Raw genomic sequence first — 72,089 nt, 5'->3', positions numbered from 1 at the left:
TGCCAAAGTCAGGATCATGGGAATATGTGTTGGTCTGTATTGATTTATTCTCAGGATGGTCAGAGGCTTTCCCGATTGCCAAAGCCACGGCTGCGGCAACCGCAAAGAAACTGCTTGCAGAGGTGGTCTGCAGGTATGGGGTACCAGAGGTAATTGAGAGTGACAGAGGTACACACTTCACAAGTGAAATAATGAATGAAGTCATGTCAGCTCTAGGAATTCAACAAGCATTCCACACCCCATATCACCCGCAAAGTAGTGGTAAAGTGGAAAGACTGAATGGGACATTGAAATTAAAAATTCAGAAAGCCATGGCTGAGACAGGAAAACCATGGCCGGACTGTTTACCGCTTGCTCTGTTTTCAGTAAGATACACGCCTAATAGAAAGACTGGACTCTCTCCATATGAGATATTGTTTGGCAGCGTACCCAGCCTAGGGTGTTTCTATCCGCAAGCATTAGAAATGAATAACCATGTGCTAAGTTCCTACGTGAGGGCTTTACACAAAAAGATTAAGCAAGTACATGATAATGTCTTCAGTTCTCTTCCAGATCCAGATCAAGACTCTAGCAGCCATATGCTGCAACCTGGAGACTGGGTGGTTATAAAAAGACACGTGAGGAAAAGCCTAGATCCACGGTTTGACGGACCCTTTCAAGTTCTGCTGACCACAAGCACAGCCGTTAAGCTAGAGGGAAAAGAGACCTGGATCCACGCGTCCCATTGCAAAAAGATACTAGGAGAACCAGCGGACAAAGAATGAAGACATTGTTTATACTTACCTGCATCCTTGCGACCACAGGTGCATGGACTAGGTTGAGCACCACAGATGGAGACGACAATAGATTCATTAAACACCATCTTGCTCTAATCGATGGACTAAAGGAGCAAAACCAGACCATTGCTAATTGTTGGATATGTACACATGCCCCTGTGACATCCACTAGCATACCCTTTCTCACTGTCCCAGTCTCATGGGAAGAGATAAACTTTTGGGTGAACTGTTCAGAAACTTGGGCCAATAATGCCACACAGAGACTGTTGGGATACCACTGTTGGGATTCCCGTAGTAGGATGGACAAAATTTCCCTGGTGGCAAGGGAACCTGACGGGTCAAATAATTCCCAGGTTGTATATAGCATTTAAAGGAGGGGAGTGGGTACCTCGTAACAAAGCAAAAATTACTGATCTAGGGAAAATACCTGAACAAGGATTGAAAATAAGTTTTAATGCCACTTCAGGAAGCAGTGATGCCTTTAAACCTTCCCTGTTGGAAAGATATCTACACACTTCTAATTGGGTGAATAATGTTTATTTTAAAAACGGGACAAGTGATACCTGTGCCAAAATACCTGGCAATCTACAGTGTAATGAAAGCTCAAGTTATCAGAGAGGTGCACCTACGTGTGGCAATCCTGATGCTGGCTATTATTCCCCTATAGGTCAAGTGCCTGGGTGGTGTATGATGTCAAATGTTTCTAAGTTTGTTGATTTAGTTCACCATCTAATACTGCAACATTCAGCATTATGGAATCTCCCCTTATCCATGTATTGGGTATGTGGAGACAAGGCTTTCAAGTAGCTCCCAGTAGGAGTAACAGGAACTTGTACTTTAGCCAGATTGACACCCGCAACTTATATTGTTACTCCAGACCAGCTAGATCCTTTGTCTATCCCAAAACATACACTGCATAAGCGATCAGCAGACAATAAAGAAAGACCAAGTGGGAGACCCCATATAGTTCAAATGGGAGGGGTAAACAAATTTTTCAGTGCATTATTTATATACCCTATGTTGACACAAATGTGGGATAAATTAGTAGAAGCTACGGACTATCTTGATGATCAGATTTGGGATATTTTAGAAGAAGTTAATGGATCTCTTGCAGTACAGAATCAATTGATTATTGTCACGAACCAACATACCCTTGTACTAGATTATTTAACAGCAGCACAAGGAGGGATGTGCCAGATGATAGGGCCCGCATGCTGTCATTATATAGACAATTCTAGTGTATTGACGCTGAAACATAAGTTAGAGGACGTTGTAAAACTAAGGAAGCTTTATGATGAGGCCAACCTCAAGAATCAGGATTCCTGGTGGGCAAACACCTTTTCCTTTCTAAATCCTGCTAATTGGTTTAAAGGTATCGGTGGGTGGTTGGCTGGTATAGTGCAAGCTATTTTACAGGTTTTGCTAATGTGTCTTGCGGTTTATTTGGTTTTTGAGCTTTTTCTAATGTGTATTCAGCGGTGTACTAAAAGAAAATATAGAGAAACATATTGATAAATGAAGGAACAAAAGGATGGAATGTTAGAGCAGAAGATGAGGCCCTCAAGTTTAAAGACCCCATCTATGCTATATAAGTCTGAAAGTTACATTAGGTCAAAATAACACCAGCTGTGAATGTTCCTTCTTGAATCAATAATGCGTCCTTGCTAGTCATCAGAATGTATCTGATTAAATGTGTCTAAATAAATGTGTCCGAATAAATGTTTCAACGCAAGCATAGACATCACAAGAATAGAAACTAGTCTTTGTGTGCTAAAATTGTATAATCAAACCATATATGGTAAATCCGTTTCCTGCCTTCAGAGTGGATATAAACCCATGCTTTGTAATAAAGTTTAGAACTTGTTTGACACACATCTTGTCCTGTGTCTCAGTCTCTCCGAGCTCGTAATCCAAAGGATAGAAGACTCAGAATGCAGTGACCACAGTGCCAATAAGACAAGCACCCCCTGTAGGACTGTGGGTTTCGGTAACTGCGGAGGGCTCGCGGCCTTGCAACTTTTTTTTTCATGGGTACCTTCTGCTACCTATCCGGGTTCCAGTACCGTCAGCTGGTTCTCAGCAGTGCCTTTGGCTTAGGTGCCTCCTTCTCGGTATCCAAGTTCCACCAACGTCTGCTGGTCCTTGGTAGTGCTCTCTGGCACAGGTACCTCCTGCTTAGCAACCGAGTTCCAGTACCGTCAGCTGGTCCTCTGTAGTTCCATTGGCTCTTGTACCTTCTGCTACCCATCCGGGTTCCAGTACCGTCAGCTGGTTCTCGGCAGTGTCTTTGGCATGGGTACTCCCTCCTGCCCAGCCTGGTTCCAGCATGACAGCTGTTTCCGGGTGGTGTCACCGTCACTTTGCCTCCAATGCGTTGTCCTGTCGTGCTGCGGTCGGGTTAGCCGACTCTATGGTGCCTGCAGTTTAGGTGACTCCTATGTGGGCTGCGGGATCTGGCAATGAAGGCTGATTCCATAGTGCCAATAAGACAAGCACCCCCTGTAGGACTGTGGGTTTCGGTAACTGCGGCCGGCTCGCGGCCTTGCAACTTTTTTTTTATGGGTACCTTCTGCTACCCATCCGGGTTCCAGTACCGTCAGCTGGTTCTCGGCAGTGCCTTTGGCTTAGGTGCCTCCTTCTCGGTATCCAAGTTCCACCAATGTCGGCTGGTCCATGGTAGTGCTTTCTGGCACAGGTACCTCCTGCTTAGTAACCAAGTTCCAGTACCGTCAGCTGGTCCTCGGTAGTTCCATTGGCTCTTGTACCTTCTGCTACCTATCCGGGTTCCAGTACCGTCAGCTGGTCCTCGGTAGTTCCAATTGCTCTTATACCTTCTGCTACCCATCCGGGTTCCAGTACCATCAGCTGGTTCTCGGCAGTGCCTTTGGCTTAGGTGCCTCCTTCTCAGTATCCAAGTTCCACCAACGTCTGCTGGTCCTTGGTAGTGCTTTCTGGCACAGGTACCTCCTGCTTAGTAACCGAGTTCCAGTACCGTCAGCTGGTCCTCGGTAGTTCCATTAGCTCTTGTACCTTCTGCTACCCATCCGGGTTCCAGTACCGTCAGCTGGTTCTCGGCAGTGTCTTTGGCACGGGTACTCCCTCCTGCCCAGCCTGGTTCCAGCACGACAGCTGTTTCCAAGTAGTGTCAACGTCACTTTGCCTCCAATGCGTTGTCCTGTCGTGTTGCGGTAGGGTTAGCCGACTCTATGGTGCCTGCAGTTTAGGTGACTCCTATGTGGGCTGCGGGATCTGGCAATGAAGGCTGATTCCATAGTGCCAATAAGACAAGCACCCCCTGTAGGACTGTGGGTTTCGGTAACTGCGGCCGGCTCGCGGCCTTGCAACTTTTTTTTTCATGGGTACCTTCTGCTACCCATCCGGGTTCCAGTACCGTCAGCTGGTTCTCGGCAGTGCCTTTGGCTTAGGTGCCTCCTTCTCGGTATCCAAGTTCCACCAACGTCTGCTGGTCCTTGGTAGTGCTTTCTGGCACAGGTACCTCCTGCTTAGTAACTGAGTTCCAGTACCGTCAGCTGGTCCTCGGTAGTTCCATTGGCTCTTGTACCTTCTGCTACCCATCTGGGTTCCAGTACCATCAGCTGGTTCTCGGCAGTTCCTCAGCCTTCTTGTACCTTCTGCTACATTTCCAAGTTCAAGCATTTTGAAATGGTTCTTGGTAATCACTCTGGATCTCCCTGACGAGGACCCTGTAGACGAGGACCCTGAAGACCACCCCGAAGAAGACGAGAACCCCGAAGACGAGGACCCTGAAGATGAGGACCCTGAAGACCACCCCGAAGAAGACGAGGACCCAGAAGACGATGACCCTGAAGACGACGACCCTGAAGACCACCCCGAAGAAGATGAGTACCCCGAAGACGAGGACCCTGAAGACGAGGACCCTGAAGACCACCCCGAAGAGGAGGACCCCGACGACGATGACCCTGAAGACAACGACCCTGAAGACCACCCCGAAGAAGACGAGGACCCCGAAGACGATGACCCTGAAGACAAGTATCCTGAAGACGAGGACCCTGAAGACCACCCCGAAGAAGACGAGGACCCCGAAGATGACGACCCTGAAGACGAGGACCCTGAAGACCACCCCGAAGAAGACGAGGACCCCGAAGACGACGACCCTGAAGACGACAACCCTGAAGACCACCCCGAAGAAGACCAAGAAGATGACCCTGAAGAAGATGACCAAGAGGACAAAGAACAAGAAGACAACCACCAAGATACAGAAGAACAAGAGACAGAAAACCAAGAAGCAGAAGTACAAGAAGCTGCAGAACAAAAAGCGGAAGAACATTAAGCATAAGACTAAAAATCAGAGCAAAAGATATTATCTAAATTATAAGCAGAAGATGACTAAGCAGTGTATGGGTGTGAGTCCGTTCCTCCTCGTGGTGCCCCTGGAAAAGACCTGCTGCTGCAGGGCAAACTGAACGCGGACAAATCCTGTTGTAAATCTTTTGTGATGGGCAGAACGAAAGGTGTAATGTTCAAACTTTTATAGATAACAACTACAGGAATGCCTGTCACAAATAACAATATGATGAAGAAGAAGAATATGAAGAAGATGAAGAAGTAGAATATGAAGAAGAATAATAGTTGAATAAGAAGAATGTAAAAAAAAAGAATAATATGAAGAAGGTGAAGAAGAAGATGAAGAAGGTGAAGAAGAAGTTGATGAAAAAGATGCTGATGCTGAGGATGATGAAGGAGAAAGTGTGGGAGAAGTAAAAAAGAAGGTGAAGAGCATGGAAGTAGTGAAACATAAATATCTGACAAAATATAAAAAAACTTAACAGTCAATATTTCCGTAACTCAGAACGTCTTAAAAAAAATATTAATTCCTGCTATTCCATTTGATTGGGCTAAACCTCTATGCCTTTATTGTCTCCCCCACCTCCCCCAATACATTCTACATTATTCTTAGTTGTTTTCCTTCATGTAGAATTAACCTACAAGGAAAGAAAGGGTTTATTTTTATTCCGATATTTGTGTCCCATTGACTTGCATTGGGTTCCGGTATCGGAATCGGCGATATCCGATACTTTTTGGGTATCGGTCCAATCCAATCCGATCCGATATTTCCCGATATCGGAAGGTATCGCTCAACACTAGTGTGGAGGTATGGTGGGTGCAGTGCCGCGCAGGAATAAACAAGCGGAGGCGGTGGATAAAGTCATCCTGGTCTTTACTCACTTTAGATGTACTTTTAGCCGCAAAGCTTCTCTCTGCTACACACGGCGCACTGCGGCCACCGGGTAGGGGGTTCAGCACATCCCAGGTAGATCAAGAGCACCTGTCAAGACCCCGCTGGTGTGTTCCTCTCCTTTTTCTCTCCTCCCGCTTGTGTTCCTCCCTGGGATCCACTAAGCCGCCGGGCTTTTCCAACAGTCACGTGAAGTACACAGTCAGATATCGGGGGCCGGTCACCCCTCTTGCAGCAGGAATCCCTCTGGCTAAGCCAGAGTGAAGAATACAGGTGGCGACTCCGCTCCGTCCGTATTCCCCTGGGATCCTTTTGCCTGTGGAGCCTATCTCCTCTGCACCCCTCCAAGGCCTTCTTAGAACAGGACCCTGACCGGGCAGAGACACTGGTTAACTCTGACCCACTCCTCGTCTCAAGGCCAGAGAAAAAGGACCGTGAATCTTCAGCCAGCTGCAGACTCTTGCTGGACCCTGACAGAAGACCACAATCAAAAGACTTTGAACTAAAGATGGCCGTTTATTATATATGGTTCTATAAGTGCTTCCTGTAAGTGTTTCCTCCACCCTCACCCACTACTTCGTTCCCCCTGTCTTTGGTTCCCCCCCATCTCCTCTATCCCGGGCCAGGGCAGCACCCTGGTGCATTTAGGCCCCCTACAGGACATTTGTGGTGAAGTGTTGAGTGCGAAGTGGGGTTCTGAGTGATGCTCCATCCTTACCTGGGAGAGGAGATACCACATCTCTATCTGAGGTGCAGTACCCCTGTGGCGACTGAACCCTCAGGGGCGCCACACAACAAATAAAAAAACAAAAGACGTAACATGACAAATATAATACAGAACATCTATCTATATAATTGTCTTATCCCGCCTGTCTGTCTGTCTTTCTGTCTGTCTGTCCTGGAAATCCCGGGTCGCTGATTGGTCCGGACGCAGCCAATCAGCGACGCGGCATTTCAGAAAAACATGGTGGCCGTTAGCGGCTCATGTGTGGCACGGAGGTCAGCGGCGATGCAGCCGGGAGATGCAGCCGGCTGCTCGCAGCATAAGTCCCCCGACCGCAGGCGCCGCTGACCTACATGCGGCTATCGTCGGAAGATCAGCGGCTACGGCCGCTTATCTCCCAAGGACAAGTGTGACGCCCCTCCCCTCCTCTCCCCTCCACTCCTTTCCCCTCCTCTCCCCTCCCCTCTCCTCCCGTCCCTCCCCCCGCTCGATCAGGACCCCGGCACCCGGCGTCATACTTACCCCTCCCCTCCCCTCCTCTCCCCTCCCCTCTCCTCTCCTCCCGTCCCTCCCCCCGCTCGATCAGGACCCCGGCACCCGGCGTCATACTTACCCCTTCCCGTGCCTGCGCAGCAGTTCCTGTGTCTTCCGCTGCAGCTCTGTGACGTCTCAGGTCAGAGGGCGCGGTGAAGTCTTTACACTGCGCTCTCTCCTGACCGGTCACAGCGCACAGCGTGAAGATGCCGGCTACGCTGGAGTCCAGAGAAGCAGTGAGGTGAGTATTGGATTTTTTTTTTTTTTGTACGGGGCCATAGGGGACCTGCATGGGGCACTATGGGGGGATGGGACATCCTGCATGGGGTATTATATAGGGGGGATGTGACAGCCTGCATGGGGTAATATATGGGGGGAGAGGTGACATCCTGCATGGGGTATTATATAGGGGGGGATGTGACAGCCTGCATGGGGCATTATATGGGGGGAGAGGTGACATCCTACATGGGGCATTATATGGGGGAGAGGTGACATCCTGCATGGGGTATTATATAGGGGGATGTGACATCCTGCATGGGGCACTATAGTGGGATGTCACTTCCTGCATGGGGCATTATATAGGGGGGATGTGACATCCTGCATGGGGTATTATATAGGGGGGATGTGACATCCTGCATGGGGTATTATATGGGGGGAGAGGTGACATCCTGCATGGGGTATTATATAGGGGGGATGTGACAGCCTGCATGGGGCATTATATGGGGGGAGAGGTGACATCCTACATGGGGCATTATATGGGGGAGAGGTGGCATCCTGCATGGGGTATTATATAGGGGGGGTGTGACATCCTGCATGGGGTATTATATAGGGGGGATGTGACATCCTGCATGGGGTATTATATGCATGGGGTATTATATACGGGGGGATGTGACTTCCTGCATGGGGCATTATAAAGGAGGGTCGGGAGACATATGTGTGACACCCCAGGGGTCTGGTTGCCACAGTGATAGAGATATTATGTCTGAGAGCAGGTGGAAGGTCCTTTGGTCAGGGATCCTGTGCATGCCACACCTCCTGCCCAGTCTTGGGAGGGGAAGAACTTCCCCTGTATAAACCCGGGGCTGAGGCAGGGTGAGTCAGACAAGGAGAGTGGAGAAGAGAAGCAGCATAGGAAACAGCAGAGTTACAAGGAGTCAGGGGCTGGCAGCTACAGAGCTCGCCCTGACTAAGAAGATTCTTTACCGGACCCGGAGTCCGAGGCTGTGGGGACTAACTCCTACCCAGCAGCAGAATCCGTCGGGCAGGGGATTTCAGGTCCTCTGGCCCAGAAGCCCGAAGGCACGGTCACACGCGTGGGACCAGCACCGCCATCGTGGAGCGGAAGCCATTAGAAGGCCCCGAGCCACCGGCCATACGGGTGAGCACCACACGGTACACTCAGGGACGTGGGCTACTTACATCAGCTTCTAGCAAGGTAGCCAGAAGAGTACAGTCAGTTTGGGAGGCCTACAACTACGCCTGGCCAGGGGAGATCCCATCTGCTCAAAGACTGACCAGGCCCCGTTTGCTAGCAAGTACTCCGGGAGGGTCTGTCGTTGTTACCAGTAAAGACCCTGAACTACACCGTACCGTCTCTGAGTGGTTCCTGCTACCCCCATCATCCACGTCGGCTGCCCTGAGGCCATACCCCTCCCGTTGGGGGTTATACTATCACGCTACACAATCCTACCACCGGCCTCAGCGGTCTGCCCTGCAGCAGCAGCTTCCTGGCTGCACTCAACGGGTGGCGTAGTCATCAACTATTTACTACTAATAGACTGCCGTCTAGTTTGACTCCCTGGGCACGGACCGGGTCACCGCCACGAGATTACAACCCTCCACGGATCCGGCTCCGGGTAAGCTCCCGCGTGCGCACCGCAGCGCGACACAGGCCCAGGGGCGCGTCAACTTTGGCGTAGTCGGCAGGATTTCGTGCCCGCAACCACCGGGTACTGCGTGCCTGAAAAGCAAAGACTGTTCAAACTTACCAGTGGTGAAGATTCCCGCCATCCGCGAAGTTTTCCCGCCATCCGGCGCCATCTTCGACCTTCTTCCCGCCATCCGTGGAGTTTTCCCGCCATTGGACGCCATCTTGAGGACGCCGCGCGGGAAGAAGAGGGGCGTGGACTCCGAAAGCGCGCGAGAACTGAAGCCCCGCCTCACGTCCGGACGTTGCGTAAGGTCCTGGAAGGAGCCCAGCAGACGCCGACGTCACAGGAGCGCGACGGAAGGTCCTCAACCCTGACGATCCACTGCGGAGCCGCGGCCTACGGAAGAGGATCATCGCAAGGTAGGCCACGGTCCACTAGGGGGGAGGAAGATGTCGGATACGGAGGAGAGCTTCACTGCCTCAACCCCCGCCAGCGCTACCGCTGCTGCAGTTATGCCCTTCACCATGCCCTATATCCCGGGAGCAGCTTGGCTACCCCAGTACTCAGGGGAGTCACATACCCTGCATGACTTTAGAGAAAAGCTGGATAGCCTCTTCCAGGTGTACCCCCTCACAGAAGAGCAAAAAGTGAGCATCCTGGTGGCCCAACTAACAGGGGCAGCCAAAAGGGAAGTAAAATCCTGGCCACCTGGGAGGAAGACTGTCGCAGGGATACTAACCCGGCTGAAGGACACCTTTGATACCCGCACCTCAGCCGAGATTAAGCTTAGATTCTACGGGTGCAAGCAGCGAGCGCATGAGAGTATAAGGGACTATGCACTAAACCTACAAGAGGCCCTGAGGGCCATAAAGCAGACCGACCCTGATGGGGTGGGAAACGAGGACAGGCTGTTGACTGAACAATTTATAGAGGGTTTATATTGCAATGCCCACCGAACCCAGTTGCGGGCAATGGCCTTACAGGATCCCCATCTGGACTTTGCACAGTTCAAGGACAGAGCCATCCGGGTGCTCCGAGAACCGGCACCAGGTGGCGGTGTGACCCACAGACGCCCCACTACCACTTACTACCAGGAGGCGGCGCCCTTGTCAGCAGGGCCTGTGGGAGCTGATGCGCAGGCTTTGGACAATGACCCGGCTCCAGACCTACACCATCAGGTCCAAGAGCTAGCTAAGAGCGTTGCTGCGCTAACCCGAACTGTGCAGTCTTTACAGGTTTCCACCCCAGGGAAGATCCAGCTGGCATCCGGACCGGAGGACATCCCGTGGCGTCGACCAAGGAGGACCCCACCGGCCAGAGGAAGACCCAGTGACCGATACAGTGAGGACGGACGACCCATCTGCCGCCGCTGCAATCAACCCGGACATATGGCAAGGTACTGTTCTTTAAACGGGCACAACCTGGGGTAGAGGGCCAACCCCCAGGAAAAAGATCACCAGGCCCATCGAACTGGCGCGACAGATATGTGGGAGGACGTCCAGTCTTGCCTGTGGTACTGGATGGCATTCCCATGAGTGCCCTACTGGACACCGGGTCACAGGTCACCACCATCCCGTACGTGCTCTTCAAGCAGTACTGGAATGACTCGGATATTACCCGCTACCCCGACGACGACTTGAGTATCATCGCCAGCAATGGTCAGCCCGTGCCACAGATCGGATTTAAAGAGGTGACCATCAAAATTGGTAGAGTCGAACTGGCCGCACAGGGACTGATCATTGTAGATATTGATAAACATGAGAGTCACCCAAAAATAACTCTAGGAACTAATGTAATTGAAAATTGTCTTGCAGAGGTGATTTTCCTTTTACAGCAGGTTGCCAAGAATGCCAGCTCCGGCGAGCAGCGGGTGCTCCAGAAAGAGATCCGGGTACTGATGCAACGGCAACAAGTGGAACTCTCCGGCGGTGAGATTGGTAGCGTAAGAATGTGTGACCCTTTTCCTATTGCCATGCCCCCAAAAAGTGAAATGATGATTTGGTGCCGGGCAGCTATTGGTCTGAGAGGTAGAGATTACCAGGCAATGGTAGAACCAGTTTACTCAGACAGTAGGCCCACCATTTTGACAGCACGGGGGGTCGTCAATGTACGCCATGGGAGGGTGCCCGTTCGCATAATAAATATCGGGGAGAGGGAAGTGTACCTGCCCCGGTATGCCACGCTAGCCAAATTATATATCACTAATCAAAATTCTATACAATCTGTGGAACCCTTGCCTCCATCTCACCCGGAGGAAGGTAACGGCTCTAAGAAAGACATGGAGGACTGGTGTCAGCAACTACATCTGGGTACTGACTCCACTCCCTCACATCAGAAACAAGGAGTCTATCGGGTGGTTCAAGAGTATGAGAGAGTGTTTAGTAAACACCCGTTAGACTTCGGGCGAGTCAAGGGGGTAGAACATCGCATCCCCACGGGAGATCATCCTCCCATAAAAGAGAGGTATCGACCCGTACCCCCTGCACATTACCAACACGCCAAGGGGATGCTTAGAGACATGAAGGAGGCTGGGGTAATCCGGGATAGTTGTAGCCCCTGGGCAGCCCCATTAGTTTTAGTCAAAAAGAAAGACAACACCATGAGGATGTGTGTAGATTACCGGAAAATCAACCGTATCACACACAAGGATGCGTACCCCTTACCAAGGATAGAGGAGTCATTGGCTGCTTTAAGATCTGCTAACTTCTTCTCTACCTTGGATCTCACTAGCGGGTACTGGCAGGTTCCTGTAGCAGAGGCGGACCGGGAGAAGACCGCATTCACCACCCCGATGGGACTTAGCGAGTTCACCTGCATGCCGTTCGGACTCTGCAACGCACCAGGAACCTTCCAACGCCTAATGGAGTGTTGTCTGGGCCACAGAAACTTTGAGACGGTCCTGTTGTACCTGGACAATGTCATCGTATATTCCAAGACGTATGAGGACCACCTGAAACACCTGGCGGAAGTGTTCGAGGCTCTGGCGAGTTACGGCCTAAAGGTGAAACCCTCCAAGTGTCACCTCCTGAAACCAAAGGTGCAGTACCTGGGACACGTAGTGAGCGCTGACGGAGTGGCTCCCGACCCTGATAAAATCACCGCAATTAAGGAATGGCCAAGCCCCTCCAGCGTAAAAGAAGTGCGGCAGTTCCTCGGGTTGGTAGGCTACTACCGAAGGTTTATTCCCGGTTTCACCAAAAAGGCAGCACCTATGCAGGACCTCCTGATAGGCCAGTCCCGGAAGGCCAAGAACCAGAAGCCGCCCTTCAAATGGGAAGAGCTGGAAGAAGAGTCCTTCCGCCAGCTGAAGATGGCCCTCACGGGGGACGAAATCCTGGCGTACCCGGATTATAGCCAGCCCTTTATCCTCTACACCGACGCCAGTAACATCGGGCTAGGAGCCGTACTGTCCCAGATCCAGCAGGGGAAGGAACGAGTAATCGCCTACGCCAGCCGAAAACTGCGACCCACCGAAAGGAACCCCGAGAATTACAGCTCATTTAAGTTAGAGTTCCTGGCCATAGTATGGGCAATCACTGAGCGCTTTAAGCATTACCTCGCTTCTTCCCGGTTCACCGTGTACACGGATAACAACCCGCTGACACACCTGGACACGGCAAGACTCGGTGCCCTGGAGCAGAGGTGGATGGCCCGTCTGTCCAACTACGAGTTCACAATTAAATACCGGGCAGGACGCTCCAATACCAACGCGGACGCCCTGTCCAGGATGCCCAACCTGCCGGACGGAGGAGAAGATCCGGAGGGACTGGAAGAAGTTGAACTCCCTGCGTTCCACCGTCATGGGACTATTCAGTATTCCCACCGGGTAAGGAGTAAGCAGGCTGCTACGTTGAACCCCTTACCCCACTACAACTGGGCGGAAACGCAAGACAGCGACCCTGCCGTCCGACTGGTGAAGGAGATGCTGACTCGGCCGGAGGCTCGCCTTGAACCAGACGCTCCGGAGGAAGCCAAACAACTATGGGCAGAGAATAGTCGACTGTTCCTTTACAAAGGGAAGTTGTGCCGCAGAATGGTTAACTCCCGGACGCATGAATTACTCTGGCAAGTAGTGGTGCCACGAAGAGACGCAGCCATGGTGATGGAGGCATACCACGACGGAGCTGGACACTTTGGGTGGAAAAAGCTGGAGTTCCTGCTGCGCGAGCGGTTCCACTGGGTAGGCATGAGGGGAACCATCGAGAAGTGGTGCAGAGATTGTGGCCCGTGCAACCTGAGAAGGAAGGACCGAGCCAGCCAGAAGACTCCCCTGCAGTCCATCGTCACCCGGCAACCGTTGGAACTGGTAGCCTTGGATCATGTAAAACTGACCCCAAGCAGAAGTGGCTACGTCTACGCGTTAACCATCGTGGATCATTACTCCCGGTTCTTGGTTGTCGTCCCCGTCAAGGACTTAACGGCTCAAACAGCAGCTAGAGCCTTCCAGCAGCACTTCTGCCGTCCACACGGGTACCCGGACCAAGTGCTGACGGACCAGGGACCTGCCTTTGAAGCGGAGGTCTTTCAGGAATTCTGCAATCTGTATGGCTGCCGGAAGATAAGGACGACACCCTACCATCCGCAGACTAATGGACTTTGTGAAAAAATGAACCAGGTGGTAATGGATCTTCTAAAAACGTTGCCCCTGGAAGAACGCAGTCTGTGGCCTGAAAAGTTGCCCGATCTGGTGGACCTATACAACCACATCCCGGTAGGTTCCACCAACTGTACCCCGGCTTACCTAATGAGGGCAAGACCTGGTAAGTTACCTGTTGACCTGGAAATGGGAGTCCTGACCCCCGAGGACACTTCACCAGAAACAGACTGGGACACAGAGAGGCAGCAGCAGTACCGGAGAGTACAGGAGAGCGTGGAGCGAAGTCTCTGTCAGGCTAGGGAAAGACAAGAGAAAACTTACAACCAGTATGCTCCCGCTGTTCCCCTGGTACCCGGAGAGCAGGTCTTGAAGAGGAAGAGACGGCTCCACAAGTTGGACGACCAGTGGGAGAAGGACCCGTACACCGTACTGCCCTCAAGCCACGAGAACCCGAAGGTCTGTACCATCAGTAAAGACGGAGGGGAAACCACAGCCATTGTATCCCGGGACCACCTGAAGAAGTGTCCCGAACAACTGAGGAACCCTGAAGAGGAACAAGAAGACCATCGACCCGTGGAAGAAAGGGAAGATATGGTTAGTACCGTGCTCGGGGACTTCCCTCAGTCTTGGACTCAAGTCAATGGTGCAGTTGTGGTACCCGTACTCACCTTCCTCCAACCATCATCCCAAGAACCTACGGAGCAACGGGTAGAGCTGGAAGAACAGCCGGTCCAGGAGGCAGAAGACTCCACACAAGCAGAACAGGAGAATCAACCCTCTGCTTATAGTGAGCCTGCCGTACCCCTAGTGAGACAAAGAGCCGGTAGACAGCTGCCCAGTTTACCCTTGACAGCTCCTACACCCTGTAGTTCAGGGCCAGACAGTCAGCTCCGTAGGTCCACTCGGGCCACTAGAGGCCAGTTACCCGCACGCTGGAGAATTTAAAGTGTATAAATTGTTTTATTTATGTTTTTCTGTGTCTTGTTGCTTGTGTATAATTTTGTGTTTCTAGTTATTTTTAGGAAACCTTGGTGGATTTACCGGGAATCCTTGTATATAGTTGGAGCGTAACCCAGGATGGACTAGAGACTGTTAAGGACTCGGGGTAGGACAGACCCCTACCTGGTTACGTCTCCCTGTGTTGGTGAAATGGACACCTTTGCTTTTCTTCAAAGACTGCATCCGGTTGCGGACACGCCGTAACCATCTTATGTGTTTTTCTTATAGTATTGTTATTGTTATACTTTGTTATGTTTTTCTAAATGTGTTTAGTCCCGGAGTACTAAATTTCACTAGGGGGGAATGTGACACCCCAGGGGTCTGGTTGCCACAGTGATAGAGATATTATGTCTGAGAGCAGGTGGGAGGTCCTTTGGTCAGGGATCCTGTGCATGCCACACCTCCTGCCCAGTCTTGAGAGGGGAAGAACTTCCCCTGTATAAACCCGGGGCTGAGGCAGGGTGAGTCAGACAAGGAGAGTGGAGAAGAGAAGCAGCATAGGAAACAGCAGAGTTACAAGGAGTCAGGGGCTGGCAGCTACAGAGCTCGCCCTGACTAAGAAGATTCTTTACCGGACCCGGAGTCCGAGGCTGTGGGGACTAACTCCTACCCAGCAGCAGAATCCGTCGGGCAGGGGATTTCAGGTCCTCTGGCCCAGAAGCCCGAAGGCACGGTCACACGCGTGGGACCAGCACCGCCATCGTGGAGCGGAAGCCATTAGAAGGCCCCGAGTCACCGGCCATACGGGTGAGCACCACACGGTACACTCAGGGACGTGGGCTACTTACATCAGCTTCTAGCAAGGTAGCCAGAAGAGTACAGTCAGTTTGGGAGGCCTACAACTACGCCTGGCCAGGGGAGATCCCATCTGCTCAAAGACTGACCAGGCCCCGTTTGCTAGCAAGTACTCCGGGAGGGTCTGTCGTTGTTACCAGTAAAGACCCTGAACTACACCGTACCGTCTCTGAGTGGTTCCTGCTACCCCCATCATCCACGTCGGCTGCCCTGAGGCCATACCCCTCCCGTTGGGGGTTATACTATCACGCTGCACAATCCTACCACCGGCCTCAGCGGTCTGCCCTGCAGCAGCAGCTTCCTGGCTGCACTCAACGGGTGGCGTAGTCATCAACTATTTACTACTAATAGACTGCCGTCTAGTTTGACTCCCTGGGCACGGACCGGGTCACCGCCACGAGATTACAACCCTCCACGGATCCGGCTCCGGGTAAGCTCCCGCGTGCGCACCGCAGCGCGACACAGGCCCAGGGGCGCGTCATATGCTAGAATACCCGATGCGTTAGATGGGCCACCATCTAGTAAAACTATAAAGATAGATATGACGTAATGCTTAAGTGAGGACCACAAGATCTGGCAGATACAGACACCAAGTCTATGAGCAATGGTGAAAAATATATATTGCAGTTTGTAACAGCCACAAAATAATATACATGAAGACCAGAGTTGGAGGTAGGCAGGTCCCTAACTACAAAATATATATAGTGTAGAAGATACTATGTCTCTATGGGGAAATAAATATGCAGGCTACAACGCAAAATAGAAATAAGCAATACTTAACATGGGACTATAAAAAATGAAACAGATGGTGCATAGAAGGTGGGGAGATTGAATGGTGGTCACAAAGAAGCCCCAAGTCCAAAGTCCACTGGAGAGTCCTGATATAGAACTAATTTATCCCAAACTGTAAAATAAGATACAAAGCGGAACCTTATCATATATGTCAGGCCACTAACGGATGGAGCAGAACATGAGGAATGGGTGGGAAAGCAGGAGGGGTAGTTTTATTGTCATAAAAAAACAGAAGAGAGAAAGAGGTGGAAAATGAAACCATGCTAGGAGCAGATAAAAAGTGTAGAGGAAGGGAAAAAAACATAGGAAAAGACTGAATAAGAGGAAAGAAAAATAAAATAAAAATGAAGATGAAAAAAAAATAAAGGAAAAAATAAAATTAATAAAAAATAAAATAAAAAAATAAAGATGAAAAAAGGGGAAAAATAAAGATAAAAGATGAAAAATAAAGAAAAATAATGAAAAATGAACCATAAGGAATAAAAAATAATAGCTTATTCAGAAAGAATAAATAATAATAATCAAAGAAATTAAAAAATATGTAGCAGCCCGATGTGCTCCAGGTTCCTAAATACATGGGATGATGAGATTCCTGATATAAAACGGATCAAGAAGACTGTCCTCCTGTCTTGAATAATAAATACTTTGATCTCTGCAATATTCACATAATTCCGATACTTCAATGTCCTATATATTAATATATTTTACTGTATTGCAGTTATCTATTGTTAAATGTGTGATACAATACCTGCAACATTGTTTTAAAATGGATATTTACTGATGTTTATAACAGGATTCGGATTTATATCTTATTGCTGTATGTTTGTAACATTTATAATAAAGAATTCTTCAAGAAAGGAGTTAAAAAAAAAACAATAATAATTCTGCACACATAGATATTCTCATAAGAATAGACAAAACCTCACTTTTATTTTTCTAAATATTCAGGGTTCAGGTTTATTAACGTTTTAAATTGACCGACTGCACTGGAGTTGTTCAATATTAAAATGAATAATCAAAAATACAAATTCAGCACACAGTGCATATATATGTATGTATGTATATATATATATATATATATATATATATATATAAAATATATACCTATATATATTTATTTATTTATAAGCAAAAGTTTGGTTCATCATCCTCCAAATTTGATATCTATCTATCTATCTAATCCAAAAATATGGAGGCAGCACACAGTTGAAGAAATTTTTTTTTTTATTATTTAATAGCCCATGTGGCGACGTTTCGGTCCAGTATTGTGCACCTTTCTGAAGCTACATGGGCTATTACATAATATAAATTTTTCTAATTCATCTGTGTGCTGCCTACATATTTTTTGATTATATTAGAGGACTGGTATGTAACAAGGGGGCTTTTCACCTAAACTTTTTGCTTGTGCTGTTTTTTATCTTATTTCATATCTATCTTATCTATCTATCTTATCTATCTATCTATCTATCCATCTATCTCATTGTGAGGTGAGATCAGAATAAAAATGATGTCACAAGTGATGTGATGACATCACCGCATTCTATATCCCTGTGTTCCGGCCTAAGGGAAATCACTGCCTTACAGACTCCCAAGGGTGAGGCAGCCCCTTTTGTTTTTCGTCACGAACGAAGCAAAAATTGATTATAAAATGGATAAAGAGAGAAGAAGAGCCCATAGAGATCGGGTTCTCAGTGAGAGGAGAGGATTAAATGAAGAGCAGGTACCATTGTTCGCTATTGGGCGAAAAGACTTTATACTACCGGACGTGGACACTGACGCCTCAGAAATGGCGTCCAAACGTCAAACTCTGGACAAAATGAGAAAGACCAAAAGACATGAGATCCTTACAGAGAGAAGGAAAATGGAGACCCTCATGGAGTCTCACTCTGCAGCCTCCGCTGAGCTTCAGAGGGCCATACTTATCTCCTTGAAAAAACTCGGAGATCTGGTCCCTGAAATACGGAGGAGGAACAAAGAAGCCATCCTCAATAAGAGGAGAAACATCAGCGCAGAGTTAGAGCTGGAAGAGGTTCTCCAAGAGACACCGAGACAAGTCACATCCTCCAGATCTGAAAGTCTGGAGGCACCGAAACTACAAAGAGTGGCAGCCCAGAAGAGGATCAGGAACAGCAGAGACTGGGTTGTCCAATGTAGAAGACGTCTCATCTACGCTAAATCCATTATAAATGGGAATGGTGCATTGCGGAGGTCGAGGTCATCAGCTGAAAACATCTCCATCCCAAAGAACAAACAGCTGAGTGTTTCTCCACCAAACACATCACTGGATACAGATGGACCAGGTAAGATGGATCTGCTCAGTGTAATAAGACTGGGGGTGAGGAGGATTATACTCCTAATATTATGTACTGGCATCAATTATCACAAGTGCAGAAAAACTGTCCTTGTTGCCCATAGCAACCAATCACAATGCGGCTTTCATTGTTCCATAGAATGTTAAGGGATGGAATCTATGTTGTGATTCGTTGCTATGGACAACAGAGACAGTTTTGCTATTGGACAGTTTTGATAAATGAGAGCCCAAATATTAGACATTTCCTGCTCATTTACATAATGCCATTTAAAATTATAATATTTTCTCTGGAGCTACATTTGTTAACCCCTTATTGACCAGGCAACCTTTTTTTTTCTCTCCCTCCTTTGAAAACCCATAACTATTTATTTATTAATTTTTCTGGCAATGTAGCTGTATGTGGACTTGTTTTTTTAGTGGCCGAGCTGTAGTTTTGAACATTATTTATTTTACCATTCAATGTTCTGGAACACGGGGAAAAAGATTGAATCTGTGGTAAAATTGTGGAAAAAAAGTGATTCCAACATTGTTTTTTTCTAGATGTTCATTGAGTGGTAAAAATGACCTGACAAAATGATTCTCCATGTCAGTTACAGCTATGATACTGCTGAACTTGCATAGGGGTTTCTAAAAAATACTTAAGAATTTTATTTTAAAAAAATGGTTTGTGTGGCCATGTTCTGAGACATTGGAACTGTGTGATTGTGATCGCTGGATGGAGATGTGTGAGGGCTTGATGATTTTTTGCGTGGTGAACTGTAGCTTTTATTGATACCTTTCCTGGGTAGACAGGACATTGTGATATCTTTTTATTGCAATTTTTTAGGTGGATACAGCGTCCCCCAAAAATGCAATTCTGATGTTTAATTTTTTTATCATGTTAGTGTTCACTGTTTGCAATATTTAATTTTATATTTTTGTAAATCGGACTTATGCGGATGTCGTGATACAAGATGTGCTTATAAATATGATTATAATTATGTCAATTTGGTGATTCAAATATTTTTTACATTTTCCCTTTTTTAAACTATTTTTTTTATTTACTTCACTTTTTAGTTTCCTTGGGGGACTTAAACCTGTGATTTTCTGATCGCTTGTACTATATACTGTGGTAGAACTGTATATAGATAAATTGACATTCTCGTATGAAATTAAGCCAGGCTGGTCTTAACACTAGGCCAAAAGTGACAGACTGGGGCTTTCAGCAGTAGGCCCAGGTAGTCATTTTAAACAATTGACCCCCTGCAATAGTGTCCTGGGGGGTTAATAGGTGCTGGTGCACTCAAATCGGCAATAGCTTCATTTAAATATCACTGTCAGCATTGAAATGGTTAAACTACAGTAATTGGAGTGTGCTCCAGTCGCTGCAGTTAAAGGCAAGTGTCAGCTATGTAATACAGCCAGCATCTGCCTGATATGGTGCATGCTCAGCTAATGAGCCCGCTTCATACATTTTATGCACAACATGACAAACATTTCCATTATGTGTTCGCAAAGGGTTTAATAAATCTTGTATTTTCTCAGCAGATGGAGGCCTTATGATACCCCCTGACATAGCAGACATGCCAGCAGAAGACCCCGGTGATGCTAGAATCTGTATTTCACCCCTGAGAGAAGTGGTCAACACTAATAATACTATTGACTTTGACAGCCTTGACTTCCAGAAAGTTCTTGGAAAGGGAGGCTTCGGAAATGTAAGTGTGAATTTATCCTCCACCATGTTCATCAATGTATCCTGCACCAGATGCACAGGAGGGTTGTACATATTCATTACAGGATGCTCATATGTAATGATATATGAGATAAACTAGTGAACTACTACACACTAATAGATGGGAGTTTGGTCTGATCTGTTGTGATTTTTTTCCAGGTCATCTTGGCATTAGATCTGGTCAATGAAGGACTTCAGGCCATTAAAATCATGGACAGAAGTTATTGTAGAGAGGACATATTCTCTACAGAGCTAGAAGTCCTGAGAATGGCTGCCGGATGCCCCTACCTAATGACTATGCGGGCGTTTATGGAATCACCATTGGAGTATGTGATAGCCATGGACTATATGGCCGGAGGAGACCTGTTTGACCACATGGCAGATTCAATGCTGTTTAACACAAGGACAACAAGGTAAACGTCTTATACTGAATATTAATAATCCGTTGCCCTCGCACTGTAGTCCTAGAGCAATGGACAACGACAACAGGAGAAAATAATGACATGAAAAGGACACGTGTGTGATCTCCTCATGTTCTCTGTATGATTGTGCATGTAACCACTGATCCATCCTTTCTACTCCACAGACTCTTTGCGGCAGAGATGGTGTGCGGACTCCAGTTCCTGCATGAACGCGGCGTCATACATCGGTAATCATTTCACCTTCATAAATCTGTCACCTGTGACTCTCTGTTGTCTCCTTACATATCTATTGTAGAAAGTTCTTTCCATGAATTGTCCTCACAATCAGTGTCTGCTCCTTCTCCCTGCAGTGACCTGAAGCCAGATAATATCCTCCTCCAAGACACCGGACACATCAAAATCTCAGACTTTGGCTTAGCAGCCATGAATGTATTTGAGGATGGCATAGTGAAGAACAAGGTGGGCACTAAGGGTTACATAGCGCCCGAGGTAAGGAACATCTCTGTGTGATTGATGCCAATAGTAGGATTGAGGGATAATCTGATCCCAATGTATCCTGCTGATATCTAATCACAGACCGGTCCTCATAGTCTCTGTGTGTAAATCCCCTTCCCGGTATATTCAGATTCTCTCCAATCTCATGTTCCCATAGGTAATGGACAGTAAAGGCTACAACCATCTGGCAGACTCCTTTTCCTTCGGCGTCATCTTATATATAATGAGTGTAGGTGACCAGCCATTCTATTGCAAAGGCACAATGGACGAATACCACCAGTCTCTGCGTGATGACATCCCTTATTTTCCACCTGGGATCTGCTGTCATACCATGGACATCATAAAAGGGGTGAGTAAGATCAGATGGATAAGTATGATGGGGGGATTACTAAAAGAGATAGAAGATAAGATGGGGATAGTCCATAGACATTGTGTAATAACTTGTCAGTAATAATACATAATATAATGACTAATGGTCTCTTTTATTTTCTAGCTTCTCTGCAAAACTCCATCTGCCCGACTTCCCATTACATCGTCCATCAGATCGCATCCGTTCCTCCATTCTATAGACTGGAGCGATGTGGAGTCCGGCAGAGCCGACCCACCATTCCCATATTGCTATGTAAGTACAACACATACAGACATCCATAGTGTTATCACTACCCAGTAACGCACTTACCCACTATACACCTTATCGCTATATCCCCCTAGTACTGTATATACTGAATGTGAGGGGCTGATTCTCAGACGTGTATATTTCTCTTCTTACAGCAGGAGTATTAGGCTGATAAAAATCAGCCCCATTCCAGTAACATCCAGGAATGAAGATTTACATTAATCGGATGAGACAATTACACTGGACTTTCTTATTTACCGGACTGTGACAAACCTACCAAGCTTCCACCACATAACATCCAAGTAGATTTGAGCACCAAACATCCAGGGATTTATTCCGATCGCCATATTTGGGGTCAGGAAGGATTTTTTTTCCCTTGATATGAGGATGATCCAACAACGAGTCCTCAGGGTTATTTTTCGCCTTCCTCTGGATCAACATAGCAAGTAATTAAAGGCTGAAATTGAAGGATTTCTTTCAGCCATACTTGTTATGTCACCATCTGGACGACTCATCTACAATGTGGTGGTAAGGAGACGACTACAAGATATGGACATAAAGAAGGAAGCGGCTGCTCCTTCTCCTACTTGGCCATGTACAGACAGGAGGAAGCGGCTGCTCCTTCTCCTACTTGGTCTTGTACAGACAGAAGGAAGCGGCTGCTCCTTCCTCTACCAGGCAATGGTCAGACAGAAGGAAGCGGCTGCTCCTTCTTATACCAGGCCATGGTCAGACAGAAGGAAGCGGCTGCTTCTTCACCTTCCTGACCATAGTCAGACAGAAGGAAGCGGCTGCTCCTTCCTCTACCAGGCCATGGTCAGACAGAAGGAAGCGGCTGCTCCTTCACCTTCCTGACCATGGTCAGACAGAAGGCCATATGGCTAATCGCGATGCTGAAGGAATCCAGGAAAACTCCAACTATACAGATCACAAGTCACACATTCCTGCTCTTCTCCTCTCTCATGTGTGATCCAGACCTGGATGTCCAAAAGCGGCAGAAGTGTAAGCCGAGGCCTGAGGAGCGGAATCATCATCATCTGCTCCTTTCTATGGAAAGTCACTGTATCTACACACTTTCTTTTATCATCATTGCAAATTTGTAACAACTTATTGCACAAATATATATATATGTATATATAAAACATCTAAGTGTCTTTTGTGCGTTTGGTTAAATTATTCTCATATACAGACCTGCTTTTTGTTATTTTTATTAATATCATGATAAGGACAAGGTATTTTGGTGCCTTAGGCAAATGAAGTCTATGGTGACCCCCACCAAAGGAATAGGCAAGAAACTGAGGTAACAGGACCCCTAATACTGCACCTCCTCCCTCCGATCAGTCCGATAATAATCTCTGACGACCACTTCCACTCAAATTATTACTTTTCTCACCAAAAAAATACCAGCACAAGTAAAAAAAATGTGGCGTACTTTAGGGATGAGGCTTAAAAGGGAGAGCAATTTCAAAGTTCTATATAGAATCGTTCATTGTTTGTGGACCATTTACACATTACAAGGGACAAATAGCGTTATTCATCCCTGACATTCTATATTTTACATGTCCTACCCAAGGATACTGATGGAAACTAATATAGCTGTTAGTATAATGGAGGCCGTGGGTTTCAATTAAGGTCATGTGACAGATGCAACTTGTAACAAAACTGATGGCGTTTCTAGTGCCGTATTCCTGTGTGGCGCCATCCTGTAACAGAGAACACACCGGAAGTAGCCTGCGTCTTGTTGGAGTTACCGGCAGGGGAGGGAGCTGATTACAGCTCTTTTGCTCCTGTCCTGGGCAGCGCTCAGATTGTCTTAAAGAGGCAAATACAATTCAGTGCAGAGAGGGAGCGACAGGCGGTGAGCGGTGTTAGTGACTCACTGAATGCCTGTGACTGGAGGAAGGGGCCGAAACAATGTCATTTTTTTTTTTAAACTGAGCCCCCTCTGGGAGACAAGGGGTAGCGCCCTAGGCTAGTGCCTACCCTGCCTACCTGTCGAACCAGCCCTTATTATGAATCATGTTTGATCATTTTTTTGTGATCTTTATTAATTCATTCTTCATTCACTTTTTTCCTAATAAATACTATAATCAATGTAGTCTTGACCTATATTTATATCTGTACTAGCTTTTACCCGCGGCTTCGCTCGCGTGGAATTGGGTCTGCCACATTAAGTTTCGTGACAGATCATTTTAATAGTAAAAAAAATAATCTTAATAGTAAAAAAAAATAATCTTATTTAGTTACTCGTACATCCAAAATTTCAGATGTCTAACTTCAAAACTGACGGATTCCATACAATCTTTGAACCCCTATAATATTAAGAGGGAAACTCTTGAGGGTGGAATTATCAAAATTCCTTTCTTAGTGCTCATTTAAGCTATAATAGAACCTATCTGCAAATTTCAAGATGCTAAGTTCAGTGGTTTCGGCTGTGCGTTGACCGCTAGGTGTGTCAGTCAATCAGGTTTACAGTTTTATATAACTTCGCCTGTATGGCGTGTTTATAAAAAGTAGCCCTATGTCCTTCCCCAGGCTTGAAATTATCCATATCAAATTTCATCACAAACGGATTACTAAACACTGATTAATAAACAGGACGGACTGAAGTTACTTGCGTTTAATATTGTTCGTGTTAGTAAAGAATTAGTATGTAATTGGAATAATGGACATCTGCAGGTAATTTATCTATGTGTTTTTACTGCAATATACTCCTGTAAACTATGTTATTTGATTTCTTTCGTTCAGCGAAAATATGTAGATTTTGCGATTTAGAAACACATGAGCAAGCTACGTATAGCTGACCGTGGGAAAAACAGGGTGTGCCTAAATGTATCCCCGCTACCTTCAAAGTTTGCCCTTGCGATTTATTGATGGTCATTGAAAGTGCAACTTTAAGTGGGAACTGCAAACGTTTGAAATTAAAGGGTAAGTTATTGGGTATTATTGGGATGCGGGGTATAAGAATATTTTCACCCTTAGCTTCTCCAGTTAAAATTGTGGCCTTTACAATGTGCCTGCCTAGTTCAGTGACTCGCAATCTAGTGCCATTACATAATCTCGGGGCGTCCAAGTTGCGCATTAACAAAACACGTATACCGACCTTTAATTCGAGCTTATGAGATGGGACCCCGGATAGCTCCAAAGAGTTAAGAAACTCCACGGGGTAGCTCGTAGAGTCTTCAGATGACATGACTGTGTCGATGGAGTTGTAGGTTGTTGCATCGCTGGTTACTTGGTCCAAGATAATTTTATTGATTTTCGCAACTGTTTCATTTCTTGGTGCTAATATAGTTCTTTCACATAGCCAATTTTCATCGTGGATGTTTTGTTGCAAATTTGGAAAAACTTGAGCAATAAGTGTGTCTTCTGAATCCACAACATGACAAAATTGGTTAGTGAATAGAACCATACCTTCTTCGTCAGTTTCGATTCGACCTTCACCGATCTCGAGCAGTTTCTCAGCGTACGCGCCCGACTCTAGATCACTGAATAACTGGACACGCATGTTGGTGGTGAGGTGCAGCTTTTCAACTTTGGTCCATAAATATGAGCATTTCAGACATGCGCTAATTTCGTCTGCTGCAGTGCCTCGTTCGATGACAGGCAAAGTTTGCCTAAAGTCCCCAGCCAATAAAACAACCACACCACCCATTATTGTTTGTTTACTGTGTAAGTCTTGTAGACAACGATCAAGAGCTTCGATGGCGCGTTTGTGTGACATTGTGCACACGTCCCACACGATTAGTTTGCACTGTTGCAACAGGAGGCCACGGGCGCTGCTCTTGCTGATATTACACGATGGGGTTTCTTCGTTCATCAGATTAAGAGGTAATTTAAAGACTGAATGTGCCGTCCGTCCACCGCTTAGCAATGTTGCAGCAATTCCAGAGGAAGCCACAGCTAATGCAACGTTATGACTGCTACGAATTTTTGCTAAAAGTAAATTAAGCAAGAAAGTTTTTCCTGTACCACCCGGGGCATCAAGGAAAAAAAGTCCGCCTTCACCATTCTCAACTCGTCCTACTATTTTGTGATAAATCTCTCTTTGATCAGGTAGCAAACGTGGCTCAGTTTCGCAAACGTGAGCGTCTAACTGGTTGGTATCATAGCTTAGCTCTTTTATCAACTTGTTCGACAGCTCTCCTCTACGCCGCGGTGAGGGTAGACCAATATCGGACAATTTCTTTCCAGAAATTATTAATAGTTTGTCCTCGATAAGCCCCAACGCCTCATTGAAACAGAGATCATCGTTAACGTGATCCATTCTTTCAAATCTGTGCATGATATCCTCTGATAATGCAGTTTTATACTTGTGCCAGAGTTGTAGAGGATTGGATAAACCGCAAGTGCATATCAATATGGCAAACAGCTCTCTTATTTGCGCCGGGGAGCGACATAGCACGGCCTCTTCTAAGGTGGTATCTCAGTGGTTATCATCTTCCAACAACCCCATCTTCTCACACACCTGCCGAAAAGTTGCAAGTTCTTGACCTTCAAATGTTTTTAAATCCGAGAAGTTGGTTGGACCCCTTATTACATTCAGCAGCATACGCAAGCAATAACATTCAAAATTGCTAACGTGCACCGTGTAAATGCGACCTAGAGCGTCTCCTGCCTTCACACCTGGCCAGCCATCGACAGGTGTTCCTTGTAAATGACGTTTCCATTGCTTCCGTGCCACATTCCAAGTATAGTAGCGAGGCACGTCAATGTAAAGTAATGTTTTTGCAAACGTATCACTCAGTGAGTGTAGTTTTAGGTGGTGCTTCTAATCTCTCTCTAAAATTATTTTCCATAAAGTAAACCCTCTCGCCATTGGGTAAATGAATCGCGAGAAGAGTGACGGTTGGGTGTCTCTCGTGCAGAGGCAGACCTAAGATCCGCCACGCTGCTTCGTTACTGCTAACATATCGGCCGGTTCTAAAGGTCTGCACCTCATCTCTTGGGTCAATGTTAACATTCCCTTGCTGGCGGATGTTAAAAATAGCCTGGTCGCTACCCTTATTAATATATTTACAAATGTATTTTATCGTCTGTACCGTATTACAGAACTCTACATTTAAATGAGAGTTAAAAATTTTTGATAAGAGTGGAGAATATGGGACCACCCAGCTATTGTCCACCAATATTTCCTGTGTTCCTCTAAGGGTTTTTATAATCATCGTGCGTCCACCATTCTCTGGTGCTCTGCGCCTGTACAAAGGATAACCTTTGTCATTGGTTTGAGTATCTTTTAAAAGCTTCCTCGGATATTTTTTGGTACATTTTCCTTCCTTCATGCATGGCGATGAAGAATTGAATGTACCACATGGCCCGTGAATCATATTCTTTGTCACTGTATCATAGAGCTTTTGATCGGTTTCTGGGTTTGGTATCTCAGCACAAATGATTTCGTCAATTTGGTTCGGATGCAATTTTTCCTTTAACCACAGCAGTAAGTGCACATGAGGCAAACCTCGCTTTTGCCACTCGATCGAGTACATGAAGCATTGCATATCACCAAATATGTTACCTTTTGTAAGTAGAGCTACCAACTTCTGTACTTTTATTCTAAATACTCGAGCTGTTAAGTCATGTCTGTCCGTTGAATTTTGACCAGCCATAAGCTCTTTGGTGATTTCTGGCCAAGCGGGGTTGCAAGTCATTGTAATGAATAAATCAGGCCTCCCATAATTACGTACGTATGTGAACGCGTCTTGTTTGTATTCGTGTAGATATCTCGGGCTATTTACAAATGATGACGGGAGAATCACTATCTGACCTAAGTTATTTGGATCCAAATCCGCATCATTTCTTATTGCATCTTGCAAGTGAATATAATTTTCTGCGCGCATTTTTTTTTGATTTAAAGAAATTAACCTTAAGCGCTCACTTTCCATCTTTACATACATGTCGACCAGAAACTGATGAAGTAGGAGCCTACACTTAAGCATCAAATTAAAATCGCTGCGACGGACCATCAAGTGAAAGGCATAAAAATCTTTGCAGGACACCTTTTTGCTTGGCATTGCTTGTTTGGTAATTGGATTTATCTGAGGAATATCAATGCTGTACCCCTCTTGTCCTTTCCAAAAAATCATTGGGTACTCGACAGCGTCATAAAATCTATGTGTATCGGGAACCCTAGTGAGCATGCCATCGCGCGGCTGCACAACGATGTCCCGAGACATAGTTTGTTCGCTACTAACTATTACAGCAGCTATTTCATTTGTAGTAGGGGCATTGAATCGTCTCTCATGTTGACCACGTGGTACACGGTCTGGGTGAATCACTACTTTGAAATGATCGTCATTGATCATTCTGTCTCTAGCCGTTTTAAATTCATGCACCAAAATGTTGTGGTCGTGAAGTACTCGTTGTAATTTTTTAACTATGTTTCTATCTACGCTTTGCACGCACTCAGTACGCCTGTTGATTTGTTCTTCTTCGTCACCTATGAAATAAACTTGTAAAAATTGTGGTTGTGAAATGGACGTAGGAATTAAAGAACCGATACGGTGGTATACTTGTCCTTGTATTGTAAAGGTCGGGCAAAACCCAGGCATTGAGACAATTTGATCTGCTGCAAAAGACGTCATATGAAAGCACATGTTGTATTTTCTTATATTATTTAGAAAAAGGAGAGATTCATCAGTTTCATTAGAGAAAAGCTCTTTTAAAGGTTGAACTGGCTTGTCTATATAAGGAAGAGCTACTTTCCCGCCCAAACAACACATACCTGCTGCTTCCTCTTTCCACTTAAGAGCTCTGCAATATTTGCAATCTATGGTCATTGCTTCTATTTTTATAAGCTTGTGAGTTTCATAATCAAGAGTCTCGTCATACTCAAATGCAGCTTTATGAAACAATATCCATGTATTTCTTGTAAATGTTTGACGTCGCTGTGCTGCCCTTTCAGCAACAGTGCGTCTGCGAGATTCGGCCATTTCATAAGTTTCAGTGGCTCTTTGGGACGCCATGTAAGTCGCTTGCTGCTGACGTCGAGCTTGGGACTGTTCTGGAGTTTCAGCAGCCCGTTGAGACGCCAGATACTCCGCATGCTGTTCACGTCGGGCTTGGGATTGTTCTGGAGTTTCAGCAGCCGGTTGAGACGCCAGATACTCCGCATGCTGTTCACGTCGGTGCTTGGGACTGTTCTGGAGTTTCAGCAGCCCGTTGAGACGCCAGATACTCCGCATGCTGTTCACGTCGAGCTTGGGACTGTTCTGGAGTTTCAGCAGCCCGTTGAGACGCCAGATACTCCGCATTCCGTTCACGTCGGGCTTGGGATTGTTCTGGAGTCTCTGCAGCTCTATGTGCCGCACAACGCACCGCCTGCTCAAGCCTTCGTTGCTCGGCTTGTTGAGACGTCTCATCACGTCTAATTATTTTCATAGCTCGGGCTTTATTAGAGCTTTGCGAAATGTTAGACTTACGCTTTTGCGGCATTTTTATAAGTACTAATTACAAAATAGGTACTTCGTAAAGTTCAAACAAAATACTAAAACAATCTAATTAGTTATATTACGATCGCTGTACAGACGATATCAGTTGTATATGACTGGTCTATGAGGAGCAGCTGTGGCGCGGTTACCCATAGCAACCATTCCCAGTGCACTGTGGGAGCTGAGAGCAGCCTGCTGGTGCTGTGGGTGACATGCTGCGCTGCACACACACAGGGCTGTGCTGCACACAGGAGGGGAGGACGCCATTTGTGTAGCGCTGCTGCCGGTGCTGTCAGGCTGCAGTGTGTGCATCCTCCATGGAGCCGTGCTCAGGTTACTGCCCCTCCCCGTGTGTGAGTCACTTCCCCTCCGCCCAGGTGAGGCGCTCGGAACTTTCCCGGCTGCAGCAGCTGGCGCAGGTGAGCGCATGTTTTATTATACGGTGTTATGTGGAGGGACAATGGTGGCGGGGACCCCCTGTGTGAGGACAACGACGGCCCGGTGCCCCCGGGCAACCTGCAGGAGGAAGCCTCACACTCCCCGCGGGCTGTGGGCGCGGGCAGGCCGTGCTGGGACGTGTAGTTCCCTAGTAACCTGTTCCTGACATATGGGCTGTTTTCTGGGCTATTTTTTTTTTTTTTTTTTTTAAGTCTGAGAAAATATCATAAATTATCCTTCTCCCTTCAGCTGTTTCCAGAGTGTAATGTATCAGGGTGAGCTCATGACTGACAGCTGCCAAAGTTTCTAGGAAATGTCAGTCCCTGGGGGTCGTGTGTGAACCCCCTGTGCCACACTTGTACCTGGCCACGGTATATGATCACCCCTGTATTCTGACTGTGGACAGGCGGCAACTGTGACCTCACTATACAATGATCCACTATGGGCAAATTATTGTATTATCAATCTCTTCTGACTGCTGTAAATCAGCCATTTAAATATCACCTGTGTATGTGAGTATATAAGATAGCTCTCAGAGGCCAGATTTTTTTCCGACTTAATTGACATGTATCGTTATATTACGACCAAAATTACATAAAATCATTACAAATTGTAGCCTATATGTTATTCCGATGTATAATCTATATTACTGTAAAGTTTCATGCAAATCCGTCCAGTAGTTTTTTCGTGAAAGAGTAACAAACATACATACTCACAAACTTTCGCATTTATAATATTAGTAGGATAAAGACATTATTATATAATGTCAAATTAATGTGGGAATTCACTTACTTCATTCAAAATAAATGACAATATGACCAATTAAATTTCAATATCTCATATACAGTTGCAACCAGAAGTTTCCATACACTATATAAAAAGACATACAGTATATGCATGTTTCTCTCAATATCTGACATGAAATCAGAATAAACCTTTCCTGTTTTAGGTCAATTAGGATTACCATCATTTGTAATATTTGCCAAATGCCAGAATAATGAGAGAGCGAGAATGCAGTAAGTAATAAAAATGCCTTAAAACAAAGTCAAAACTTTCCATCCATTTCATTAGTATTTGGTACCATTGTCCTTAAAGTGAATGACTTGGGTGAAACATTTGGGATTTCCTCCCACAAGCTTCTCACAATATAAGACTATGTGCCCACGTTGCGGAAATGAAGCAGAAAATTTCTGCTTCATTTCCGCATGTCCTCTCCCGGAAAAACGCATGCGGAATTCCACGCGCGTTTATCCTGCGTTTATAGCGCGTTTTCCACATGCGGAATTCCACGCGCGTTTATCCTGCGTTTATCGCGCGTTTTCCACATGCGGAATTCCACGCGGGTTTATCCTGCGTTTATCGCGCGTTTTCCACATGCGGAATTCCACGCGCGTTTATCCTGGGTTTATCGCGCTTTTTCCACATGCGGAATTGCCTTGCGTTTTTTATTGCATTGCAAAGGCAATTCCGCTTGCGGAAATGCAAAATTAATTGACATGCTGTGGATTATTGCGCGCATCAAAAACGCTGCGGAAAAATCCGCTGCATGGGCATAGAACTTGCGGATTCCCCTTGGGGACCATGGGGGGCAGATTACCTAGCGTTTCACAAGCGTTTACCCTGAGGAAATCCCGCAGCATATACGCTTGTAAAACGCTACGTGGGCACATACTCTTAGGCCGGAATTTGGGCCCATTTCTCCTGACAACTGGTGTAACTGATCCAGGTTTGTAGGTCGTCTTGCTCGCACCGGCCTTTTCAGCTTTGCCCATACATTTTCAATAGGACTAAGATCAGGGCTTTGTGATGGCCGCTCCAAAACATTGACTTTGTTATCCTTAACCCCTTATTGACCAATAGACGTCTTTTTACTGATCTGCAGTATAAGAGACTAGCGTTCCCCGACAGGTGACTATCCTGTAGCTGTCACCTGTACATTATAGCTGACAACTTGCTGCATCAGCCATGATCAGTGTTGGCACAGACCATGGACGTTTAACCCCTTTGATTCTGTTGTCAATAGTGATTATAGAATCTAAATAGTTAACACAGTGTGGGGGCTTCCTTTTAACTTTATCGGCACCTTGATATCTTGATTGTGTGGTCCTGATGTTTGCCTTGGCAGCTCATGGCCAAATAACTACATTTAAAGTATGCCGGCTATAATTGCCTGTTCAGAAGTTATCAAAATCTAGATTGTAAAAATAAACTTTTTCATTCTTGTCATTCCACTTTCCATTACTTCCTGAAAAGAAACAGAAGGGTTAATGAACTATATGAAAGCAATTTTAAATACGTTGAGGGGTGCAGTGTTTAACCCCTTTACAACCCAAGGTGGTTTGAACGTTAATGACCAGGCCAATTTTTACAATTCTGACCACTGTCACTTTATGAGGTAATTACTCTGGAACGCTTCAATGGATTCCCCTGATTCTGAGAATGTTTTTTCGTGACATATTGTACTTCATGATTGTGGTAAAATTTCTTCGATATCACTTGCGTTTATTTGTGAAAAAAATGGAAATTTGGCGAAAATTTTGCAATTTTCAAAATTTGAATTTTTATGCCCTTAAATCAGAGAGATATGTCACACAAAAGAGTTAATAAACAACATTTCCCACATGTCTATTTTACATCAGCACAATTTTGGAACCAAATTTTTTTTTTTCGTTAGGGAGCTATAAGGGTTAAAAGTTGACCCACGATTTCTCATTTTTCCAACAAAATTTACAAAACCATTTTTTTAGGGACCACATCACATTTGAAGTCACTTTGAGAGGTCTTTATGACTGAAAATACCCAAAAGTGACACCATTCTAAAAACTGCACCCCTCAAGGTGCTCAAAACCACATTCAAGAACTTTATTAACCCTTCAGGTGCTTCACAGGAATTTTTGGAATGTGTAAGAAAAAAATAAACATTTAACTTTTTTCACAAAAATGTTACTTTAGACCCAATTTTTTTTATTTTCGCAGGGGTAACAGGAAAAAATGGACCCCAAAATTTGTTGTGCAATTTCCCCTGGGCACGCAGATACCCCATATGTGGGGAAAAACCACTGTTTGGGCGCACGGCAGGGCTCGGAAGGGAAGGAGCGCCATTTGACTTTTTGATTGTAAAATTTGCTTGAATAATTAGCGGACGCCATGTTGCGTTTGGAGAGCCCCTGATGTGCCTAAACAGTGGAGCTCCCCCACAAGTGACCCCATTTTGGAAACTAGACCTCCCAAGGCACCTATCTAGATGCATAGTGAGAACTTGGAACCCCTAGGTGCTTCACAAATTGATTTGTAAAAATGAAAAAGTATTTTTTTTTCCACTTTTTCATTTTTACGAATCAATTTGTGAAGCACTTGAGGGTTCCAAGACTCGAACACCCGCGATACTCAATGCATACCCGAGCACCCGATGCAAACTCAAGTAGCGAGCACTTGCGCTCAACACTAGTTGCCATATCGTCATCTTTTTTTTTTTTCTTTACTTTTGAAAAAAAAACAACCCCAACCCTAACATTAGCACAGCCCCAACCCCAGCCCTAGCGTTTATTTTTTACGCCGTTCCTCGTGCGGTATAAGTGATGAGATTACTTTATTCTTCGGGTCGGTGCGATTACAGCGATACCAGAATCATATTGGGTTTTTATGATTGACAGCTGTCACACACTAAAAGACACATATTTTGTAAAATCTAGTTTCTGCATTGCCATATTTTGGCCGACAGAGTCATGTGATGGCTTGTTTTTTGCGGGATGAGTTGGCGTTTTTATTGGTGCCATTTTCAGGCACGTGACATTTTTTGATTGCTTTCTATTCCAGCTTTTGGGAGACAGAATAAACAAAAACCAACAATTCAGGAATTGTTTTTTTTTTTTTTTATTATTATGCTCCGGGTGTGGTAAAATTGATAAGGTAGCTTTATTCTTTGGGTCAGTACGTTTACAGCGGTACCACATTTATATCGTTTTTTATGTTTTGGCGCTTTTACACAATAAAAGCTATTTTATAGAAAAATTATTTTTTTGCATTGCTTTATTCTGAGAGCTGTAACTTTTTGATTTTTCGGATGATGGAGCTGTATGGCAGCTTGCTTTTTGCGGGACGAGATGATGTTTTCAGCGGTACCATTTTTATTTATATTCGTCTGTTTGATCGCGTGTAATTCCATTTTTTGTTTGGCGGTATGATGATAAAGCATTGTTTTTTGCTTTGTTTTTTATTTTTATTTTTTACCGTGTTCACTGAAGGGGTTAACTAGTGGAACAGTTTTATAGGCCAGGTCGTTACGGACACGGCGATACCAAATATGTGTACTTTTATTGTTTGTTTGTTTGTTTTTTCATAATAATATTTATTGATGGGTACATTATATTTTTATTTTTAGTGGATTATTTTTTTTATTTTTTTTCAATATTTTTACAATTTTTTTTTTCACTTTCTGGGAGTTTTTACACTTTTTTACTTTGTCCCACTGTGGGACTTTCACTTTTTTTATTCTGATCGCCTGCACAGCATAGGTATGGAGCACCATCCCTGTGCCATGCAGGCTGTCAGCGCTGGACAGGGAGAAGATAGTTTGGAGATGCACTGCGCATGTCCAAACAATCTTACTGCTGTCTGGTGACCCGGATGTTGTCATGACGACATCGGAGAGTCATGACAACACCCGGGAAGCCGCGGCAGACAGTGCTGGAGGCCGGAAGAGGAGGTGAGTATACCGATCACCTCCCCTTGCCTCCGCAATGCTGCGATCGACTTCGATCGCAGCATTGCGGGGGTTAATGTGCTGGGAGCGGTGCGACACCGCTCCCTGCACATAGTACCGGGTGTCAGCTGTGACAATCAGCTGACACCCGGCGGCAATCGCGCCCGCACAGCCTGTGTGCGCGCGCGCGATTGCGATGACGTACTAATACGGGTCAGGCTCTTAAAGTCCAGGGCACAGACGCGTATTAGTACGTCATGGGCTTTAAAGGGATTAAAATGGTAACACTTTTGGGTGGTTTCCAACATATAAGACTCGCAGGCTAAGTGCCCACGAAGCAAAAGTGCTCTGGATTTTTTCTGTATCTCCCTGGCAGGAAAAATGCATGCGGATTTTACATGCGCTTTTCCCGCCAGGTAGAAGCGTTTGTCAAGCGTTTTTGCATGCATTTTTGCATGCGGGTTGTCAAGCGCTTTTCCAAGCGATTTTAGCATCACTTGGAAAAGTGCTTGACAACTTGGTCACACTATATAAATCCATGCAACCGGCATGGATTTATATAGTGTGACCAAGTTAATAGTTAAAAAAAGAATAAAAATGGTAAACAAAAAAAACATTCTACTCGCCTTCCGATAGCCCCCGGTCTCCTTCTCCGGTGCGTCCGGTGTCTTGGGTGGCTCGCGATGGTGTAAAAGGACTTTCCATGACGTCATTTAGTCATGTGACAGGTCAAGCGACCGTCGACATCAACGGTCACGTGACCTGTCACATGACTAAATGACGTCATGGAAGGTCCTTTTACACCACCACGAGCCGCCGAAGACATCGGACGCACCATACAGGAGACCGGGGGCCATGAGAAGGTAAGTATAATGTTATTTTTTATTTTATTCTTTTTTAACTACAGGTACTATGGTACCCGGGTCTGGAGGAGAGTCTCCTCTTCTCCAGACCTGGGTACCATCCGCACATTGAATCACTTAATATTCACATGTGTACATGTAGTCATTAAGATATTATGCAATTCAATGGAAGTCAATGGCGACAATTACGCTGCATTTCCGCAAAATTAATGGATATGCTTCAGATTTTTCCGCAATGATAATTCGCAGTGTAAATTTCCGCAGCATGTGCACAGTGTTGCACAGCTTATGGATACCCACAGTTGCAGTATAAAACTTCACAGAGCAGATTACAGGGGATAACAAGCTTTTACTTCTCAGAACATGAGGTAAAGGAAAAAACGCACAGTTACACAGTACTTCACCAGGAAGTAAGAAAAAATAGAAAATACAAGAGAGACTTTTTTTCTTTTACAATACAGTAAACAAGAAAACTTTACACAACATCGCCATCTACTGTCAGATCAGCATAAAGTCCTCCTTCACACAAACAAAGAAGTCCACAACTGTTGCATATACCAACACACAGCACATGCGGGTTATCATTGAGGACCATGGGGCACGCATTACCAAGCGTTTAAGCGTTTTCGCTTCGAAAACTCCGCAGCAAAAACGTTTGAAAAACGCACAGTGGGCACGCAGCCTCAAAGTCACTTCAAAACTGAACAGGTCCCTATAAAAATAAGTTTTGTAAATTTCCTTGAAAAAAATGAAAAATAACTGCTACATTTTTAAATCTTCTAAAATGCTAATAAAATAAAACAACATTTTACAAATGGTGCTGATGTAAAGCAGACATGAGGGAAATGTTATTTATTACTGTTTTTGTGTGGTATGACTATTGGGATTAAAGGCATAATCAATCATAGTTTGAAAAGTGCAATTTTTAAGACATTTATGCCAAGTTTCTGATATTTTTATAAATAAACGCAAACCATATCAGCCTAAATTTACCATTATTATAAAGTATCATGTGTCACAAAAAACAGTCTCAAAAGCTATGTGATATGTTATTCCAGAGTTATTACTACATAAAGTGACACTGGTCAGATTTAAAAAAATTGGTTTGGTCAAGAAGCATAGGAAGGGGTTCTTTACGGTAAGAGCAGTGAGAATATGGAATTCACTGAGTGAGGAGACGGTAATGTCGGATTCACTACACCAGTTCAAGCGGGGACTGGATGCTTTTCTAGATACCAGGCAGATTTCTGCATATACTTAAAAATAGAATAAAATAGTAGGTTGATACAGGGATTTATTCTGACTGCTGGTTTCAGAGTCGGGAGGGAATTTTTCCTCAGGTGAAGATTGGCTAAATCATTTGGGGTTTTTGCCCTCCTCTGGATCAACTTTAGCAACTACAGAACTTACAGGTCGAACTTGATGGACGCAAGTCTTTATTCGGCTTTACAAACTATGTACTATGTACGAAGGGGTTAAGCCACTTTGTTACCATTTTGGCAGTATGCTTCGGGTCATTGCTCTTGGAGGACCCATTTCTGCTCAAGTTTTAACTTCCTGGCTGATGTCTTGAGATGTTGCTTCAGTATTGCCACATAATCTTCTTTTCTCATGAAGCCATCTACGTATTTTGTGATGTGCACCAAGTACCTCTTGCAGCAAAGCAACCCCACAACATGATGCTACCACCCCCATGTTTCACAGTTGGGATGGTGTTCTTAGGCTTCTAAGCTTCTCCCTTTTTCCTCCAAACTTAACGATGGTCATTATGCACAAAAAGATCAATTCTAGTTTCATCAGACCACAGGACATGTCTCCAAAAATTAAGGTCTTTGTTCCTGTGTGCATTTGCAAACATTAATCTGGATTTTTTATGTTTCTTTTGGAGTAATGGCTTCTTCCTGGCAGAGTGGTCTTTCAGCCCATGTTGATACAGTACTCGTTTGACTGTGAATTGTCACTCTGACAATCTTACTAGCTTCTGCCATCCTCTTCACAAGGTCTTTTGCTTTTGTCCTGGGGTTGATATGCGCATGTCGGACCAAAGCACATTCATCTCTGGGACACAGAACCCGTCTCCTTCCTGAGTGGTATGATGGCTGGACATTCCAATCTTGTTTGTACTTGCATATAATTGTTTGTACAGATGAACGAGGCACCTTCAGATATCTTGAAATTGTACCCAAGGATGAGCCAGACTTGTGCAAGTCCACAATTCTCTTCCTGATATCTTGGCTGATTTATTTACACTTTCCCATGATGCTACACAAAGAAGCAGTGTGTTTCAGGTGTGCATTAAAATACATCCACAGGTGTGTCTCTAATTAACTCAGATGTTGCCCAAAAAACTATTAGAAGCTTCCAAACACATGGCATCATCATATGGGCAGTCGAGAATTGTTTAACCACTTCGCGCCAGAGCCTGTTTTTGACTTCGTGACCGGACCAATTCTTTAAATTCTGACCACTGTCAATTTATGAAGTAATTACTCTGGAACGCTTCAACGGATCCCGCTGATTCTGAGACTGTTTTTTCGTGACATATTGTACTTCATGATAGTGGTAAAATTTCTTCGATATCACTTGCGTTTATTTGTGAAAAAATCAGAAATTTGGTGAAAATTGTGAAAATTTTGCAATTTTCAAACTTTGAATTTTCATGCCCTTAAATCAGAGAGATATGTCACACAAAATAGTTAATAAATAACATTTCCCACATGTCTACTTTACATCAGCACAATTTTGGAACCAAAATTTTTTTGTTAGGGAGCTATAAGGGTTAAAAGTTGACCAGCGATTTCTCATTTTTCCAACAAAATTTACAAAAACATTTTTTTAGGGACCACATCACATTTGAAGTCACTTTGAGGGGTATTTATGACAGAAAATACCCAAAAGTGACACCATTCTAAAACTGCACCCCTCAAGGTGCTCAAAACCACATTCAAGAACTTTATTAACCCTTCAGGTGCTTCACAGGAATTTTTGGAATGTGGAAGAAAAAAATTAACATTTAACTTTTTTCACAAAAATGTTACTTTAGACCCAATTTTTTTTATTTTCGCAGGGGTAACAGGAAAAAGTGAACCCCAAAATTTTTTGTGCAATTTCTCTTGAGAGCTGATACCCCATATGTGAGGGAAAACCACTGTTTGGGCGCACTGCAGGGTTTGGAAGGGAAGGAGCGCCATTAGACTTTTTGAATGCAAAATTTGTTTGAATAATTAGCAGACACTATGTTGCGTTTGGAGAGCTCCTGATGTGCCTAAACAGTGGCAACCCCCCACAAGTGACACAATTTTGGAAACTAGACCCCTTAGGGAACTTATCTAGATGTGTGGTGAGCACCTTGAACCCCAAGGTGATTCACAGAAGTTTATAATATTGAGCTGTAAAAATAAAATGTTCACATTTTTCCTACAAAAATGTTTTTCATCCCCTAATTTTGCATTATTATAAGGGTAGTAGAATAAATTGCACCATGAAATTTGTTGTGCAATTTCTCCTGAACACGCCGATACCCCATATGTGGGGGAAAACCACTGTTTGGGCGCACGGAAGGGTTTGGAAGGGAAGGAGCGCCATTTGACTTTTTGAATGTAAAATTTGCTTGAATAATTAGCGGACGCCATGTTGCATTTGGGGAGCCCCTGATGTGCCTAAACAGTGGAAACTCCCCACAAGTGACCCCATTTTCGAAACTAGACCCCTTAGAGAACTTATCTAGATGTGTGGTGAGCACATTGGGAGACAAAATAAACAAATCAGTAGCAGGTGAAGAATTGGTTTTATTTATTTTTTACGCCGTTCCTCGTGCGCTATAAGTGATGAGATTACTTTATTCTTCGGGTCGGTGCGATTACAGAGATACCAGAATCATATCGGGTTTTTATGATTGACAGCTGTCACACACTAAGAGACCCTTTTTTTTTGCAATTTAATCTAGTTTTTGCATCACCATATTTTGAGAGCTATAATTTTTCCATATTTTGGCTGACAGAGTCATGTGACTGCTTGTTTTTTGCGGGACAAGTTGACATTTTTATTCGTACCATTTTTGGGTACGTGACATTTTTTGATCGCTTTCTATTCTGTTTTTTGGGAGGTAAAATTAACAAAAACCAACAATTCAGGAATTGTTTTTTGGGTTTTTTTTTATGCCGTTCTGCGTGTGGTAAAAGTGATCAGGCAGCGTTATTCTTCAGGTCAGTACGTTTACAGCGATACTACACTTACTGTATATTTTTTTATGTTTTGGCGCTTTTACACAATAAAACAATTTTATAGAAAAAATATTTTTTTTGCATTGCTTTATTCTGAGAGCTATAACTTTTTTATTTTTCGGCTGATGGAGCTCTATGGCAGCTTGTTTTTTGCGGAACAAGATGACGTTTTCAGCGTTACCATTTTTATTTCCATTTTGCTTTTTGATCACATTTTTTTCCACTTTTTGTTTGGCGATATGAGGAAAAAGCATAGTTTTTTGCTCCATTTTTTATTTATTTTTATTACGGTGTGCACAGAAGGAGTTAATTAGTGTGACAGTTTTATAGCTCGGGTTGTTTCGGATGCGGCGATACCAAATATGTGTACTTTTTTTGTTTTTGCATAAATACACGGATTTATCGGTTTAATATTTTATTTATTTTTATTTATTTTGTGATTTTTTTTTAGTAGTGTGAAAACATTTTTTTTACTTTTTTTTTACATTTTTACTTAATCCCTGTATGGGACATTAATTTTTATTTTTCTGATCACTGATCTCATGTAATGTAATAGACATATATTACATTACATGAGATCTTTGCTGACTGTTTCACAGTCAGTGTCTCCTGCCAGGCTTCAGCTGCAGGCTGAGCCTGGCAGGACACCGTATATGGCAGATCTGGAGGCGGTCATGTGACCTCCAGCTGCCATAGCAACGCCAGGTCCTGGAAGGTATCAGGGGTCGTCGCAGAGGTAAGTAGACGACCCCCTCTCCTCCTGCTGTCTTCTATATGCCGCGATCACTATAGATCGTGGCATATAGAAGACAGCAAAGGGTTAACATCACTGGGACCTGATCCAATCAGGTCCAGATGATGTTCCCTGTCAGAGCTATCTCTCTGCACGGCACCCGCAGCGCTTGCAGGACCCTCGGGGTCCACCGTTTTTAAGCGTCCGCGCTGCCTGGGCTCTGTAGTTTATCTACAGTGGGCGGTCGGGAAGCAGTTAAATAAAAAAAAGTTTTCACAAAGTAAAATAGAGAGTTACCTTTTTATTATCATCTAGGACTGTGTTCATACTTTCTATCCCTAGCGTATCAATAGGTCCATCAAAGATAACCCATTTTCTTTCCGGGGTCTCAGATAACGCAAACTCCCGGAAAGTATTAGCGACTATCCCATCTGTCCACTGCAAATGAAGAGAGGCATCAATAAAATTGCTCTTCCAATAAAATCCAATACAATCCCACAATTGAAAGGATTATTAAAGGGAATGCCTGGGATTATGATATTGATGATACACATGTATTGACTACACGTGGCCCCTATTGAAGTGAACGTGCCGGCACCGGGAGAGACCGCAAGTAAGTGATTTGCATATATGCGGTCACATGCCAACTAGAAGTGCGTGACCTCACTCAAAGCAAGTGTATTGAGGGAGGCCAGACACAGTCTAGTCAGAATGTGGCTGGAAGTATGCAAACTTATGCTAATTTCTGGCATAAATAATACAATTTGTTGTTTCCATGTCTGATGGGGAAAATAAAACAGTTTCCAATTTTTGTGCAAACAGGGAGTAAGTCATAATAAAATGATTGCCCAGCAATGTATGGCTGGGGTCTATGTCTCTGAAGGAACCCCTTCTACCATGTCCATAAGCCATAAAAGGGGAGATTTTCCCATTTTCAGCAAAGATATTAGAATTATCTATATATATAATCGTCTTATCCCGTCTGTCTGTCTTTCTGTCCAGGAAATCCCGCGTCGCTGATTGGTCCGGCTGCGGCCAATCAGCGACGCGGGATTTGAGAAAAAGATGGCGGCCGTTAGCGGCTCATCTGCAGGACGGAGGTCAGCGGCGATGCAGCAGGGAGATGACCGGCGCAAGGCGCTCATCTCCCGGCCGCTAGCTGAACCGAGGACCGGGGAGCGGCGCCGCCGGTCGGGATGCTTCTGCTGCGAGCAGCCGCGCATCTCCCGGCTTCTCGCAGCGGAAGTAGCCGCACAAGCAGCGCCGCTCCCCGGTCCTCACTAATACGACGCTGATTGGTCAGCGATATGGAAGGAAAATTTAAACGCCGCTCTGCTGCTTGGTCGCGGTGGCCGGCCGCGACCAATCAGCATTATTGGCGCCACATTTAAACCCCGCTCTGCTGATTGGTCGCGGTGGCCGGCCGCGACCAATCAGCGATATGGGCGGCAAATTTAAAAGTCGCTCTGCTGATTGGCCAATTTAATCACCGCTCTGCTGATTGGTCACGACCGCCGGCCGCGACCAATCAGCATTATTGGCGCCAAATTTAAACCCCGCTCTGCTGATTGGTCACGACCGCCGGCCGCGACCAATCAGCGATTTTGGCGCCAAATTTAAACACCCCTCTGCAGATTGGTCGCATTTGCAGGCCGCGACCAATCAGCATTATTGGCGGCAAATTTAAACACCGCTTTGCTGATTGGTCGCGGTCGCGACTAATCAGCGATTTTGGCGACAAATTTAAACACGCTCTCCAGTCCTCACTAACACGGTTCGCTGATTTGTCGTGGCCGCCGCCCGCGACCAATCACCGATGTTGCTGCCAAATTTAAACACCGCTTTGCTGATTGGTCGCGGTTGCCGGCTGCGACCAATCAGCGATTTTGGCGCCAAATTTAAACACTGCTCTGCTAATTGCGCTTGGTCGGCCGCATACATATTCTAGAATACCCGATGCGTTAGAATCGGGCCACCATCTAGTAAACAATAATTCCAATCATAGACGAACCTCATGTAACACTGGATCAAACTGCCCGAACAGCTGCCCCATGGTGATGGCTTTAGGGTTCACTGTCCGGTAAATCACTTTTTCTTCTTCGCACCCTCGCTCACTCATAAGAGACAGCGTATCAGCGAGGACGTGGAGGACCTTCGTTTTTCCAGAGAACGGCTCTCCAACCAACATAAAACTGTACGGGATAAACAAAATGCAGCATGGTCCATTGTATAAAATGGAAACAGCGAAGAATAAATCCCCCGTCCCATGGACTTCTGTAGTTCCAGCTTACCCGTGTCTGACAATCATCATCTCATACGTCTGGATCATGTCCTCCAGGAAGACCTTCTCGGGCTGGATGTTGTGTCCAGCACAGCTCTCCTGTGCGCATTCCAGTAAACCCTGAGCAAAAGGAAGGTAAAATATTTCATCAGTCTGTTTACAGTGGATCCAATTAGAGGTGGGAGAATACATTTTCAGGACCCAGATCAGTATTCTGTGGAAGCTGGACGGGACGCCTGAGAGCCGCCTCTTAGCTGCCGGCATCCCCGGCTCCTCTTCTGATTATATGGCCTGGTGTACATCATGCTGCAACCATAACGTCATGCCAGGCCGGCTAATCTGAAGAAGAGCCGGGGGGCAGGAAGAAATAAGGTGGCTCTCAGGGGTCTCATTCAGTGCCCACCACTGACCTGATGTCACGCACAGTGTAGGAAAGACAAAGTGCGACACAAAGGGATGAGAGGAAGGGAGCCCAGATACCAGGGAAAGGGGGAAATGGAGACCTCCTAGGCTGATCTGCAATCACCCTGTCTCCCCTACCGACTCTATATTGGTTCCTCACCAATTGCCGCACAGGAACCTATCCCTGTATTTCCTTAGCGCTTGACCCTGGATAGGGAAGGGGGGTGAGCACTAGTCGATCCCCACTGACAACTAAAGACAGCAAGGGGAGACAGACACAGGGGAAGTAGCTTAGCTTGAGTCGACTTCAGAGAGATGGCACACACATCCTCTTAGCACCAGAGAGGAAGTAAGAACTGCACTTGCTCCAAGCCTTCACAAGGGGTCATGTGAATATCACTGGCACCTCTGTGTAGCAACCAGGAAGTATTTAAACACCCAGGCCTGATTGTCAATTAGAACAGGAGGGAGGTAGCCGCTGGGTCCTACAGTGAGACCGCTAAGAAGATGTCTGTAATGCCAAACGAAGGGATCTCCTGCAACCAACTGCAGGGCGACTGTCTGTCACATCTGACGCACCCATGACACCTGGCCATTGGATCAGTCTCCTGCGAATCGATTCATTCATCTAAAAAAAAAGTCTCCATAACCTACAACTAAACTAGCGATAAATCACTCACAGATGTTTTAAACATTTTTTTTCTACATCAAATCATCCTGCATTGGAGGTATAAGTGAGCCCCCTTACCTCTGGTGCCCCTGTGCAGCTGCCCAGGTTGCACTAATGGGACCGGATGATGAGTGACAAGGTAATGTAACCCAATTCCAAAGCAGTGGCTCAGGATCGGGTGATTTCAATGGGATTGGTCTACCATCTACTGTGTATGGTGGCCTCATGACAGATTATGTTGGGTGACATAAAAATCGGGCGGTTGGAATTTAATCACCCGATCCTTACTTTCTGACCCTGAAATTAGCAGCTGCCATAAGATTCTGGCAGCGACTCTGTCATAGAGAAAACAGGAGCGAGCATTCCTGAATATGGGGGAGCCGGGAAATATAACTGTCATCCAAATGATAGCTGGCCAGCTATATAGGACCTATCACTTGCCATTAATATGCAATTTTATTACCTGGTGTAAATGCCGCTGTTCTCCTGAATCCGGTGTTGTTTTTCTTTTGCTCCTGCGCCTCTCCATTCCTGAGATATAGCCTCTTTATAGAAATCTAGTTCATAATTTTTAATAGCCAAGTGGGCGTGGTCATCAAGTCCTCTCTGTGGGAGTCTTCAGGAAGGCCTTGCCCAGTTGGCTTAAAGGGCTAGAGGAGAGTGACAGATGTCAGGAACGGAGAGGAGCAGGAAGAAAAGAAAAACAATGCCGGAGTCAGGAGAACAGCGGCATTTACATATTTATGGCGAGGGACAAGTCCTCTTTAAGTCTTGGAAAACCCCTTTAAGACACTATTATATTTTAATACCTTATAGTCGGCTTCCGGAAGTTGAATGCCAGGGAACAGGTCGCTGGTAATCCCATTGAACAGAGGAATATCATGAGACAAAAATTTGGGTTCGTTTACATCCTTAATTGACCGCAAGAGCTAAATAGAATGAAAAAGGATTAAATGATAAAATAATTCATATACAATATGACATGAAACAATATTAAAAGTGAGGAACCCCATTACAAAGGAGCCGTCAGTTCTTGTGGTATGTCTGTATTAGTAAAGAATAGTATTCTCCAAAAAATAAGGATGAAACCTCTTTTCCTAAAACTCTACATTGAATCGTCCCTCTGTTATACCTCCTGGAAATGTATGTGTAAATGATATATAATGTATATATAATCTATATAGGGGACAACCCTATACAATCTGACTGTGCCCAAACAGTGGTGACATTGTCAGACTGTGTAGGGGACTCGTTATTGACAGATTTCAATTAATTCCTACATTTCCAGGAATGATAAAAGAGGAATGGAACGCTGCTGAGTTGCACTAAAATATGCTGCAGAATTGTTTTTCCATAGGGAATACATGTGGCCTTTGTGTTACTGTTAATTGCCGGCTGCAGAATGAGTTAAGTGAGATACTGTCAGTGAACTCGTTTTTGCTGGCTGACGGGGAGTTTGTAAATGTTTTATCTGTCTTTTTCTGAGCTCCTCTCAGTTTATTTATGACCACAGACCTTATCAGAATTGAATGTGCAGGGAATCAAAAAGCCGGTGAAAGCCAAGCGATGCAAAATTTTTAATAAAACCCAATTGTTAAAATGATTTTTAGCCTAAAATACATGTGTTTAAGTTAAAAATCAAGACTGTCCCATAAGATGAACAAGCTACGTGTTTAACAACTATACTTTTGACACTTTTGCACAGATGAGATCTAACAAGCCAGGAACAGTAATGTGCAGAAATTATTTGCAAGTCTCTGTCTGCTACTATAAAATCATACAGATCTAATTTTTGTGATCCAAATGCTTCTCGGTAAGATGGTAATGCTATCCTATACGAGATGTAAAGCGACCAACAGTTCAGAACTTACAAGAATCTCTTCATTTTCATGGGGGAATTTCAGCTTCAGATTGCCAGCAGCGCTCAGCACAGCCTTTACTGCACGCATCCCATAATCATAATGAAACTGGGACGAGAGCGGCTCCGAGCACAGCCGGTAAGTCATTACCATCTTCACCGAGAGAGGTTTAGCGTGCAGAAAACCGTAAGAATAAAGGCAGATCTCCGCAATCAGAGCATAGTTGGGGACCATCATTTCTACAGTCCGGAAAAGAACCTGAAATGCGCAAACCAGATGGGTCAGTCAACAAATGAAACTAAATTACTGTAAACTAGGCATAGAGCCGGGGAACCCATTATGTCCATTTACACTATCCTCCACCCCAGACCTAAAAGTGATGTGTCTATTCCACATCAGAGGAAAGTCAGTCAAAGTGTGGTTAAAGGGGTATTCCCATCTCCAAGATCCTGTCCCAATATGTAATAGGTATAATAATAATAATGTTTGCAAATATCTCCAATTAGAAATGTAGTATAGTTCTTCTGATTAAATATGTTGCTTACCCCCATGTGCAGGACATTGCAGTAGCTTAGGTATCCATGGTTATGACCACTCATAGTAACAGTTAGTTACTTGCTAGTGGTCGTAACCATGGATACCTAAGCTACTGCTATGCCCTGCAAATGGGTTAAGCAACATAGCTAATCAGAAGAAATATACTACATTTCCAATTGGAGGTATTTGCTATTAATATTATTATTACACCTATTACATATTGGGATAGAATCTTGGAGATGGGAATACTCCTTTAACACTTTCCAAATCTCTCTCCACACCTCTACTGTGTCCATTTTGGAAAATAGGAGAATGGGACATCAATATTAAGGAGCTGGCAGAAATGAGGGCATCAGGTGTTGTGATTATACATAGGAAATGTACAATCTCATATAGGTTTGGGGGAGAATAATCCCTTTGATGAAATCTTATGTTTCTTTTGTAAACCTAGTATTTACTTGAAAGTTTGTGAACCCCTCAAAAAATTCTGTATTTCTGCATAAATTTGACTTAAAGCTACATCAGTCTGTGAGGTCACAAAGGAACTCAAGGTAACCTCTAAGCAACTAAAGGCCTCTCCTCACATTAGCTAATGTAATTTTTCATGAGTCCACCATCAGAAGGACAATCAACAACAATGGCGAGCATGGCAGGATTGCAAGGAGAAAGGCAATGCGATTTAAAATGTCACTGCTAAAACTCACCTGGGCACATCAATAGGTAACTGGAATAATGCTTTGTGGAAGGATGAGGCCAAGATAGAGATTTTAAGTGAGAAGCTATATGTTTGCAGAAAGAAAATACTGCATTACAGCATAAGAACCTCCTATCATCTATGAAACACAAAGATGGTAATCGTAACATGCTTTGGGCCTGTTTTGCTGCACTTGGCCAAGGACGGCTGCCATCATTGATGGAACAATGAATTCTAAAATCTATCAGCAAATGCTAAAGGAAAATATCAGGATATCAGTTCATGTACTGAATCTCAAGAAAACGTGGGTCATGCAGCAAGACAATGGCCCAAAGACACAAGTCGTTCTACAAAAGAATGGTTGAATAAACATAAAGTTTTGGAATGGCCGAGTCATAGTCCTGAGCTTAATCCTATAGAAATGTTGTGGAAGGGCCCGATGCAAGGCACTGGGACTCTTTACCTTGAGGTTATCCGGCAGCTCAGAACGTCCCGCGGAGCCAGGATTCATGGTAATGGCTACGAAGCAATTTGGGTTAAGCTTCAGTTCTGTTCCTTCGAAGTTGAACATGTCCATCTTCATCTGGATGGCTCTCTGGATGCGGAGAATCTGTTGGGCCACCACGGACAACACCTCCAGCTCAATATGGTTAAACTCATCAAAACACGCCCATGCTCCCGATGATGCCAGCCCTTGGAAAAACTAAAAAAAAAGTATATACAGTACAGACCAAAAGTTTGGACACAACTTCTCATTTAAAGATTTTCTGTATTTTCATGACTATGAAAATTGTACATTCACACTGAAGGCATTAAATTATTAATTAACACATGTGGAATTATAAACTTAACAAAAAAGTGTGAAAGAACTGAAAATATATCTTATATTCTAGGTTCTTCAAAGTAGCCACCTTTGGCTTTGATGACTGCTTTGCACACTCTTGGCATTCTCTTGATGAGCTTCAAGAGGTAGTCACCGGAAATGGTCTTCCAACAATCTTGAAGGAGTTCCCAGAGATGCTTAGCACTTGTTGGCCCTTTTGCCTTCACTCTGCGGTCCAGCTCACCCCAAACCATCTCGATTGGATTCAGGTCTGGTGACTGTGGAGGCCAGGTCATCTGGCGTAGCCCCCTATCACTCTCCTTCTTGGTCAAATAGCCCTTACACAGCCTGGAGGTGTGTTTGGGGTCATTGTCCTTTTGAAAAATAAATGATGGTCCAACTAAACACAAACCGGATGGAATAGCATGCCGCTGCAAGATGCTGTGGTAGCCATGCTGGTTCAATTTTGAATAAATCCCAAACAGTGTCACCAGCAAAGCACCCCCACACCATCACACCTCCTCCTCCATGCTTCACGGTGGTAACCAGGCATGTAGAGTCCATCCGTTCACCTTTTCTGCGTCGCATAAAGACACGGTGGTTGGAACCAAAGATCTCAAATTTGGACTCATCAGACCAAAGCACAGATTTCCACTGGTCTAATGTGCATTCCTTGTGTTCTTTAGCCCAAACAAGTCTCTTTTGCTTGTTGCCTGTCCTTAGCAGTGGTTTCCTAGCAGCTATTTTACCATGAAGGCCTGCTGCACAAAGTCTCCTCTTAACAGTTGTTGAAGAGATGTGTCTGCTGCTAGAACTCTGTGTGGCATTGACCTGGTCTCTAATCTGAGCTGATGTTAACCTGCGACTTTTAAGAACCAAGAATATAAGACATATTTTCTGTTGTTTCACACTTTTTTGTTAAGTATATAATTCCACATGTGTTAATTCATAGTTTTGATGCCTTCAGTGTGAATGTACAATTTTCATAGTCATGAAAATACAGAAAAATCTTTAAATGAGAAGGTGTGTCCAAACTTTTGGTCTGTACTATATAATCAAAACATGTCAGCAAAACATCGGTTGGAGTCAGTTTATTATCTGCAATGGAGCAGCTTAACATTGTATGTACCTTTGACATTGCTATGTAGTCCAAACCATCAGAGCAGTTAAAGACCACACACTGCACGGCCAGCGCCTTGGCCAAATCTTTGGTGGTCTCAGTTTTTCCTGTGCCGGCCGGACCTTCTGGAGCTCCACCAAGATTTAGATAAAAAGCACTGATCTACCAATGAAACATGAAAGAAATGGTATGAAATATCAATAAACTTTCTAATAAGTTTCATGCATCATACAAAAGTCAAAAAGATTTCTGAGCATAACCCATCACATCATAGCGGAGTCCGCTAGCATCTGTCAGTGAGCGGAGTGATGACCAGGCGTGGGGAGTTGCCCAGGTACTCATAGGCGGACTTCACATTGCAGTTGATGATTCGCACTCTCGCATTCTCATTCTCCCAGTAATAGCAGAGTTGGGCAAGCCACTGGAAGTCTGTTTCATGAGAAACTCCTGAGCAATGTAGGAAAAGATAGTCAACCTCTAAGACACTGCAGAATCACAAGGGAGAGTTTCTAAAGGGAAGGCAAATGCACATACATTATAGGACAAAACTCCTAGTCACCGAATTCTGCTTTTTTCATTTAGTCCCATTGCCCACGGTGTATAACATCTGGACTCTCAGCCCCCAGTTTATAAAATCCGGCCTCTCGCCTCCCCCGGTGTATAACATTCCCCCCTCGCCCCTAGTTTAGTATAACATCCGTCCCCTCGCCCCCCGGCCAGTGTATAAAATACATCCCCTCAACCCCACTGTATAACATCCAACCCCAAGCCCTCCATTGCATAACATCCGACCCCCAGGGTATAACATCCGGCCCCCAGCCCCGGTGTATAACATCTGTACCCTCGCTCCCTCCCCCTGGTGTATAACATCCGGCCTCTCGCCCCCCCGGTGTATAATAACCGTCCCCTCGCTCCCAGTGTATAACAACCATCCCCTCGCCCACGGTGTATAATATCCGTCCCCTCGCCCCTGGTGTATAATATCCGTCCCCTCGCCCCGGTGTATAATATTCGTCCCCTCGCCCCTGGTGTATAATATCCGTCCCCTCGCCCCGGTGTATAATATCCGTCCCCTCGCCCCGGTGTATAATATCCGTCCCCTCGCCCCTCAGTGTATAACATCCAGCCCTCAGACTTGTATAACATCTAGCCCCTTGTACCCCCAGTATATAACATCTGGCCCCTCGGCCTTGTTGTATAACATTAAGACTCTCGCCCCCCACCAGTGTATAACATCAATCCCCTCGCCCCTGGTGTATAATATCCATCCCCTCGCCCCCTGGTGTATAATATCCGTCCCCTTGCCCCTCAGTGTATAACATCCAGCCCTCGGACATGTATAACATCTAGCCCCTCGTACCCCCAGTGTATAACATCTGGCCCCTCGGCCTTGTATAACATTAAGACTCTCGCCCCCCACCAGTGTATAACATCAATCCCCTCGCCCCCCGGTGTATAACATCCGCCCTCCCATGCTGTGTGCTGTTACTAACATATGACAGAACGGCTGGTGGTGCAGAGCTCTCTGATACCAGCGCGGTCCTGTAATAGGAGCCACCGGGGTAACAAGTCTGGATATTACATTTCTTCCCTCCTAAATCTTCCCCCATCACATGTGAGTGATATTATTAAGGAGTAGAAGGAACTGCAGCAACTCAGGAGACCCCGGAACATTACAGAGCGGGGTCACTGAGTGCTGAGGAGCAGAGGGCAGAACGCTTTCCTGACTCCATTGGTAACAACATCACCACAAACACTGCGCCCCCGCCAGGAGCTTTATGGCCGAGCAGCTGCATGCAGCCTTACATCACCAAGCACGATGCCGAGCGTCAGATGGAGTGGTGTGAAGCCGCCACCACAGGACTCTGGAGGAGACCTGTTCTGTGCAGTGACGGATCACACTTCTCTATCTGGCATCTGATGGACGAGTCTGGATTTGGTGAATGCCAGGAGAACGTTACCCTATTAACTGCATTGTGCCCGCTGTACAGTTTGCTGGTGGGGGTATGGCCTTGTTTTTAGGGGTTGGTCTAGGCCCCTTAGTTCCAGTGAAAAGATATGTTAATGCTTCAGCACAAGACATCTTAAACAATTGTAGCTTCCAACCCTAAGGGAATAGAAGAGCAGAACTGTTTCACACACGTTCTCAACCTCAACCCCACTAAACACCTTTAGCATGATTAATTAGAAAAAATACTGCACAATGGCAGCATAAATATGTCACCGCAACATAGGGAAGAACAATGTCAGTCACACATCAATTACATTGCCATATGTCTGCTCAGGCTTAGAATGGCTGACCATTCAGAGAATTACATAATACCTACAAAGAAGCCGAAGAAAAGGCCATTAAAGGAATTGACATAAAAACCCTTTATTAGTACATCCATGGTTATGGAAGGACACCGCACAGAGGAGGGCACACACACCATTGATAGAAAATATTACACACTGCACCTAGGCCATCCAAAACACTGACTATAAAGAATATCAATTGTGGCAATGAGTCATATACAGGGGACGCCGACACCTACAGATGCCAAAACATTCCTATATAGGGACCACCATCTCAATATGCAGAAATGACTACTGCCCCATAGACGTCATTGTAAGTACACCCCAAGATTGCTTTACTGTGACAAGATCAATTGTGTCCTATGAAAACTCAAAGAAAAGAGGGGGGGATATAACATAGATATGGAAAGAACATAGGAATGGGGTGAAATGTATGAAGGTGCTCTGCATATTGAGCTGTGATATCTGTAGAGGGACGGACTCCATATTAACATCCTGTATATGGATTTAGAATAGGGGGCCATAAAAGCCCCTGTAGGTGTAATGTGGAGGGGGCACAATACCTTTCTCCATGTAGTGTATGATAAATAGAACATGGTATTGGAAAGTTTGGTGCCAGCCATGATGTTTGCACAAACCTGTTTGGATCATTTCCATGCCCATGTCACGAGCGTGCCCCTCTATGGTGACGAGAGCCCCCAATGTGGTGCGAGTCTGCTGGGACAATTTGCCTCCTCGCACAAGCTCCACAATATCATTTAGCTGGAGCTGCAGATTATCATAGGAGTTTTTCAGGCCCTACAAGAAGGATGTAACGGTGAAATCATCTGCAGAAACATTCATAGAACATACATATTGCAAGGGGGCTGAAATCTATACAGATTATAAGCTGCAGACTAGATTGAGAACTCCACAATATGCAGGCACTTTATAATGTACACAACAATTTTACAACATATCTTTATAGAAGTTGGAGATCTGGATTGAACCCAGAGCTCCAAATACCCAGATGTACCTCTATAAAACCCTGCCACAAACAGCGTGGAAAACTCAATGCACATAGATTCATTTTATGCTGGTATTATGGGAAATCCCATACAATGTCTTCCCTTATTGGTAGATATGACGAGAGTAGAGATGAGTGAATGGATTTGCAGGACTCTGGTCCAACAGTCGGGTCAGTATTCCACGGCCGCAGGACCGGAGCCCCGTGAACCGGCATCTCCGGCTCCTCTTTTGATGTCGATGTCATAGTTGTGGTGTGAGGCACAAATGACATCACGCCTGGCCGGCTAATCAAAAGAGGAGCCAGGGATGCCGGCATGTAAGAGGCGGTTAGCAAGGCTCCCATCCAACAGCCACAGACTACTAACCTGCTCTCTTAGACCAAGGTCCTGCAAATTTAGTTGCTCATCTCTAGACAAGATGCATGAATCAATGCAAAATCCCAACTATCAAATACTATGGAGCCTTTTGGGTACCTTCAAGATATTGAGCAGCTGTACAACTGCAACCCCCAGGAGAAGACCCCTGGGCAAGAACAGTACATGGGCTCTTTGCAGTCTAATAACGTACTGTGAAAGAAGCTACTTGCATCTTTTGATGTGAATGTGTGTCCCCTTACCTCTGTTGCACCAATGGTATATCCGCCCCTGGAAACTCCTATAAGCTGCATCCCTGGGTATGACAGTCTATTAGCAGGAGAACACCTGAAGTCTGTCTATGAATGTATATATATGTATTTCTCCCAGAAAATTATTACAATTACACATGTTTTGTTGTTCACATGTTTATTTAATTTGTGTGTATTGGAACAACACAAAAAGAAGATATTGGTCAACAATTTTGGTTCTCAAGTCCTCAGACAGTTCTCTTTTCCTCTTTCTGTTCTCCCTACTTAGTGTGGCACGTAACAACTAGAGATGAGCGGTGTTCGACTAGAACTGTTCGCCAATCTCAAATTCGAGCTGTTTTGGGCGGTGTTCGAGTTGTTCGACGAACCCGAACGATTTGCAAAAAATTCGGCTGTTCGAGGTTATGTTCGATAACTGTTCGAGCACCAAAAGCGTGTCCTGCATGTCTGGCGCTATTTAGAGCACCAATCATGCAGGGATTGTCTGCCACTCACTGTAATGCCACAGCCATGGTGGTTGTGGCATTACAGTGATTGCCCAAATCGATGGGAACAGTGCCAACAGTGAAACATGAAAAGCCGGCAATTCAGCAGCGGCATACACCTGTACCCGACAATTTATAACAGACAGAATAGAGCTTCACACATAGATTAGATAGATAGAAACATGTCAGCCACATATATACGAAGTACAGTGACAGTGTTGCTTACTGTACTTGTCATTTAGCGTAAAGGATTTATCAAAAAAAATAATAGTGTTTTCATGCACCGTCTCTTTAAAAAAGCCGGCCGGCAATTCAGCAGCGGTACCCGACAATTTATAACAGACAGAATAGAGCTTCACACATAGATTAGATAGATAGAAACATGTGAGCCACATATATATGAAGTACAGTGACAGTGTTGCTTACTGTACTTGTCATTTAGCGTAAAGGATTTATCAAAAAAAATAATAGTGTTTTCATGCACCGTCTCTTTAAAAAAGCTGGCCGGCAATTCAGCAGCGGTACCCGACAATTTATAACAGACAGAATAGAGCTTCACACATAGATTAGATAGATAGAAACATGTCAGTCACATATATATGAAGTACAGTGATAGTGTTGGTTACTGTACTTGTCATTTAGTATTAAAATAAAGGATTTATTATTAAAAAAATTGGCGTGGGGTTCCCCTTAATTTTAGGCTCTAGCGGAGGTTAAGCAGACGGCTGGGGCAGATGTTTGAAGCCTGGGAAGGGGGTAATACCCACGGAGCTTCCCAGGCTACTAATATCAGCCCCCAGCTGAATACATAGCCTTTACTAGCTATTAAAATGGGGGACCCCCCAAAAAAAATGACGTGGGGTCCCCCCTAATTTAATAGCTAGCAAAGGCTAGGCAGACAGCTGGGGGCTGATATTAATAGCCCAGGAAGGGAGCCATGAATATTGGCCCCCTCCCAGGCTAGAAACACCAGCCGTCAGCCGCCCCAGAAATGGCGCATTCATAGGATGCGCCAATTCTGGCACTTAGCCTCGCTCTTCCACGCTGCCCTGGTGCGGTGGCAGGGGGTAATAGGGCTGGGGTTGATGTCAGCTTATAATGCCAGCTGACATCAAGCCCAGGTTAGTAATGGAGAGGCGTCTATAAGACACCCCCATTACTAACCCCATAGTCAAAGTTAAAAAAAACACAAACACCCAGAATAAAGTCCTTTAATTGAAATAAAGACACAATCCTTTATTATTCTAAATTAAACCATACTTACCGTCACGCCCATTCCAGCTGAAGCCAACGATCTCCTGCAATAAAAGAAAAATAATAAAGCAACCTCATCCTTACCTTTCCATGGTTCCCATGACAGCTTCAGCTCTGCTACATCGAGATGACAGGCTGGACCGCAGCAGAACGCTGCCATCCAGCCTCTCATCCCGCAGACACTGAGAAGCGCAGGCTTGCTTGCGCTGCTCAGCGTCTCTCTGTGACGACATCCAGATGAGCCGAGTTCATGTCCAATGAACTCGGCTCACCTCATGCACGTCACTGACAGCGTGGGAAAATTCTCACGCTGAAGCGGTGAGTGCAGGAGAATTCTCCCACGCTGTCAGTGACGTGCATAAGGTGAGCTCATGTCCAATGAACTCAGCTCACCTCCTGCACGTCACTGACAGCGTGGGAGAATTCTCCTGCACTCAGCGCTTCAGTGTGAGAATTCTCCCATGCTGAAGCGCTGAGTGCAGGAGAATTTTCCCACGCTGTCAGTGACGTGCATGAGGTGAGCCGAGTTCATTGGACATTAACTCGGCTCATCTGGATGCCCTCACAGAGAGACACTGTGGAGCGCAAGCAAGCCTGCGCTTCTCAGTGTCTGCGGGATGACAGGCTGGATGGCAGCGTTCTGCTGCGGTCCAGCCTGTCATCTCGATGTAGCAGAGCTGAAGCTGTCATGGGAACCATGGAAAGGTAAGGATGATGTTGCTTTATTATTTTTCTTTTATTTCAGGAGATCGTTGGCTTCAGCTGGAATGGGCGTGACTGTAAGTATGGTTTAATTTAGAACAATAAAGAATTGTGTCTTTATTTCAATTAAAGGACTTTATTCTGGGTGTTTGTGTTTTTTTAAATACTTTACTAGAAATTCATGGTGGTCATGTCTAATATTGGCGTGACCCCATGAATTTCGGGCTTAGGGCCAGCTGATAATGCCAAGCTGGCCCTAACCCCTTTATTACCCAGTGAGCCACCGCATCAGGGCCCTGGATGAGTTGGGTACAGCGCCAGAAGATGGCGCTTCTATGAACGCGCCATTTTCCGGGGTGGCTGCGGACTGCAATTTGCAGCGGGGGTGGCCCAGAAAGCTTGGGCCTCCCTGCGCTGCGGATTCCAGCCCCCAGCTGCCTAGTTGTACCTGGCTGGACACAAAAACAGGGCGAAGCCCCACGTCAATTTTCTTTAAATTATTTCATGAAATAATTAAGAAAAAAAGGGCTTCCCTATATTGTTGTGTCCGGCCAGGTACAAATAGGCAGCTGGTGGTTGGGGGCAGCCCGTTCCTGCCTGCTGTACCTGGCTGGACACAAATATAGTGCGAAGCCCCACGTCAATTTTTTTTAAATTATTTCATGAATTTCCTGAAATAATTTAAAAAAATTGAAGTGGGGCTTCGCACTATATTTGTGTCCAGTCAGGTACAGCAGGCAGGAACGGGCTGCCCCCATCCACCAGCTGCCTATTTGTACCTGGCCGGACACAACAATATAGGGAAGCCCTTTTTTTCTTAATTATTTCATGAATTTCATGAAATAATTAAAAAAAATTGAAGTGGGGCTTCGCACTATATTTGTGTCCAGCCAGATACAGCAGGCAGGAACGGGCTGCCCCCAACCACCAGCTGCCTATTTGTACCTGGCCGGACACAACAATATAGAGAAGGCCTTTTTTTCTTAATTATTTCATGAATTTCATGAAATAATTAAAAAAAAAGTACGTGGGGCTTCGCCCTATTTTTGTGTCCAGCCAGGTACAACTAGGCAGCTGGGGGCTGGAATCTGCAGCGCAGGGAGGCCCAAGCTTTCTGGGCCCCCCCCCGCTACAAATTGCAGTCCGCAGCCACCCCGGAAAATGGCGCGTTCATAGAAGCGCCATCTTCTGGCGCTGTACCCAACTCATCCAGGGCCCTGGTGCGGTGGCTCACTGGGTAATAAAGGGGTTAGGGCCAGCTTGGTATTATCAGCTGGCCCCAAGCCCAAAATTCATGGGGTCACGCCAGTATTAGACATGACCGCCATGAATTTCTAGTAAAGTATTTAAAAAAAACACAACACCCAGAATAAAGTCCTTTAATTGAAATAAAGACACAATTCTTTATTGTTCTAAATTAAACCATACTTACCGTCATGCCCATTCCAGCTGAAGCCAACGATCTCCTGCAATAAAAGAAAAATAATAAAGCAACCTCATCCTTACCTTTCCATGGTTCCCAAGACAGCTTCAGCTCTGTAACATCGAGATGACTGGCTGGACCGCAGCAGAAAGCTGCCATCCAGTCTGTCATCCCGCAGACACTGAGAAGCGCAGGCATGCTTGCGCTCCTCACTGTCTCGCTGTGACGGCATCCAGATGAGCCGAGGTCATGTCCAATGAACTCGGCTCACCTCATGCACGTCACTGACAGCGTGGGAAAATTCTCACGCTGAAGTGCTGAGTGCAGGAGAATTCTCCCACGCTGTCAGTGATGTGCATGAGGTGAGCTCATGTCCAATGAACTCAGCTCACCTCCTGCACGTCACTGACAGCGTGGGAAAATTCTCCTGCAATCAGCGCTTCAGCGTGAGAATTTTCCCACGCTGTCAGTGACGTGCATGAGGTGAGCCGAGTTCATTGGACATGAACTCGGCTCATCTGGATGTCGTCACAGAGAGACGCTGAGCAGCGCAAGCAAGCCTGCGCTTCTCAGTGTCTGCGGGATGACAGGCTGGATGGCAGCGTTCTGCTGCGGTCCAGCCTGTCATCTCGATGTAGCAGAGCTGAAGCTGTCGTGGGAACCATGGAAAGGTAAGGATGAGGTTGCTTTATTATTTTTCTTTTATTGCAGGAGATCGTTGGCTTCAGCTGGAATGGGCGTGATGGTAAGTATGGTTTAATTTAGAACAATAAAGGATTGTGTCTTTATTTCAATTAAAGGACTTTATTCTGGGTGTTTGTGTTTTTTTTAACTTTGACTATGGGGTTAGTAATGGGGGTGTCTTATAGACGCCTCTCCATTACTAACCTGGGCTTGATGTCAGCTGGCATTATAAGCTGACATCAACCCCAGCCCTCTTACCCCCTGCCACCGCACCAGGGCAGCGTGGAAGAGCGAGGCTAAGTGCCAGAATTGGCGCATCCTATGAATGCGCCATTTCTGGGGCGGCTGACGGCTGGTGTTTCTAGCCTGGGAGGGGGCCAATATTCATGGCTCCCTTCCTGGGCTATTAATATCAGCCCCCAGCTGTCTGCCTAGCCTTTGCTAGCTATTAAATTAGGGGGGACCCCACGTCATTTTTTTTGGGGGGTCCCCCATTTTAATAGCTAGTAAAGGCTATGTATTCAGCTGGGGGCTGATATTAGTAGCCTGGGAAGCTCCGTGGGTATTACCCCCTTCCCAGGCTTCAAACATCTGCCCCAGCCGTCTGCTTAACCTCCGCTAGAGCCTAAAATTAAGGGGAACCCCACGCCAATTTTTTTAATAATAAATCCTTTATTTTAATACTAAATGACAAGTACAGTAACCAACACTATCACTGTACTTCATATATATGTGACTGACATGTTTCTATCTATCTAATCTATGTGTGAAGCTCTATTCTTTCTGTTCTAAATTGTCGGGTACAGATGCTGAATTGCCGGCCGGCTTTTTTAAAGAGACGGTGCATGAAAACACTAATATTTTTTTTAATAAATCCTTTACACTAAATGACAAGTGCAGTAACCAACACTGTCACTGTGCTTCTTATATGTGTGACTGACATGTTTCTATCTATCTAATCTATGTGTGATGCTCTATTCCTTCTTGTCTAAATTGTCGGGTACCGGTGTATGCCGCTGCTGAATTTGCCGGCCGGCTTTTTTAAAGAAAGCGTCTTCTGAGCAGTTTGTCAGCTTTTGGACACCTTTGCAGGTGTTTTCTATGTGTTTCTATGTGTTTTTGTTTGCCTGCCATTGGTTTTAACGGTGTTCTAAGGTGTTCGACGAGCAGTTCGACGAACAGTTCCTCGAACATCCCGGTGTTCGACGAACCGAACCCGAACACTACGGGGGTGGCTCAACACTAGTAACAACGCAAAGATTGAGTCAACTTTTCCCCTTTGTATCGGGTTTCAGGTGTGACTTTCATATTGCCCACACCTTTTACTTGCCACAGGTGAGTTTGATCGAGCATCACATGCTTGAAACAAAATTGTTTACCCACAATTTTGGAAAGATGCCAACAATTTTGTCCGGCTCATTTTTGGGGTTTTGTGTGAAATTATATCCAATTTGCCTTTTTTTCTCTGTTTTTTTTTGTGTTGTTCCAATACACACAAAGGAAATAAACATGTGTATAACAAAAAATACACATGCAATTGCAATAATTTTATGGAAAAATACTTCAAGGGTGCCAACACTTCCGGCCATGACTGTTTCTAGTGAAGCAACCTTGATCAGTAAAGGAGCTTATGCCGTACCTCTGGGCCACTGCCGATAGCTTCATGCCCTTCACTGGTCCAGAACATCTGAGACACACAGAGCACGACCTGTCCCGGCCATTCCCTCACCCAGTCTTTTCTTGCAGTCTCAGGGTATGCCTTTTAGAAAACAAAGTTAAATTACGTTGACAGAAGCATTTAAGAGAGGGACAACCTTACTAGTATTATCTAGCAAATTCATTTCTACCGATTGCAGGTAGAAGATCTGCTACCTGGCTCTATAGCAAGAGATACATCATCCACAAATCATTCACTGCCGCCAAATAATCTTATACAAATATAAAAGTACTAGATTAGTTCCAATTAATGCTTTTGGTCTGTAGGTAGATCCGTACCATTCGTGACCGAGCAATAACTTCATGCACGCTCCTTAACATGACATCTTCCCCTTGGATGAGCCACTTCTCCACGGCCCCCCGAGCCTCGGAGGTGGAGATGGTCTGGATGAGCTCTACGCGTTCCCCCTCGGTGCTGTACATGGCTTTGATGTCCAGGTTAGGAAGGAACTCCAGCTTTGCGATGCCTTCAAAGCCCTTCTTTGGATGTGGTTGGACCCGCAGAGGATCTTTAGTCTCAGAGAGAATTTCTAGCATTTCGTCGTTGGACAGGAAGAAAAAGCTAAAGCGAAAATGCACAATATGATAAAAATGTCATTAAAGTATTGGGTCAGGCGCCATTTGTATTAGTGTCTATGTGAGAAAATAGAAAAGCAAAGCTTTAAAGTAAAGATTCAGTCCCCATACACATTGGATTAAAATAGTTTAAACCTGACGATTGCAGCAGGACCGGCCTACCCACTGATGTGTATGGGGGTCTCCTGACTCTCCCCCGATAGAGGATGTCAGGGCCAGAAGGATCGGGCAGATGGGATTTCAATACCCGGTCTTTTGGTTCTCAGGGGAGATAACCCGCTGCCGGAGGTGTCCAGTACCGACTTTCTCCTCTCTCCCCATTAAAAACACATGACTGTTCAGCAGAATATGTGGGAGTCAGGAGAAGTAGCCAAATAACCATTCAGACCACGGGTATCTCATATCTCATGCGTATGGCTAGCTTAAAGGGGCTATCCAGCTTTGGGAACTTTTTTTATTTAACTGAAATGGGTATTCCCATCTCCAGGATTCTACCCCAATATGTAGTAGGTGTAATAATAATAATATTAGCAAATACCTCCAATTAGAAGTGTAGTATAGTTCTTCTGATTTGCTTTGTCGCTTACCCAATGTGCAGGGCATTGCAGTAGCTTAGGTTACGACCACTAGCAAATAACTGTCACTATATGAGTGGTCGTAACCATGGATACCGAAGCTGGGGAAAGCGACATAGCGAATCAGAAGAACTATACTACATTTCTAATTGGAGGTATTTGCTAATATTATTATTATCACTACGCCTACTACATATTGGGATAGGATCTTGGAGATGGGAATACCCATTTAATTGCGAGTATTTGCGACAATTCAGTTTCATTAAAAATGTTGCACCGTTAGGCTTTTTGTTTCCTGCACATTCAGCTTTGATGTGATCTGTGGTCATAAATCGGCTAAGAGGAGCTGAAAAAAGACAGATTAAAATAAGTCCAATAGCCAGCGCAACACAGAACCAATAGAAGGCAAACAGTGCAAAATTATTAATGAAATCCAATTACAAAAATGATTTCAATGCGTTTAAATAAGAAAAAAAAAAATTCTTTAAGGAGTATATAGAATCATTGCAACAAGTGAAAGGACTATACCGTGGGAAAAAAGCCTCTTCTTCTCCAGATAGGCATTCAGCCCTTTCATGATTTTATCCAGAAGCACACTGCTGTCCTGAAGTTTTTCCAGAAGTCTGGTCAGAGAAGTGGCGCTTAAAACCTAAAACAAAGTAGATAGCCCATGAGTAAGATTCCATTATATAGTTATAGAGACTGAAAAAAGGTCACATTCATTGACTATTGTGCCAATAGTTCATATTAAAAAAAAAAATTAGAACCTATATGGATAGAAAATAGAAGATGCGGGAGGCTGGAGTCCAGGCAGTGCGGAGCCCCATAACCCGGGATCCTTGTGATGGAAGCATCAGGACACGGACTCTTGGAAAACATCAATCCTGGATGCAAGATGACCGTGCTTTCTTGTATCAGTCCACCATGAAGCATCCATTTACCTTCGGGTCTTTAACGCGAAGTTTCATGATCTCTCTCCAGTTTCTGTCCACAGTCTGGAATAAGCGTCCTTCTTCAGGCGTTTGCTGCATGATGTCCTCAGAAGAGAAGATGGGGTCTAGATAAAGCCACTGGGCCTGCACCTTCAGCCATTCATCAATGGTTTCCTGGATCCTTATCAGTCGTTCCTCCCATTGCTTAAAGGAGGAGAGCAAAAAGTTAATTACACATAAAATGAAAATGATAGAAAAAAATGCTATCATTTTAGAAGATAAATTATCAATGGATATGAATTCTGAATTGTTGGACATTTGTAGGGAAAGTTTGGTGAGACTCCTTGATACCATCCCCTTTACATGTAAGCTGGAGCCGCATGTAACTTTAGCCTCGGAGATCCTAATGAAACCTTAGCTTCTGCTAATAAGCAAGTGAATATTTTATACCTTGATTTCTTTCTCATAGGGCTTGATGAAAGGCGATCCCCTCATTGTTTGAGTCTTCACAATTTGGTCATCCAGAGTGGTTTGGATTTCATCCACTGCTGATAGAATAGAAACGCCAGATTCTCGATAGGGACTGGTATTAAAGGATATGGAGTCCCACATTTCTTCCATGGTATGCATCGCCTTCTACAGGGAAAACTCCTAATAAGAAAACACAGAAACTTTTCACTAGTAGCAGATTCCTCTTTGTTCTGACAAGGATGGGGGAGAAGCATATATACAAGGATGGGGGAGCAGCATATATACAAGGATGGGGGTGAGCACATACAAGGATGGGGGAGCAGCATATATACAAGGATGGGGGGCAGCATATATACAAGGATGGGGGGCAGCATATATACAAGGATGGGGAAGCAGGATATATACAAGGATGGGGGAGAAGCATATATACAAGGATGGGAGAGCAGCATAAATACAATGATGGGGGAGCAACATATATACAAGGATGGAGTAGCAGGATATATACAAGGATGGGGGGCAGCATATATACAAGGATGGGGGGCAGCATATATACAAGGATGGGGGAGCAGCATATATACAAGGATGAGGAAGCAGCATATATACAAGGATGGGGGAGCAGCATATATACAAGGATGGGGGAGCAACATATCTAGAAGGATGGGGGAGCAACATATATACAAGGATGGGGGAGCACATACAAGGATGGGGGAGCAACATATCTACAAGGATGGGGGAGCAGCATATATACAAGGATGGGGGAGAAACATATACAAGGATGGGGGAGCAACATACATACAAGGATGGGGGAGCAACATATCTACAAGGATGGGGAACAACATATATACAAGGATGGGGGAGCAACATATCTACAAGGATGGGGGAGCAGCATATATACAAGGATGAGGGGCAGCATATATACAAGGCTGGGGAAGCAGGATATATACAAGGATGGGGGAGCAGCATATATACAAGGATGGGGGAGCAGCATATATACAAGGATGGGGGAGCAACAGATATACAAGGATGGGGGAGCAACATATATACAAGAATGGGGGAGCAGCATATGTACAAGGATGGGGGGGAGCATATATACAAGGCTGGGGAAGCAGGATATATACAAGGATGGGGGAGCAGCATATATACAAGGAAGGGGGAGCAGCATATATACAAGGATGGGGGAGCAACAGATATACAAGGATGGGGGAGCAACATATATACAAGAATGGGGGAGCAGCATATATACAATGATAGGGGAGCAACATATATACAAGGATGAGGGGCAGCATATATACAAGGCTGGGGAAGAAGGATATATACAAGGATGGGGGAGCAGCATATATACAAGGATGAGGGGCAGCAAATATACAAGGCTGGGGAAGCAGGATATATACAAGGATGGGGGAGCAGCATATATACAAGGATGGGGAAGCAGCATATATACAAGGATGGGGGAGCAACATATATACAAGGATGGGGGAGCAACATATATACAAGAATGGGGGAGCAGCATATATACAAGGATAGGGGAGCAACATATATACAAGGATGGGTGAGCAGCATATATACAAGGATTTGGGGGAGCATATACAAGGATGGGGGAGAAGCATATATACAAGGATGGGGGAGCAGCATATATACAAGGATGGGGGAGCAGCATATATACAATGATGGGGGAGCAACATATATACAAGGATGGGGGAGCAACATATATACAAGAATGGGGGAGCAGCATATATACAAGGATAGGGTAGCAACATATATACAAGGATGGGGGAGCAGCATATATACAAGGATTTGGGGGAGCACATACAAGGATGGGGGAGAAGCATATATACAAGGATGGGGAAGCAGCATATATACAAGGATGAGGAAGCAGGATATATACAAGGATGGAGGAGCAACATATATACAAGGATGGGGGGCAGCATATATACAAGTGACTCGCCCCCCGGGCCATGGGGCACTCGGAACCGGGCAATAGGGAGAAGATGGGGGTAGTAGTGGCGACCTGGTCCCATGGCTCAGGGTGGTCAGACCAGTGGCAGTCTTTTAGATGTTTTAGATAATGTCCGACTACGCCACCCGTGGATTGCGGTTATTAGGAACCGCCGCTGCAGAGCAGACCGCTGGGGCCGATGATGTATGCAGCTTGGATGGTGTGACTCCCCACGGGAAGAGTGCGGCCCCAGGGCAGTGTAGTGGATGGTGGGAGTGATGGTGGTGAGAGTCCCAGTACCGGTAATGCCGGAGGAGCGAAAAAGCACACAGACAACGTACTGCAGTCCAGGGTCTTTACTCACGGTTAATATCCAAGTCACTTCTGCAGGGAATGACTGCCCGAGCCGTGCTGCGTCCACCAGGTGAGGGGCTCGGTCAACCCCCAGACAGCTCAGGAGTATGGCTCAAGACCCCCTTTAGTCCTTTCTCTGGCCTGCCTCACCAGTGACCCACTTTTGTCCAGCTACCGCGGACTTGTGCGGTTAAACGTGGGCCCCATCCTCCGCTGTCCTATATGGTGCCTTCCTAGCAGGTTTGATGAGGTGTCGCACCAATAAATGATCACGACCTCCGGTCTTTGGCTGAGGGTTGTTTCTCCTCCACCAACTTGGGATCCGGTACCCTTAATCTGCCTGACCCTGCACCCTGGATTCTCGTGGGTTCTTAGGGTCCCTTCCACCTTCTTGTTCCTGAGCCCTTCTGTTTCTTCCTCTCTTTCTTTGCTGTTCCTTTCTGTTTCTGTTCCTTTCTGTTCTTGTTCCTTTCTGTTCCTGGCCCTCTCCTCAGGCCTGCCTCATGGAGCTGGGCCCAGACTGAGCCACAGCTTCCTGTCAGCCCTCTCTGGCCGAACTCCTCTCTCTTCTCCTCCTGCTTGAACTGACCCAGAACTAAGATGGTGCCCACCTTTTATACCTCCCTCTAGAAACATGAGCCCAGGTGACCAGCAACCAATGGGCCCCTTCCTACGCTCAGGAACCAACCCCTATCTGCCCCTACAGCACTGGGTGTTCCACCCCCCTCCCCACTCCAGGCAGGGACATAGTCGGTCGTGCCTGCACTTCTGTCTAGTGGGAGCACCGTTGAGCTGTCCCTCGGAAATGGGGTGTGTGTGCTGTATGCAGCTAACTGAGCCCTGGTCCATACTCCATCCTTACCCGGGAGTGGAATACCACACCTCTGGCAGAGGTGCAATACCCCTGTAGCGGCCGAGCCCTCGGGGCGCTACATTCCCCCCTGGTAAACCACAGCACGTCCTCGGGCTGGAAAAGAGCAAAAGCAATTAATTACAGGACATGCAAACTTTTTCAATAACTTTTTACATCAGAAACGGACGACATTGTTCAATTCTCTTTATGGGAAACACTTTTCTTTGTCATTGTTAATACTACCGGAACTCTTTTATCATATAAAACATCATATAAAACATTTACATTATCACCTAGCAGCATATAAAACTTTCTCATGTAAAACATTTTCAAATACGGCATATTCTTGTATCCTGGCCGCGGTGCAACTTGCGACCAGATGTTCTTTCTTCTTAAAGGTGCAACAGTCCAGTAAACTTGTCTTGAGGTAGACGTTGCGGTTGTTATATAAAACCAGTAGGGGGCGCTTTAGGAAGCGCAACTATATACAAGGGATTGGCCGTTCCCAGTCCTCGGCCGGTTGAAAAGGGGGAATGGCTGCTCACAGTCCTCAGCCTGTTAAAAGGAAGAGGGATGGCTGCTCTCAGTCCTCAGCCAGGTTACTTAGGGGATAGGGCAACAGTCACACAGTCTTTTATCAGTCCCAACGGGGACCACACTTTATTTTGTGAAACAGTCCCAAACAGTTCCTTTGTACCCCGACGGGTAACTATTTACACTGGTATGCTACTGTTTACTGGTAGCGATACCCTCCAGCCACTCCTTGCTCCTCATAATCTTCAGGCCCGTCCAGGCCCTCTTGGTACTCAGAGTCCAAGTAGTGCTGTTCCTCCTCCTCTACTACTCTGTGGACGTGGAGGGCGTACCATCCCTTCACGCCTTGGTGCCGGGTGTAAGACACCACATCCCCTGGAAATAGGTCCCGCCCTCGATGACCTTCCGGCAGGTGGCTCTCCACATCCCTCCTCGTCACGAGCACGTCGCTGATGGTCTCAGGGTCTCGGATGAAACCCCAGCCGCGCTCCATCTGGAACTTCACAACAGTTCCGGTGACTCGGGGACTGCGGGCAGTTCGGGGATCTCGCCGGGCCTTCATTTTCTGCTCCGCTCTCCGGAGCTGCAGCTTCTCCTGTTTCACGCGCCGCTCTCGCTGCTCCCTCTCAAACATCTCCAGCTGTTGGCGGCAGGCCTCCCGCCGTTCGGCTGCGTCTGCCCTCGTTTCCTTTGTGAACCCCATTAGGTCCTCCCCAGTGGGGTCCCATTCAAACTGGGAGTCCTCCAACGGTAGCTGGGGGGTTTCCTGAGGTGCCGGAGCAGGGATGAGGGGCTCAGATGGTACCCCAACCTCCGCGGGCGGGCTCCTCCGTAGGCGGGGGTTGACATACTCGGGGGGCCAGATGAAAGGAAGCCCATCCGGACTGGTATGTTGGGCGAAAAGATCTGCGCCTAGTGATGGTACTGCAGAGGCAGGGGGCGCGAGCGGGTTGGCGGCGCCCGGGGGTACGCGGCCTTGCGACCAGGCCCGCGCTGGTCGTTTCCTAGTTGCTCCCAGGGGTGGTACAGCGGGTGCAGGGGGTTCCGTCAGGGCAGCGGCGCCCGGGGGCGCTAGGCCTTGCGGCCGGGCCTGCGGTGGTGGTTTACTGAGCACGCTCGGGGTCAGAGGGCACGGCGTGGGGCGGGGCTCACTGGCAGCGTCGACGGCCTGGGGGCCGGTTGATGGAGGTGGCGGCACGGTGTCGACGGCGAGTCCAGGTGCGTTGGGCTCCGCAACAGGGTGCAGGGGCAGGTCGGCGGCCCCAGGGTTCGGGGTAGGGGCGTCTCCGTTACGTGCCTCTGCTGTCGCGTCCTCCTCCGCGGCATCGTCGTCAGCCTCCGCTTCGTCTTCACTGCCCTCGGTGGCTGGTGTGCTCCTGGACGTTGACGGCGCCTCCTGCTGCAGGGTCACAGCCCGCCGAGCCACTTCTTCTTTCCACCCGGCTATCACGTCCTGCTGCGCCCGGACCATCCTCCGGTCCAGCTCCTCCAACGCCGCCCGCGCATACTCGGGGTCCTCCTTGGGGAGATGGGCTAGCAGCTCTGTGAGGCAGCATGGTGGTGTGGCTTGCAGCAGGCCCCTTGCTAAAGTGCTGGAGCTGGTTCCTTTCTCCATCTCCGGGTGCGGCCTGGCCAGACTGATCCAGACCACCCCCTGCCCCGCAGTTTTCTTCTCTTTCCGCCCCCATGGGGGGTGGTCCTGGGGCGTTCTGCTGACAATCACTCTCAGGGGCAGCCCCCCCACGTTGACGGACATTTCTACCGCCGTGCTCATGGTTGCTGGGGGCGGGCTTCCTCTTTGGCGCCATTCTGGGACCCGGCCCACGATGGGAGGTGGCCTCCTGTGGTCTTTTGGCGCGCACATTATGGCGCTCGTTCTTCTGGGGCGGGCGCCATCTTTAGTACAATGAAACAGTCTCTTTTCAGGCGCGCAGTACCCGTTGTTAGCGGGCACGAAATCCTACCGACTACGCCAAAGCTGACTCGCCCCCCGGGCCGTGGGGCACTCGGAACCGGGCAATAGGGAGACGATGGGGGTAGTAGTGGCGACCCGGTCCCGTGGCTCAGGGTGGTCAGACCAGTGGCAGTCTTTTAGATGTTTTAGATAATGTCCGACTATGCCACCCGTGGATTGCGGTTATTAGGAACCGCCGCTGCAGGGCAGACCGCTGGGGCCGATGATGTACGCAGCTGGGATGGTGTGACTCCCCACGGGAAGAGTGCGGCCCCAGGGCAGTGTAGTGGATGGTGGGAGTGATGGTGGTGAGAGTCCCAGTACCGGTAATGCCGGAGGAGCGAAAAAGTACACAGACAACGTACTGCAGTCCAGGGTCTTTACTCACGGTTAATATCCAAGTCACTTCTGCAGGGAATGACTGCCCGAGCCGTGCTGCGTCCACCAGGTGAGGGGCTCGGTCAACCCCCAGACAGCTCAGGAGTATGGCTCAAGACCCCCTTTTGTCCTTTCTCTAGCCTGCTTCACCAGTGACCCACTTGTGTCCAGCTGCCGCGGACTTGTGCGGTTAAACGTGGGCCCCGTCCTCCGCTGTCCTATATGGTGCCTTCCTAGCAGGTTTGATGAGGTGTCGCACCAATAAATGATCACGACCTCCGGTCTTTGGCTGAGGGTTGTTTCTCCTCCACCAACTTGGGATCTGGCACCCTTAATCTGCCTGACCCTGCACCCTGGATTCTCGTGGGTTCTTAGGGTCCCTTCCACCTTCTTGTTCCTGAGTAGTGTTGAGCCACCCCCGTAGTGTTCGGGTTCGGTTCGGTTCGTCGAACACCGGGATGTTCGAGGAACTGTTCGTCGAACTGTTCGTCGAACACCTTAGAACACCGTCGAACACCGTTAAAACCAATGGCAGGCAAACAAAAACACATAGAAACACATAGAAAACACCTGCAAAGGTGTCCAAAAGCTGACAAACTGCTCAGAAGACGCTTTCTTTAAAAAAGCCGGCCGGCAAATTCAGCAGCGGCATACACCGGTACCCGACAATTTAGACAAGAAGGAATAGAGCATTACACATAGATTAGATAGATAGAAACATGTCAGTCACACATATAAGAAGCACAGTGACAGTGTTGGTTACTGCACTTGTCATTTAGTGTAAAGGATTTATTAAAAAAAATATTAGTGTTTTCATGCACCGTCTCTTTAAAAAAGCCGGCCGGCAATTCAGCATCTGTACCTGACAATTTAGAACAGAAAGAATAGAGCTTCACACATAGATTAGATAGATAGAAACATGTCAGTCACATATATAATAAGTACAGTGATAGTGTTGCTTACTGTACTTGTCATTTAGTGTAAAGGATTTATTTAAAAAAATAATAGTGTTTTCATGCACTGTCTCTTTAAAAAAGCCGGCCGGCAATTCAGCAGCGGTACCCGACAATTTAGAACAGAAAGATAGAGCATCACACATAGATTAGATAGATAGAAACATGTCAGTCACATATATATGAAGTACAGTGATAGTGTTGGTTACTGTACTTGTCATTTAGTATTAAAATAAAGGATTTATTATTAAAAAAAATTGGCGTGGGGTTCCCCTTAATTTTAGGCTCTAGCGGAGGTTAAGCAGACGGCTGGGGCAGATGTTTGAAGCCTGGGAAGGGGGTAATACCCACGGAGCTTCCCAGGCTACTAATATCAGCCCCCAGCTGAATACATAGCCTTTACTAGCTATTAAAATGGGGGACCCCCCCAAAAAAATGACGTGGGGTCCCCCCTAATTTAATAGCTAGCAAAGGCTAGGCAGACAGCTGGGGGCTGATATTAATAGCCCAGGAAGGGAGCCATGAATATTGGCCCCCTCCCAGGCTAGAAACACCAGCCGTCAGCCGCCCCAGAAATGGCGCATTCATAGGATGCGCCAATTCTGGCACTTAGCCTCGCTCTTCCACGCTGCCCTGGTGCGGTGGCAGGGGGTAATAGGGTTGGGGTTGATGTCAGCTTATAATGCCAGCTGACATCAAGCCCAGGTTAGTAATGGAGAGGCGTCTATAAGACACCCCCATTACTAACCCCATAGTCAAAGTTAAAAAAAACACAAACACCCAGAATAAAGTCCTTTAATTGAAATAAAGACACAATCCTTTATTGTTCTAAATTAAACCATACTTACCATCACGCCCATTCCAGCTGAAGCCAACGATCTCCTGCAATAAAAGAAAAATAATAAAGCAACCTCATCCTTACCTTTCCATGGTTCCCACGACAGCTTCAGCTCTGCTACATCGAGATGACAGGCTGGACCGCAGCAGAACGCTGCCATCCAGCCTGTCATCCCGCAGACACTGAGAAGCGCAGGCTTGCTTGCGCTGCTCAGCGTCTCTCTGTGACGACATCCAGATGAGCCGAGTTCATGTCCAATGAACTCGGCTCACCTCATGCACGTCACTGACAGCGTGGGAAAATTCTCACGCTGAAGTGCTGATTGCAGGAGAATTTTCCCACGCTGTCAGTGACGTGCAGGAGGTGAGCTGAGTTCATTGGACATGAGCTCACCTCTTGCACATCACTGACAGCGTGGGAGAATTCTCCTGCACTCAGCACTTCAGCGTGAGAATTTTCCCACGCTGTCAGTGACGTGCATGAGGTGAGCCGAGTTCATTGGACATGACCTCGGCTCATCTGGATGCCGTCACAGCGAGACAGTGAGGAGCGCAAGCATGCCTGCGCTTCTCGGTGTCTGCGGGATGACAGACTGGATGGCAGCGTTCTGCTGCGGTCCAGCCAGTCATCTCGATGTAGCAGAGCTGAAGCTGTCTTGGGAACCATGGAAAGGTAAGGATGAGGTTGGTTTATTATTTTTCTTTTATTGCAGGAGATCGTTGGCTTCAGCTGGAATGGGCGTGATGGTAAGTATGGTTTAATTTAGAACAATAAAGAATTGTGTCTTTATTTCAATTAAAGGACTTTATTCTGGGTGTTGTGTTTTTTTTAAATACTTTACTAGAAATTCATGGCGGTCATGTCTAATACTGGCGTGACCACATGAATTTTGGGCTTGGGGCCAGCTGATAATACCAAGCTGGCCCTAACCCCTTTATTACCCAGTGAGCCACCGCACCAGGGCCCTGGATGAGTTGGGTACAGCGCCAGAAGATGGCGCTTCTATGAACGCGCCATTTTCCGGGGTGGCTGCGGACTGCAATTTGTAGCGGGGGGGGCCCAGAAAGCTTGGGCCTCCCTGCGCTGCAGATTCCAGCCCCCAGCTGCCTAGTTGTACCTGGCTGGACACAAAAATAGGGCGAAGCCCCACGTACTTTTTTTTTAATTATTTCATGAAATTCATGAAATAATTAAGAAAAAAAGGCCTTCTCTATATTGTTGTGTCCGGCCAGGTACAAATAGGCAGCTGGTGGTTGGGGGCAGCCCGTTCCTGCCTGCTGTACCTGGCTGGACACAAATATAGTGCGAAGACCCACTTCAATTTTTTTTAATTATTTCATGAAATTCATGAAATAATTAAGAAAAAAAGGGCTTCCCTATATTGTTGTGTCCGGCCAGGTACAAATAGGCAGCTGGTGGATGGGGGCAGCACGTTCCTGCCTGCTGTACCTGGCTGGACACAAATATAGTGCGAAGCCCCACTTCAATTTTTTTAAATTATTTCAGGAAATTCATGAAATAATTTAAAAAAAATTGACGTGGGGCTTCGCACTATATTTGTGTCCAGCCAGGTACAGCAGGCAGGAACGGGCTGCCCCCAACCACCAGCTGCCTATTTGTACCTGGCCGGACACAACAATATAGGGAAGCCCTTTTTTTCTTAATTATTTCATGAAATAATTTAAAGAAAATTGACGTGGGGCTTCGCCCTGTTTTTGTGTCCAGCCAGGTACAACTAGGCAGCTGGGGGCTGGAATCCGCAGCGCAGGGAGGCCCAAGCTTTCTGGGCCCCCCCCCGCTGCAAATTGCAGTCCGCAGCCACCCCGGAAAATGGCGCGTTCATAGAAGCGCCATCTTCTGGCGCTGTACCCCACTCATCCAGGGCCCTGATGCGGTGACTCACTGGGTAATAAAGGGGTTAGGGCCAGCTTGGCATTATCAGCTGGCCCTAAGCCCGAAATTCATGGGGTCACGCCAATATTAGACATGACCACCATGAATTTCTAGTAAAGTATTTAAAAAAAACACAACACCCAGAAAAAAGTCCTTTAATTGAAATAAACACACAATTCTTTATTGTTCTAAATTAAACCATACTTACCATCACGCCCATTCCAGCTGAAGCCAACGATCTCCTGAAATAAAAGAAAAATAATAAAGCAACATCATCCTTACCTTTCCATGGTTCCCATGACAGCTTCAGCTCTGCTACATCGAGATGACAGGCTGGACCGCAGCAGAACGCTGCCATCCAGCCTGTCATCCCGCAGACACTGAGAAGCGCAGGCTTGCTTGCGCTCCACAGTGTCTCTCTGTGAGGGCATCCAGATGAGCCGAGTTAATGTCCAATGAACTCGGCTCACCTCATGCACGTCACTGACAGCGTGGGAAAATTCTCCTGCACTCAGCGCTTCAGCGTGGGAGAATTCTCACACTGAAGCGCTGAGTGTAGGAGAATTCTCCCACGCTGTCAGTGACGTGCAGGAGGTGAGCTGAGTTCATTGGACATGAGCTCACCTTATGCACGTCACTGACAGCGTGGGAAAATTCTCCTGCACTCAGCGCTTCAGCGTGGGAGAATTCTCACGCTGAAGCGCTGAGTGCAGGAGAATTCTCCCACGCTGTCAGTGACGTGCAGGAGGTGAGCTGAGTTCATTGGACATGAGCTCACCTTATGCACGTCACTGACAGCGTGGGAGAATTCTCCTGCACTCACCGCTTCAGCGTGAGAATTTTCCCACGCTGTCAGTGACGTGCATGAGGTGAGCCGAGTTCATTGGACATGAACTCGGCTCATCTGGATGTCGTCACAGAGAGACGCTGAGCAGCGCAAGCAAGCCTGCGCTTCTCAGTGTCTGCGGGATGAGAGGCTGGATGGCAGCGTTCTGCTGCGGTCCAGCCTGTCATCTC

This window comes from Phyllobates terribilis, unplaced genomic scaffold (assembly GCF_046119375.1).
Source record: "Phyllobates terribilis strain yellow unplaced genomic scaffold, ASM4611937v1 Scaffold_94__1_contigs__length_6153435, whole genome shotgun sequence".
Lineage (NCBI taxonomy): Eukaryota > Metazoa > Chordata > Amphibia > Anura > Dendrobatidae > Phyllobates > Phyllobates terribilis.
The sequence above is the reverse complement of the archived record's forward strand: the minus strand, read 5'-3'. Positions refer to the sequence as shown.